Below are 58,537 nucleotides of genomic sequence, written 5' to 3'. Positions count from 1 at the left end.
CCACCCTGGTGGGTTTAAGGGTAAGCAAATTGGCTGTTCTGCATGTTAACCATGACATTTCTTAAAGAACTTGATCTCTTGACACTGCCAAGACCTCTGAGTGGGAGCAAAGTTTTCCGTCTGATTATAAATAAATTATGGAGCTAAGTAAAAAATGCCAGAAGCAAATTGATGAGGTGCTGTTGTCGTCTTTTCATTCAGACTGCCCTTACCTTTGTCTCTGCAGGTATCAGTCCAAATTAAATGGTCAGGACCCCCAGACATGCCTGTTACTTTTCTTTGGTGTTGACTCCTCAACTCTAAGGGGTGAGGCTGTTCTTGGCTTCCTCATGGGGAGGGTATAAGAGCTTTGTGTAAGACTTTCAACACTTTTTTTTCCACATATTGGGAAGTTCTGTCAAAAAAAGCCTCAGTGTCACCTGTATCCAGCCCCTGAAATCACCCTTTTGCCGCAGGAGGAGAGCCAGCTTGCAAAGACATGCTTTACAGAAAGAGAGCAGGACAATCTGCTCTGTCCTTCAATGCAGACTTCCCCACTGCCTGCATCCCGTGGTGCTGGGGCACTAGCTAGGATGGGAGAGAGCCCACTGTAAGTAAGATGGTCTGCATTCTTAACAGCATTGATCCCCTGATAGACATCTTGATTTGTTTCTTCATGCCTTGACTTGCCCTCAACAAATGGCATGCAAGAATTGCCTCAGCCTGTGGAGAATGAAACTAGTAAGTGGAAGATCTGCAAGTTGGAGGGAAAAACACTCACTTGTAGTAGAGCTATTGGAGGAGGAGGTACTAGATAATGAAGAAAGTCAGAGCAAAAGAAGTGGAAACTATTCAGATTCAAGCTAGCTAGAAAAACTATAATACAAAGCACTAAACACATCAAAGAACACGTTTGATTGGGGAAAAAAAAGTTGATTGATGTTTTATTATATAGCATTGCAACAGTAATCAAGATAAAATATCTTCAGTTAATCATCCCTCTAACTAGGCTTTGTGGATTTTGAACAAATCTTGATGAAAAATTTCTTAAGTTCATGAAACAAGTTCAATGCGGTTTAGTGGATCTCTGAGCCATACTCTGCATCTCATGCAGTGGCCAGTAATTCAAATCCCTGAGTTGTCCCACTGTTTCAAGAGATTCCCAGTGGGACTGCTTAGAAGTAACATACCACTCAGTGTGAGTAAAGCTGGCAGAACTGGCCCTGCTGCCAGCATTAATGCCTTGACAGACCAGTCAATATTGCTGATAATTGTATTATTTAGGGCAACTAGCTAGTTAGTACCTGTTGGGCTTCTTTGGGCTGGAAAAATATCTGTTCTCCTTTCACTGCCCAGCCTCGAAAATAATAAGCAAATTCCATGCTGGTGTCAAATGGACAAGCTCTTTTCCTTTCCTGGGTTTCTGCTTTTCAGCAGGGAATTTGCCAGCACCGTTATTTTGCAAGATGGAAAAAATTAAAGGAGGGATCCAGTGAGTATGGTGCTGGAGGTGGCAGCGTCAGAGAAGCCCTCGCAGCAGTGAGCTTCCCACGGCTGTCGCCAGCACGTGCACTAGGCAGGAGGAGAGTCTGGATCCTGATCCTAGGTGAAGAACACACATGAGAAAGAATTGGATTATCCAGGTAAACAGCACATATGAGCTGCCAGGGCAGTAGAGTTGCTTTGGGATTCAGGTACCCCAGAGGACTGCACATGTCAGGACAGCGCTTTTCTGCCTTTTGTGACACTGCCCATACCTGCACCTTCAGGCACTGCCCTGCACCCCCATTATAAACGTCACCTGGCCGTGAACAGTCAGGTGGACTGAGCCTTTCCTTATGTTCATGGCCATAAAGCAGGAGTAAATGTGCTTGAGTCATTAAAGCTATGGATGTAGCCCTGTCAGGATAGAGGACTTCAGAGTTCAGGGCTTTTGCAGCAATGCCTAGTCAGAAACACTGCGTGCAGCTAAAATACAGAAGGCCATATCCTTGCCTTGTGAAAAATGGCACAGTGCATTGGCATTAACTCCAGCTTTCTGCAGAGCGGTTGAGGGGTGCTGTGTGTGACGAGACATCTTAAGGTGCACCGTGCAGAGCGCAGGGGATCTGAAGGCAGTACGCTCCAGATCCAGGGGCTGTGATGCCCTGTAGAGACACCTCGCTACCTGTCTAGCCAGTAACGATTTGGGGTTTCTTGTGGACAGCAGCACACCAGTATTGAATCTGGCCAGGAACAAGGTGGATCAGCTACTGCTTGTCAGTGAAGACTTCACCATTGGTTCCTAAGCCTTTCCCGGCTCCGAACGTTCACACCTTACCAGCTTCAGGCTGCAGGTTGATGTATCCATTGGGCGTTGGTCTTGGTGTCTCTGGCACGGCTGCAGGTGTTTTTTTACTGGTCTGCCTGCTGGTGGTGGTGGAAGAGGGGCCAAGAAATGCTGGAGGGGCACTGGTCTTGCAAGCCAATGTTGTAGTCTTGGCCGTTGAGGAGACGACACTCTTTTGAGTGGAGACGGTGGAGTTGGGAACTGAGGTGGGCTTGTGGGGAGGGAGGTTCATTTCTGTGGCTGCAGTGGCAGCGGGTGCAGAGGTGGAGTTAGGGAGAAGGGTGCTGGGAGCATCGTGGGTGCTCGGTGTGGCGGTGATATGGGTGGCAGGTGTGGGGTTGGCAGTACCCCCAGGTGCTGGGGGGTTCACGGACACCAGTGGGGTGCTGGTGTTGTGGGTGGTAACAACTGGGTTAGTAACAACGCTGGTGGTGGTGGTGGCCCCGTGTGTGAGAGCAGGGGGTGGGACGGAGCTGGGAGAGGTGGCGTTGGGGTTGACAGCAGCAAGGATGGTGGTGAGGAGGGTGACAGTGGCGGGGGTGGCCTTATTTGAGGTGGCAGGCTGGTGGATGGAGCATGGGATGATGGAGCCGGTGGTTGGAGCAGGTCGGGCGGTGGAGGTGGCGGGGGGACTCCCAGCAGCACCGGGGGCAGTGGTGTAAGCGCGTGGGGGAGTGCTGTTAGGGGGGGTTGGGCTGACAGTGCTTGGGGTGGGGGTCTTGTGGGGGCCGGTACTTGAATTAGTGGTAGGGAGGCTGTTAATGGCAGTAGGGGTGGGGACAGTGGGGAGGGTGGTGGGCGTGGGAACGGTGGCCGTGGGGGTGATACTGGCCGAGGTGGTGGGGTGAGGAGGGGTGGCTGTCCCCATGGGGCCGGGCTCCTCCGTCCCCCCTTGCAGGCCGATTCCCAGGGTACAGTCCAGTTCCTGCTGGGACTGTCTCTTCACCCAGCGCATCACTGAGGTCTCGTTTTCAGCCTCCTTCAGGTAAGGGAGGTTTTCCCCAAGCAAATTTTTCACATCCGTGACACTGAGTTTCTGCAATACACATACATCATCTTTGTTCATCCTCACAGCCAGCATCATCATAAAGTGCTTTTCTAAATGGGACCACAGAGCAAGCAATAACTTCCAAAAGAAAATTTAAAAAGGTGAAAAAATAGAGACTTGGTGATCTGATGGGGCTGTGGCCTCGAACCCCACCGCTCAGCCCTTGACCAGCCCTGCCCTTCAGCAGGGAAAAGAGCAGCAGCGTACTAGGGACGTACCTGCAGTTCATCAGGATTTAGGGCAAGAAAGGTGTCTATGTCCATGTCTATGGCAGCCCCGCTTTTAGCCAAGTCTTTCAGGTCCTTTGCTGGAGCTCCACCTTAAAGAAAGCGTATGGGTCACCTAGACCTGTGCAAATGCTTCTAGTGCTGGGAGAGGGGTTTTGGAGACTGCTACGTGTGACTCTAGTGCAATAAACCCCCCTGGCCGAGGAAGACTTATCCAACCTCAGTCACTGTGCGAAGGAGAGTGAAGGCTGAAACACCTACCCAGGTACGGCCAAATCTGGCAGTAATAGGCGCTGGTGGTGCCAGCCTGGCCAGCAAAGGCCTCCTGGGCTTTTCTGTAGAGTTGGTCCTTCTTGGTTTGAGAGCAAGAAGAAATGTTTAATTGCCCAGCAGTCCTGGGGGAGGGAGGGTCACAGGTTAGAGCTGGGGGCACCACTCCAAACCATGGCTAAAGCTCTTTTGTTGGCAGGGGAGATGAGTGGTCTGTCCCTGCCTGTGGTGCCAGTGGCTCATGCACTGGCACTGGGAGAGGGACGCAGCCATCCCACCATGCTGCCTGCGAGCAGGCAGAGTTGAAACGGAGGGGGGAGTCTGCCATCCCACCATCCGCTTCCCCTGCTGTCCCAGGGGCCTCGCAGGACTGAAAAGCATCCCTAAAAAGTGGCTTACCTGATTGCTTCTGGAGGTATTTGCTCGAGCTGCTCCTCCTGCAGATTACACAGGTTTCTGCCACCGATTTTCTGAAGCAAGGGCCCAGTCAGGGTGCCCCCCAGGACCAGGTACCTGCTGAGCAGCTGCCGGACCTGGGAAGCACAGTTCACGTGGTTGCATGCGGGCAGGGAAGGAAGATGCTCCCAGTAGAAACACGTATGTGTTGCAAAACCGCCGTGCCGCCTTCAGGCAATGCCTTTGCCCCGAGCTGGGCTCAGGCACCGAGCAGTCCTGGTTTGGGTTCACCGTCCCCCGCTGCTGCTGTGGGTTTACCTGAGGAGCCCCCCACTTGCCATCCGAGGGGTTGAGCAGGGCCGAGAGCGTGTCGCTGGATGTCACCGGCCACAGGCTGATCTCCTCCACTGTGTACTGACGGGCCAGCAGCCCAAACAGCTTCAGCTGCTGCTCCGGGATCCCCGATGGGTAAATCTGTAGGGCCAGGCCAATGGGGCAGAAAAGAGGGTCAGGGAAGGGAAAAGAAAGCAGAAATGGGCGCAAGGGACCCACTCAGGCATCTGCATCCCCGCAGCCAGCAGTGCCCATTCCTGCGGCGGGTCTTGCCCGTCCTGGAGCGTGCCCATGCAACAGGGGGCTGCGTGGGGGCTCCTGCCCTGTGTCACCCATCACCTGCTCCAGCTTTTTTTTCACGACCCGGAGGTACGCCACGGTGAGCGGCTGTTCCAGCAGAGGCTTCAGGTTTGCTTTTAAAACCTCATTGCTCAGGCAGAGGTCGAACTGCTCGCTGGTGTTGTAGCTGATGAGTAAGAGGGGGTCGGAGATGGTGCTGGCCGTGATGGGCACGGACAGGCAGCCTGCAGGCAGGAAGGGCAAGTCAGGCAGATGGCGTTTCTTCCCTTCCTGCCTGGTCCTCATCCTGCCATGAGGCCCCAGAGCCCCTCAGAAAAGCCCCGATGAATGAACAGGGAATTGCAATAACGCTGCTTAAGCCGTCCTGCTGTGCGGGACTGCAAATCAACCTCCCATCCCCTGGGTCCCTGACCCATGAAGGCGCCTTTATTTGCTTTCATTCCTTCAAGTTATTCCTAAAGAACCTGCTGATGTTTCTGCAGGCCATGTGTGCTTTGTCGTGTTAAAGGCAACTAAAAATGCTCCGGCAAGGTGAACCCTTTCCCACGTCCCCCACGCAAGCATCCTCTGGTCTTGCAGCATCTTCCCCTGGCACTGCCCCTGCCCGGCTCCAGGAGTTTTCTCCCCCCCTCCCAGTTCCTTTCTGGCTGCTGCCGCTGTATCCCTGCTCCCAGGTAAGAGTAAACACCCCAGCATGCTGTAAGGACATTTCCCCCATCTCCCCAGTTACTTTACAGGGAATCCCACAGCATTCTGCCTGGTCCTCTCCCCTTCCCTGGGGGCAGCCAGATGCCAACCAGCCCAGGGGCATTTTCTCCCCCCCAGGAGCTCTGAACTGGTCTGGACTGGCAGTGGCAAAGGGAAATGCTCACTGTTTGCGCTCCGCTTCAGCCTGGGATGAGATGAAGCTGACGCTGCTGTGAAGGCCCTGAGGAGGGTCAGGGACTTCTCCCGCTGGGAACGTCCCTGGCTGCCGTACGCGGCCATGATGCTCTTGCCGAAAGCCTCCCGCACTGCCTGCCGGGGGGGCAGAGAGTGCTGGGTCCTGCAGCCTCAGGGCTGGCCTGGCTGATGGGCAACTCACCCCGAGGTCTCGAAGAGGGGGCTTACCTCAGCCACCAAGCGCAGCGTGGTCTGGTTCAAAGCCAGCACGAGTGGCCCCAACTTTTGCAGGGTCCATAAATCCCAGCTTGAAGGATCCCTGTGGCCGTTGGGAGAAGGACCAGATCAGCATCCTCATGGGTATGCAATCCCTCCTGTTCATTGCCCACCCCCGTAAGAGCAGATGAAGGCTCCTTACCCATACACTGTGCCCCCCTTGAGGAGCACAGCGTTGAGGGCGTCCCGCTGGGCCCCCGTCAGCACTGGGCAGAGCTTCAGGTTCTCCAGAATGCTGGGGTCCGAGGCTGTGATGGTCTCTGGCTCCATGTCACACACCAGTGCCCCGAGGCTGCTGAGCTGCTCGGGGCGCAGGCGGCTGTTCCTCACCCCCTGGAAGAGACAACCCAGCCCTCGTACAAATGCTCGGTGCGGGCTGTGGGGGACCCTGGCTGCCCCCCAGCTCGGCCCCCACTCACCAGGCAGGCCAGTGCCCCGCGCAGCAGCTCCGTCCGCCGGGCTGAGCCCCTGGGCAGCAGGTCCAGGTTCCCGCGGGAAGCCCGGGCGTAAAATGCTCTGCAGGTCCCACCGCGCACCTTGGCCAAGCTGCGGGGAACAAGAGTCAGTATGCCAGGGAGGAACAGGGCAAAGGGCTCCTCCTGTCTAGGCAGGAGATCTTTAATGTTGCTTTTTGTGGGCATGAGGAAAATAGTTTTAAACTGTTGCTCCCTTTTGAGCAATGGGCTGTCAAGTTGCACGGGGCTGGGGAGTCAGCTCTTACCCTGGGGAGGATGTCTCGGGCACAGGACGGGGGTTGCCCAACCCCCTGCACCCCATGCTGCGTCCAGCGTGGCCCCAGCCTCAGAGAGGAGTGGGGTGAGGAGAGGACCAGGGGGTCTGCAGGGCTGGAAATGCTCTGTGCGGGTCTGAAGGTGCCCAGGGATGGACGTGCTTTTCATAATACTCTTCCCCCACACAGAGTTCCCGCGTGCCCCAGGGCATGCCAGGGCCATGCTGGCAAGTGCTGGATGGCATGATTTAGCACCAAAACCGTAGGCATGTGCCACCCTTGATACTCACTCAAAGAAGAGCAGCAGGTCTGGTGGGTACCTGCTAAAATCAGCCGTCAGGTTCTTGGCAGCGAGCAGCCTGGCCAGGCAGGACAGCTGGGCAGAGAGAGGCTTGTCTTGTCAATGCCAAGGCGGTGAAAGCCCCTTTGCCCCAGCACCCTCCGGCTCCCCATGCCCCATCGGCCTCCGTGGGGTTTGCAGCCCCCACTCCTGCCCCTGCCCACCTGGGTATTGCTCAGCTCCGCTGTTTTGTTTTGCAGGCCCTGGGCAAATGCAAGGATGTCGGCAGTGGGCAGGTCACTGGATGGGATGCACTGGAAACCTTGCAGGACCGAGGCTGAGAGGCTGTGTTGGGGAGGTACAGCTGCATTTCACCATACACTTTAGCTTTCCAGTGCCCCATGGAGGACAAACCTGCTTGGTCCCTTGGGAAATCCCCCTTCACCCTGACCACAGCTGCGTGGGGTAAGTGGGAATAACATGGAGTGTCTTGAAAATGTCCCCTGATGCGAGTGCTGGGGTGGTGCTGAAGGGGATGCTCTGCAGGCATGAGGGTGCCCAACTGCACGGCTGGGGTGGTGGTGGCACGGGTCGCCACCATACCCTGGCCTTTGGGTGAGGAAGAAACGAGCAGAACCTGGATTTTGGCTCAGGGGAGGCTCCTGTTGCATGTGCGTCAGCCCCATAAAGGAAAGGAAATTCTTGGTGTGTTTGTGCTACAACAAAAGCCAGTGCAGCTGAAATCCCAGCCTGGGAACCGGCTGCACAAGGCTCTAAATCCTCTCCAGCCCAAGTGACCTGTCACAGCAGCCCTGACACGGATGTGGGGAGAAATGCAACAGCCAGCCACGCCAGCCCCACTGCCTGCCCCCCACCCCAAGACCCCCACGCTTGTCAGAGACCCCGGCTGGGCCTGGTACTTACTCAGCATGTTGCTCAGTGGCAGACAGGACGGCTCCAATGATCAGGGCAGCCTGGAGAGGAGGATGGTGGGGACACTCAGCCCCAGCAAGGAACGGGAAGAAGGGCTTTTAGACACAGGGACCAAGCAGGGAAAGGGACCTGACCTGGCCGGTGTGCCACAAGCTGCAGGCAGCTGAGAATGGCAGCAGCCCCGAGGCTGCCCTGGGTTACGTGTGAGGGCAAAAGCCACCACAGCTGCTCTCAGGAGTGGTGACCCTTCAGCAGCGGGGCTTCCCTGCTTCCCCGGGGCTGCGGGGGGCTGAATGCCCATCAGATTTAGGGGCCCAGCCCTCAGTTTGGGAGCAGGGCAGGGAGGCTGCCAGGCAGCAGGTGAGTGAGGGACAGGATGGGACAGGGACAGGGCTACAGGCTGCACAGGAGGCCAGCAGGCAGGCGATGGCTTTGCCTCCCTGGAGCCGAGGACTGGGGGAACCGCAGCTGCTCTGCTGCTCCTGGCACCAGCTGTGAGGTTTTGGCAAAGCCCTGGTGTATTGGGAGCCACTGGCGGCACCGGCAGTGACTCACCGCTGCTGCTTTCATGAGGTCCGCGGAGAAACCTGGAACAAAGCGGGAGTGGGTTATAAAACATCCATGACCGTAGGTACAGGCGGTCGGGGGCTGCAATAAAGCAGGTCCAGGTTTAAAGTCTGGGAAGGGCCTTTTCTTTGTCACTTTAATAATATTTAGTAAATGCTGGTGAACACTAAGCAGAGAGCAGCCCCCGTACAGCCCTGCAGCCTGCGCCAGCCCGGGCAACCTGGGGTGCCTCGGGGTGGGTTTAGAAAACACAAAGCGATAAATCCGCCCCTGGAAACCTGTCTGTGCAGATTTCTAATGCGGTGCCAGCTGCAGCTGGGAAAAACTCCCACTGACTGCGGATGCTGACAGGAGCACGAGGCAGAGCGCAGGGAGTGCCAAAGCCAAGCGGGTTGGGAATAAAAAGCAGCATGGGCTGGAGCATCCCCAGTGCCAGGGGGTGGAAGGGGGTCCTGGGGCAGGGTCAGGTTTCGGGGGACAAGATGTAACTCACGGAGGCAGAGAGGGATGGCTGCCAGGGCCGAGGCTGCCCGCACCATGCTGCCTGTGCTGGGGCTTCGTCCTTGGCACAGGTCAGGCGAGCACGGACACAAACGGGGAGCTGTGTCCCACGCTCTGGGATGGTGCTGGCTGCCGGCCGGGCTGGGGAAGGTGCCAGGGGGTCCTGCAGCTGATTCTCTTGTCCGATGCCGGGGCTGGAGCCGTGGGAGCACGGCGGCTCAGCGTGCCCACCTGTGCTCTGTGAGTGCCTGCACAAACCCCCCGCAACCAAGGAAGAGATTTTAAATCCTATATAACAGAAAACAGAATTTCATTCTCCATCCATTATTAAAAGAAACTTCACAATAAATTGTCCTCTCTGCCACCCAGAGCCCCACTCCTGCCTGTGCCCTGCAGGGACAGGGTCCCCCTGCATCCCCCGGCTCCCCACGGGACCACACCAGCACAGACTGGGAGAAATCCAGTGTAACCTAGTGGAAGAGCACCAGCAGGCATTGCCCTCCCCCTGTACCCAACTCCACAACCCTCAGCTAGAAACCCCCAATAGAAAATAAATCCCTGCTCTAGAAATGCTATCAATGGGCTGCTAAGCGCTGCCCAGCACAATTAGCTTATTACTTATTGCCTTCAAACTAGACATGCATAATTTTTATGCTAAGTCTCATTATGTTCCCTAAATCCCACCAGTGGCCTTGCCGAGTTGCTCTCTGTCCAGGAGGATTTGGCTCGCCGATGAGGATTCGGTGCCGCTCAGCCAGGGAAGGTGCTCACCCACCTGCGGTGGCCGGGGATGGGCAGCACCCGGGATGGCTCTGCACTTATCTGCTGTGGGGTGGGGATGTTGCTCTGAAAACCGGGTGTGACGGGGCAGTTTCTCAACAGTGTTTTGTAAAGCTGCTTTCTCTCTCGGGTTTTTTTTGTGTTTTTTTTTTTTTTTTTTCCCCTTTGTAAAGGGTCACTTGGACATTTGGGGCAAATGAGTTAAATCCTCTGGTTTGGTGATTTCTGTGCTCCTGATGGAGACAAAGGTCCTCTCAGTGAAAAACCTTTGAGCTATTCACGGGTGTATTTTATAGGGCAACCGGGGTGCAGAACAGACGAGTCCTCGGTGATGGGCTCAGGACCCCTCTGGGAGGTGCTTCCCTCGTGCTCGTCCTTTTTGCCTTGGCAGGACAGTCCCGTTCCCCTTTTTACAGCTTTCTCCCTGTAATTTCTGATCCTGCTCTGAAATGCTGTCCAGCACATGCCATGAAGGAGACCAAAAAGAAAGGAAGCAAATCCTTTCCGAGCCTGCGTGATGAAAACTCGGAGGAGCCCAGTGCTGCACGGCAGCAAATGCATTTATCCAGGGAAAAGGGAAGGGTGAGAGCAGTTGGCAGAGGTCGGCTGGGCTGGCCGCCTGGCTGCACCACCCGCTCGGCCGGGTTTGGGGGCATCAGCCTTCGCGAAGGGTCCCTGGACCTGCTGGCACAGCCCTGAGCGGGGTTTGCCATCGCCCGGTGCTCCCAGCCAGTGTCCCCATCCCCGTCCCCCACTGAGCAACCGGTCCTGCAGCACCAGGGCTTGGTCAATGCCCGTGGGTGTTTCTGGTTTCTATTTTGGAAGGGTTCGCTGTAAAAATAGCTCTTGTTGGAGTGGTAAAATTACAGAAACTTGTTTGCTATGAGGCTGCTGGTGGGACCCGGCCCCCGCCGCAGGCTTGCTGGCCAGAGGTGGCTGGAGTGGGAGGGCAGGAGCACATTGGGGCCCCTTTGTGGGTCAACACGTCCACCATGTCCTCACAGAGCTTAAAACTGGCCCTGAAACAACCCCAGGGCCTGAGGAACAGGCACAGGAGCAACCACCCCAAACCCGAATGTGCCAGGAAGCATCCACCCAAGCCCCTTCTCCCGGGGGCCTTGGTGGGTCAGTGGTGGGCTCCGACCACATCTCGCCATGCCAGGTGGGCTGGAAACACTCCTGCACTTAACCAGCTACTTCTTCACCCTTGCCAGGTTTATAATCTGAAAAATCTCACAACCTGAAGACTGCAAATAATTCCTTTGGGTCTTCACTCACTTTTCCAGCTGCTCCAACCTGAGGAATGACCATTGATGTACAAGAGTTATACAGAAATCATGCGTGGCGGCAGCTTTCCCTGTGCACCCTCTAAAAACCATTTGCCCCAGGGTTGCTCCCCCATTTCCCTGCCAGGGAGAGCTGCAGTGTTTCGAAATCAGGAGTTTTTCTTCCGCCTCTGCTCTTTGATTCAGGACAATCCCAGCCGTGGGTGTTGGCCAGGGTGGGCAGCAGGCAGGGACAGGCAGGGGAAGGGCCAGGGCAGCGGCATCTGCCCCAGATGCCCTGGGCATCCTTGGTTGTCTGTGTCAGGGTTACTAAATCCAGGAGGGCTTTCAGGTAATCCCAGTGGTTTCGGCCAGGGGGATTTCATCAGGGTGATGATGAGCACCGGTGCTCACGCAACAGGTTGGAGCCCTGGAGCCGGTCCTGCTGTGCTGGTCTGGGCTCATTCCTGGAAGCCCCTGGCACCGCACTGGCCACGCTGCAGCAACGCGCTGGCCTGCACGGCACGGCGTGGATTGAGAGACCAGAGAGTGAACTGCAGGGTATATAGGCAATAGTTTACTATGGTAACGTGCAACAATAAGGGTTATTGCAAGCTGTACAGAATGTCACAAAACACACACCTGATCACAACCCCCCGGTCTGAATGCACGAGTGGATTCACACACACTGCAGCAAATGGCCCCATGGCTGTGATGGCAGAGAGGAGGGAGCAGGACTGGACGTGGCGTGGGACAGGAGCTGGGGAAGGGCACCTGGAAAACACCTCTCTGCAGGGTAAGGAAAACACATATTTATCTCTGGTTCCTGCAATGTCAGGTAAAAGTGCAACACACGAAGGCTGACGGGTGCTGCAGGGTGCAGGGGCTCCTCAATGCAGATGGTGGAGTGAGCACTGGGTGCCAACCCCCCAGCATTGATGGTCCATCAGCATCCCCTTATGCGTGGGCACTGGCATGTCCCCACGTACCATCCCCAGTGACCGCCAGTCCCACGGCCGAGGGCAGCCTCCTCCCGGACGCGTGGCTGCAGGACGCGTCCCCCATCACGCAGCGGGGACTGTTCCCACGCCGGGGCCGGTGTGAAGGGAAGGCCGCATCCCGCCTCTGATGCTGCAAAGCTCACCCGTAACTTTTCAGGACCTCCTGTGCACGTCACCCACATTCATTCTTTGGCAAACAGGTTCATGGCATTGATTTATAGCTTTGGGACCCGCCTGTAGCTGCCTCTCCCCTCCCTGGCCACTCCTGGGAGATGGGATGGGCAGAGATGGAGCCTGGGAGGAAGGAGACGGATCTTCTGCTCCTCCAAACCCCCGCTCAGCCCTCTGCCACCAGCTCATGAGCCCGTCCCTGCTTGGTGCCCAGAGCTGGCACCTGCAGAGCCATGACCTGTGCACCAGTCCCCATCCTGCAGCAGACGGCAGCACTTTGTGCCAAGCCACGAAAGCAAGGTGACAGCCACCTCCTCCCTGGCCACGCACCACAGCACAGTGAGATTGCACCCACCAGCACCCGGGGACGCCAGGGACAGGCAATGCAAAACCCTGCAGGGCTTCGGTGACCCATACGGTGCGTTCACCCATGAGAAGAGGGCTGTGCCATTTTATTTCCCCTCAGGGTAGCAATCTGAGTTACGTGAAACCACTGTCAGGTGCATTTCAAATGGTAGAGGGCCTGCGGGGTGACAATAAATCTGGGCACGTGCTGATGTGGCGGCTCGGTGCTGAATACCCCAGGAATCGGTGCTCTGTACGCAAGGGGCTCCAGCCACCCCTGTCCCCCCCCAGCCCACGCCAGCTGCCCTGCTCTCTTCATTTTCAAAGCTTCCTCTAAGGGCTGCAGAGGACAAGTGGGGTGGGAAGGAGAGAGTGAAGTGGCACGATGTCGGCTGGGAAAGCATGGGCATTTCCAGAGAAACTGCTCTGCATCTTGCAAAGCTGAATGCCAGTCTGAGAGACGAGCTCCTTCCCACTCTTTGCATCAGTCCTCAGCCTTTCTTTCAGCTTCAACCATTTCCTCGGCCGCTCGCGCTGCTCCAGAGCCCTCCCAACCCGCCCACCCGAAGGCCCTGCCTGCAGCACCCTCCAGAGCCGACACCCCCACAGCAACCTGCCAGCAAGGAGCCACGTGATGGGACAAAAACTGATTCCCCCTTGTTTGGGCAAAGCAGAAAGGGGCTTGTGGCTTCTGACCTGTCTCAGCAGGGGTTACATCCACACCCAGAATAAAAGTGGGTGCTAGGAAAAGGCAATGCTAGGAGAAAGAATAAGAAGATCTATTAAAGAAGCTTTGGGCTGCTGGCTATTCTGACTACAGAAGTACTAAAAATACACGCATTTCCGAGACCATCGGTATTTCAGAACTGCTAAAAGACTAGATTCTTCTCATAGAAATTTGAAAAAAGTTTAAAATCCATTCATATCAACTCACTCACCTTCAACAAACCTTTAAAAAAACCACACATGGGCTGAAGCAGGAAGGAAAACGCGAGGGCAGGGACGGGCAGGCAGCACGTCCTCGGTGGCAGGCAGGGACTTCTCCTGTGCCCGTCGCACGGCCCAGCTCGACGGGTAAAACACCTGGGGCCACCCTGGGACTAGGGGGGCTGTTGGTGCCCCCAAGCTGCAATTCAGCCTCCTGATCTCCCACCTCCCGCACAACGCGTGTGCCAGCGAGCGCAGCAGGCTGGAGCGAAGGGAATCAGGGACACGGACACCAAAGCTGAACTCGGCACGTTCTCCTCTCCCTTTGCTGGGCTGCATTTTAGCACCCTAGCACTGAGGGTTTGCGGATACATCCATCGCGTTCGTGGCAAAGGCAGTGTCCGTGCTGCCCTGGCTGTGCCTGAGCCCCAGGACGGGGACATAAAGCTTTGGGGTCACTCTAAGCTGGTACGTGACACACTGACTCTGCTGCTGAGGCCCAGAATTAGGAAAGGGGCATCCAGTGGCCAGATGGATGATGTGCATATTAAGAAATAAACCCATCCTAATCACTGCTAAAATCTGTCTAATCCCAGCCCCAGAAGTGAGGGAAGCCACGGCATACAGAAAGTGCAGATGTGGAGTCAGCACTGGGCTCTGTGGAGACCCACTGGGACGAAAATGGAGCATTGGGCTGGAAATGCAGAGACGTGGTTTGTGTTCACTCCAAAGCCCACTCGGCCAACCACTGCTCACACCGGGCTCGCTGCTCCTCTGTCTCCAGGCTCTTGGCTTCGCTCAGTGCCTCCTCTCCTCCGCCACCAAGCACGGCTTCCCGGCTCTCCTCCTCTTCCGCCTTCTGTATCATCTTGTCCTTCAGCTCTTGGATGGTCTCATCCAGCCGATGAGTGACATGGTGGGGCACCCAGTTGCTGTCCATTGTAGTGACGAAGGGGTCGGGGGCGCAGACCTCGATGAGCTCCTTGCTGGTGGGGATGCGCAGGTAGTAGGCGTGGAGCATCATCCTATAGGGACTGTTGTCCTTCTTGTGGCTGTAGGTGAAGTCCCCCACGATGGGGTGGCCAATGGCGCTGCAGTGAACCCGGAGCTGATGAGTCCGCCCTAGAGGGAGAGTGGGAGCGGAAGCATCAGGGACACAGGTTATCCCTGAATCCCTCCTTGAGGGCACAGTGGTGCGAAATGACAACGCACCAAATGGCATTTGTCCTCCCAGTCTGAGAACCTGAGTCTTCCGCGAGCTGAGTGCGGCTCTCAGCTCCGCTAAGCCCTTTCTAGGCTTTGTTTTTTACTATACCCCCGTGTTGCAATCAAGGCCCAGAGCTGCAAGCACAGGTCCCGTTGCAGCACCTCTGCTGCCTCTGTCTGTCCAGCCTCAGCAGCCCCCCATGCCCGCGCTGCCCCGGCCCCCAGCTCCCACCTGTCAGCGGCTGCAGCAGCACTTTGGTTACGGGGTCTCCGCTGTAGGACCCGTGCTCGAGCACGATCAGCTCTGACTGGCAAGGCTTGGGATTTTCACAGCCTGCAACAAGATCCGGAGGGGGGTCAGCTCCCCCCCCAGCGTGGCCCAGGTGGTCCGGGCAGCACAGGCAGGGCATGGGACCTGCTCACCCTCTGTCCCGTCAATGCACATCATGTGGGTCATGCCCTCGGTGGTGTTCTTCCCTATGGCGTAGCGGATCATCATTCGGCTCTGGCTGACGTGGCCCCTGACCTGCAGAGCAGAAAGCCAGTTTGCAAACCGAGCCCCAGCACTCATTCCTCACCAACACCAGGACAACAAGAAGCAGCGACCAAGCTGCAATGGTGCAAACTCAGAAGATATGTCCAGAAGCAGGACCTGGTGGGGTGGGCTTACCAGGGCGAGATAGGCTTTGGTCACCAGACGGTCTTTAAAACACTTGTAGGCACTTCCCGCTGCCGCCTTGTTGAGTGCAACGCACAGGGCCCCGCTGGTGGAGAAGTCGAGCTGGTGGCAGAACCTGGGGAGGAGATGGGAGGCAGAGGAGCACCCCTGGGCACTTGGGCAGGGTGCCCGGCTGAGGCCGGCTTGGAGGCAAGACAGACCCCAGTTCGGTCCCTGGCCGCTAACCTGAAGCCGTAGTAGGTGTCGGGGTCGGCCAGCTCGGGGAAGCGGTACTTGAGCTGGCTCTGCAGGGTCAGCGTCTCGTACCACATCTTGCTGTCGATGCGGATGTCCCAGTGCTTGTTGACCACGATGAAGTCGGAGCTCTGGTACAGGATGGACAGGTTGTCGATGGTGCCCGGCTCCATGGCCAGCGCCCTGTGGGGAGCGTGAGGGGGAATCGGGGTGAGAGGGGCGGGAAGGGCCTCCAGCCGCAGCCTGTGCGCCCCTGGGGATGGGCACAGCAGCCCAGGGGAGCGAAGGGACCCAGCGGGAGCGGGCAGGGAGGGACCCCCAGTGGGACTGGAGATGTACTGGTGCTGCAGTGGTATCGGTGTCATAGCGCACAGGTCCCAGAGCGACACCGATGTCACGCTGTACACGTCCCCCAGCCTTACCGGTGTCACAGGGCGTTACCGGTGCTGCGACTGTGCCGGTGCCACAGCAGCGCTACAGCCACAGCCGCGCTGCACAGGTCCCGCAGCCCTCCCGCTGTCCCACCGTGCAGCTCTGCCACTGTCCCGGCGTCACGCGTGGAGGCCCCGTCCCGGTGCCACGCGTGGAGGCTCCGCAGCCGCACAGTGCCGGGCCGATCCAGCCTGGCGGTGGGGCTCGGCCTCATCCCGCTGCCGCCGCCTCCCAGTCCCGCTCCCGCCGCCCTGCCCGCTGCTGGCCGGGGCCGGGCCGCGATCTCGGCGCCCCGCAGGGGACGCGCACAGCGGAGGGGACCCGGGACACAGCGGAGGGGACCCGGGACACGGCGGAGGGGACGGTACCGACCCGACCCCGGCCCCCCCGTCCCGACCTGCAGCGCCGTCCCCGGGCCGGGGCGGGCGGGGCGGCGAGCGGCTACATTGTATCCACCGGAGGCGCCGGGCCCGGGCCGCGCGTCGCGTCCAATCAGCGCCGCCGCCGCCGCGTCCAGCCGCGCGTCGCGTCCAATCAGCGCCGCCGCCGCTTCCGGCCCGTGCGCCGCGTCCAATCAGCGGCGGCTCCGCCGCGGCGCGGCGGCCGGAAGCGCGGTGCGGGCGGGCGCGGGGCGCGGTGCTGGGGCGGCCCATGGCGGGCCCCGAGGAGAGCCCCGAGGAGGACTTCTACCAGCGGTTCGCGGCCGAGCTGGAGGTGCTGGCCGAGCTGGGAGGTGGGTGCTGCTGGGGCGCCGTGCCCGGTACCGGGGGTGGCGGCGGCGGAGGGAGGGAGCGGGCGGGCAGGACCGGGTTTTGCGCGGCCGGCCGCGGAGCCGCGTGTGCCCGCCCCACCGTGGGTCCCCTCCGGTGACCGGCACCACCGTCGTGTAACACCTCTTGCAGATGACCCATCCCCACCCGCTGGTCCCAAAATCTCCCAGTTCCGAGGTAGGAGGCAGCCGCCGGAGGAGTCCGACCCCCCGGGAGACTCCGTCGTGGGCAGCGGCCCGGGGGGCACCAACCCCAGGAAGAGGGACCGGGGCTGCGTCCCGCCCGGCTCCCCGCCACCGCCCGCAGCCCGCAGTAGGTTTGGCTCAAGCTGGGTTTGTTAGAGGTTTTGCAGCCCCAATTGGGTCCCTGGGTGCTGCTGACCCCTCTCCCTGCTGCTCCCCGAGTGGTGCAGGAGAAGCAGCCAGGTCGATGATGCTTCTCCTCTTCTTCCTCATGCCCTGGTCTCTCACACAGCCCCGAAGGCGAAACGACAGCGCTTGGAAGCTGTTAAGAAGCTCAATTTTGGCACGGATGATGAGTTGGCTACTGATGGCCTCCGGGATGCTGACGCGCTTGTGCCTGGCCCAGAGGCACCTTCTCCTCCCCAGAATGCCAGGTTCGCCACCTTGAACCCCACTTTTAGCAGAGGTGAGGGAAAGGAGCATTGAACTCCACTTTTGTGGGGGGTTCAAGGCCCCTTTCCCTCGCCCCTGCTAAAGGAACCTGGTGTTCTCCAGCTCGGACCGCCTGGAGATGAGCGGCATGGCCCCGCTGCAAACCACGCCGCCCTCTGAGAAGAAGCGGGTCCTCAAGCGGCCACCCATCCTGGAGGACTACATCAACGTGACGTCCACTGAGGGCACCAGGGTCTTCATGGTCGTGAGGGATGATCCCTTCAGGACAGGAGTGGAAGTAAGGAGGGATCTGAAGGCCGGGCTTGCTTCTTTGTGACCTCCATCCAGTTCAGGAGGGGATCTTTGCTGAAACACGAAATGTTTGTGCCAAACGTCGGTGCATGTCCTCTGCTCCTTGCAGCTCCCTGATTCCCTGGGCTGGAACGCACGCAGGCCGCTCCACTTGCTGGGGGTGCCTTTCTCCTACCTCAAGGAACAAGTGGATGAAGAGGTATCACATCTTATACCGACCTTCCTGTCTTTCCCTGGATAGCCGCAGTGTTGGTTCCCGAATCCCCGCTCCCCCCAGCCCCGGGTTAGCGGGGCATCTCTGACCCCCCTCTCGCCCTCTTTGTGCTCAAGCGTCGAAGGCGTGTTCTGGAGGCATCGCAGCAGCTGACAGAGATAATAAACAGGTGAGATGCTGGGATGAAATCCCGCTCCTGTCCCTGCCACGCTGTCGGACACAGCTCCCAAGATGCTCCAGTGGGGTCCAGGTTTTGGGGACCTGTGAGCAGAGGAGCCTCTTTGCCCTGAGCATCCTCAGCTTGGGAAGTCTGAGTGTGATTCCCAGCCCTGCCCCGACTCCCTGGGTGGTTTGGGGCAAGTTAATTCTTTCTCACAGTTGCCTCGTGAGCGACACCAGTGCCGAGAGCCCAGAGCTCACCGGGGAAACGGAGCCGGCAGACGAGGAGGAGTCTGCGCTGCATTGCCTATGGGTGGACAAGTTTACTCCTCGGCGCTACATGGAGCTGCTCAGTGATGATGTGAGGTTCTAGGATAAGTGGGGGCTTGGGGTTCAGGTGGGCTTACCACTTTTATAAATCTCCTTAATGCTGTGAGGTCATGGTTTTATGGTGCTGCCTTTGCTCGCAGGGCTTTCGGAAGCGCTGGCCGGGGGGGCTCTATCCATGCTAGCCCTGTCTGGGGGCAGTCCTGCTGCGCAGAGCTCAGGGCAGGGGTTTTTCAGCTGTAGGCTGTAGACCTTCTGACAAAAGAGACTATGAAAGATAACCAAAATAAGACAAAAAAGATTGGGTGGACTTTAGCCAGGAATTGTTGGCTATTTTGATTTTTTTTTTGAATGTTAGAAGTTTTGTAGGGAGTTGGAAGTTATGGAAGAGGCTGAGAAACGCTGGGTTGAGTCGAGACAGACGAGGGACAGCAGGGATGGGGCCAATGTGACTTGTCCTCAGTTGCCCCGTGGGATGGTGGCCAAGTCGGGAAGGGAAGCCACCTTCCAAGGCTGTCGCACAGAGATGCCGGGTGGAAACCTGGGCAGCCTCTCCCGTGGCAGGGGGTGATGTGCCGTGCGCTCGAGGTCTGTCTGGGCAGACACGCTCTGCGTTGCCTCCCTGGGCTCGGCCCTTCCTCTGCACACCATGTCAGTTTTTAAGCTACGAAGGAGAGGCCATTCTCTGTCCTCGGCCAGAGCTTTTTGGGGTTCAACAGGGTTTGCTTGCTTTCTTGCCTGACACGCAGTACACGAACCGCTGCCTTCTGAAGTGGCTCAAGCTCTGGGACACGGTAGTGTTCGGGAAGGAGAAGGCTGTGAAGAAGACCAAGCCCAGCGCCGAGGCTCATCCTCCATTCAGCCAGCCCAAGGAGCAGCAGAATAAGTGGAAAACGAAGGTCCAGCTCACAGAGGAGATTCTGGAGGCTGAGCTGGACCAGCACAAGAGACCCAAATACAAGGTGAGCACCCTGCTGTGGTGGATCTTTTCTCCTGTCCCCCTCATCCCACCACCACGGTGAGGAGCAGGGTCTTCCAGTACAGATCTAGCAGAAATTGGGTTCCTTGTTTCTCCTTAGCAATTATGGGGTTTTCTCATTTCTTTTTCTGTTTTGGCTCCAGTAATGTGATAACAAGGGGAGGGGAGCAGACTTTCTCCAGCCAAATTAAGTGGGCTGGTTGAAGAAAGATGTAACAGAAGCTGGTCTTGACTTTATTTGTTTGGGGCAGACGTGACATGCCTTTGAGCGAGAGTTTCTGCATCTGGAAAAGAGCAATGATGCTCAAATGCTAAAGGAAGCAGAGACAACATACCCAGGCCAGCTAACCAGCTTCAACCTGTCCAGTGAGAGGATATAAAAAAGGGGAAACAAAAACAGATACTAACAGTATTGTTTCTCAGGAGTGTAGCTCTGGAAGGGATTTTGTTGAGCCTTTTCCATTTACTGCCCTGCAAACTTAAACATGTGCATGAGAGATGCTGCCAGGATGACTGTCGCCTCTCAGAGTTTCTGTTATATTCTCCTTCCTCTAGTGACTTTCTCTTTTCTGAGTATGTCTACAAACCAGTGCAGCAGCTCCCAAGGGTTGAAGCAGACCACTTTGCAGGCTGCAGAGCCTCGTCCCTGTGTGTGGCAGCCTTGGTCGGTGCTGGAGGAAGCCGTGCCTTGCTGCCTGATGGGCTGACGTTACCTCTTTGCTGCAGGTAGCCCTGCTCTGTGGCCCGCCTGGCTTGGGAAAGACCACGCTGGCCCATGTCATCGCGAAGCATGCGGGGTACAATGCTGTTGAGATGAATGCCAGGTGAGTCTGCGCCGGCTGCCCAGCCCTGCCTGGCCCCAGAAGCTGCCGGAGGTGGTGCTGTGCTGGAGGTGGTGCCGAGCCACAGCAGCCTGGCACCGTCTTGTCTTGCAGTGATGACCGCAGCCCCGAGGTTTTCAAAACCCGCATCGAAGCTGCCACCCAGATGAAGTCTGTGTTGGGTGCCAACGAGAAACCCAACTGCCTGATCATCGATGAGATAGATGGTGCGCCCGCGGTAAGCCCAGCCTAGATCTGGCCACCTTTTGCATTAACCGCTTAATTATTGCCCCCTTAGCAGCTCATCCCCTGCTCCATTTTAGGAGTGGTTTCTTGCCTCTGAACAGCAAGAATTCATCCCTTCTGTCCTTGGTTTTTTTTTTCCCAAGGCATCTATCAACGTGCTGCTTAACATCATCCACCGTAAGGATGGCGAGGGCGAGGCGGCGGCTGGCACGGGCCGGAGAAGGCGGCGCGAGGGCGGGCTGCTGCTAAGGCCCATCATCTGCATCTGCAACGACCAGTTAGTATCGTCTGCGTGTCTGGGGAGGGATGGAGAGCTCAGACCCCTGCCCCAAGCGAGGAGGTGGCTGTTGTTGCCTCCAGCCAAAGCCTTCCTGCGCCAAGTTATCTGCCGTCAGACCTGTGGCTTTGAAGTACCTTATGAAAAGTAAAGCTACAATATGCTTAGGTTTCCTGAACCCCCCCCCCCAGGTTTTGTATCTGCTAGGGTGACTTGTAGCTAGGTATGAACGTACGGTCGTGTTTGTGCATGCCCAAGCGTGCAGTGGTGTACAGGCAGCTGCTAAATAACCCATCTCTCTTTGAGTGGAGCATTTATGGCTGGATTTCTTCCTCTGCCAGGGTCGCTCAGAGACCCCTGTGCTTCCCTTTGCCAGGTACGTCCCTGCCCTCCGGCCGCTGCGGCAGCAATCGTTCCTGCTAAACTTCCCTCGGACGGCACCGTCCCGGCTCGCCCAGCGACTCTGCGAGGTGCGGTGCGGCCGAGGGCTCTTCTTGTCCCCCCAGCCAGCGGGCCCTCCCTGCTGACCCCCCTCTCCTGCAGATCGCTCTGCGGCAGGGCATGCGGGCGGACACAGGCGCGCTGCTGGCGCTGTGCGAGAAGACGGAGAACGACATCCGCTCCTGCATAAACACCCTGCAGGTACTGGTGTTGCCGGGAGGTTGCTGGGGGACACGGCCTTGCGTCAGCTTTTGACTTTGATCTGGGCTCAGATGGGATGGAGGGGAAGAAAACTGTCCGAGGCAAATCCCTAAAATGTCTGCCTTGTCGTCTTCTGTGTTATTTTTAACCTTGATTCCCCTCCAAAGCAAGGAAGAGCGAGCTGCCTTTGTCTCTGGCTTTCCCCAGCACCAGCTAGCTGTTGTGGGCATCCCCTCTCTCCCTGCGGTGCCTGTCCCCCCCAGCCCCTCACTTTTGTTACAGTTCTTGCACCGCCGAGGCCAGAAGGAGCTGAGCGTGCAGATGGTGCAGACGATGAAGATTGGCTTGAAGGACCAAAACAAGGGGCTCTTCTCCATCTGGCAAGAGATCTTCCAGCTCCCAAAGGTCCGAAGGTAAAAGCGGGGATTTATTGGGTCTGCTGTCTGCTTGGGGCATGCTGCTTTGTGGTATCCCCTGACCTGCTCGCAAGACCTGCAGCGGAGAAACCTGAAAGGTCCTGGAGAGCTGGTCTGCCCTGCAGCAGACCCTGCTTCATTTCAGCAGATTTGTATGTCCAGATGCTCTTTGGCTGCTCTCTTTAGTGCCCAGTAATTTGGCATCGGTGTTGCCTTCAGTCCAGTTTGCAAGGGTCCAAATATTCCTTGCTGGTCCATTCAGCGCCAGGGTACCCTGAGCTCTTCCCTTTGGGCTCCCCCCAGGCACAGGATAGGAATGGACCCCGCTTTGCCAGCCCAGCTCCTGGTGGGTGATGAGGACCTGTTGCACCTCGGGGGGACGGCTGGCTTCAACACGTCCTCCCACCGCTTCCACCACGTCCTGCACCTGGCCGTCTCCTCAGGGGAGCAGGAGAAGCTTGCCCAGGTAGAGCAGCCAAGGGGGAGAGCTGGGCAACTTCCTCTGGTGTGTTGTGCTGAAGCTGAGCTCAGTGGGATGCTCAGAATCCCAGCTGTGCTCTGATGGGACCGTCTGCCCAGCCTTAGGCCGTCTCTAATCCTGCATCCACTTCCAGGGTCTGTATGACAATTTCCTGAACATGAAACTGCGGGACTCCAGTTTCAGCTCCGTGTGCTTGGCCCTGGAGTGGCTGGGCTTCTCCGACCTGCTGAGCCGGGCTGTCCTGCATGGACAGAGCTTCCAGCTGATGCGATACCTGCCGTTCCTGCCTGTGGCTTTCCACCTGCTCTTCGCAGCCACCAGCATCCCCCGTCTTGCTTATCCCAGCAGCCAGCACGAGGCAAGTACTGGGAAGGGCGTGGTGGCAGTGTGGCTCCAGCTCTGTCACCCACGGGGACATCTGTGGTTGCAGCCGTGGCTGAACCGTCCCCGCCCTCTCCACCCAGGCCCTGGCCAAGCTGAACCACATGCAGAACCTCGTCATGTCCATGGTGTCAGGGATAACACCCAGCGCCCGCAGCCGCACGGGGCAGCAGTCTCTCGTCTTGGAGGTGCTCTGTCTGCTGCTGGACGTCATCGCCCCGAAGCTCCGACCAGTGAGTGCCCATCGGTCCCCTCTCACTGCAGTGGCAGGAGTCCTGCCCAGGCGACGTGTCCCTTCTGCAAACTGCGCCGTGAGGGCTGGGACATGTCCCATGTGCTGCATCGCCCAGGCTGAGCTATCCCGGACCTCGGTCCCAAATTCGGGGTTGGTTTGACATTGCAGCTGATGCAGAAGCCAGAGGGAAGCTGGGGACGTGGCACTGAGATACCTGACTGTTGGGTGTGCGGGGGGTGTCCTGCACCTCCTGGACCCCTGCACCCGGGGGCTGGGCTTGGTCTGAGCAGGGATTTGGGAGCCCCTTGCAGTCTCCTTCCAGCAGCTGGTTCACCTGCATGGGGGGTTGCACTGAGTGCGTTTACCCTTCAGGCCATCGGAGGGGACTGTCCCTGCTCTGTGAGGTACGTGTGTCCCTAATAGGAAACTAAACTTGCTCTGAACCTCACGGGTATTAACTGTCCTTTCTCATACAGAGACAAATGCTGTGCTCCAGGTTATTTTTATGTTTAGAAGTTATTATGGATTAGTGATGCTCTCCCCTTGCTGGGCTCCGCTCTCCTCCGCAGGTGAACACGCAGCTCTACAGCCTGAAGGAGAAGCAGCAGCTGGCAGACCTCATCAGCACCATGCTGGCCTACAACCTCACCTACCACCAGGAGCGCCTGCCCGAGGGCCAGTATGTCTACAAGCTCGACCCGTAAGTCCTGAGGGTGGGGGGAAGGCATAGGGTTCGAAAATAACAGCAGAGAGTTCAGGAAGGAGTTTGAGCCCAAAGGTATTGTGGCATCAAGTTGGTTTCTTGCAGCTAGAGCTCAGAGGTTTCTCTGGCGATGGCAGCTGGCTTGGCAGGAGCTTCCTGGCGCTGGGATGGCTGCAGGGACCTGACTTTCTCTGATGACAGCTCTGCGGGGATTATCTAGTTTTTTGCCTCATTTTTTTTTAAAGGAGGAGCCCCAGAGCCTTGTGGGTCCTTGGGGCTGCCGCTGGCTTTGCTCCAGCTGCAGCATGGTCTGGCTGCCCCCATCACCCCCTCGGGCTGAGGCCGAAGCGGGGCTGGTTTTGCTTTAATGGGATTAAAGGAAAGAAAGCAGCTGCCTTTGGCTCTCACCGGAGCTGGCAGAGGAGGGACCGAAGCTGCCAGGCGCTTGTGGCAGCAGGGGAGAGCAGGTCCACCGGCGCACGTTGCACACAGGAGGTCACTGTAGCCGTGCTTAATTTGTATATTAATAGCCGGCCATTGCTAGACTTGAGTCTCATTGTGCTTTAAGTATATACAGAGCCGTAAACGCTCCAGAGGCTTTGGTGAAATAATACAGACCCGACCACAGCTAGGAGCAATGCTAATGTCTTCCTGGTGCAAAGTTAATTACAAAAATTAGCCTCTGTTAAATCAAGCAGCTGCATCTAATTACAGTGAAGCACTTTATTATTTTTTTTTCCCGTGGAAAGGCCTGCAGGGGCTGCAAAGAGCTATCCTCTCTTGCCCTCCCTATGCTAGGCTGTGCCACCAAAATGTGCCTGTGGGGAAACTGTGGGACATTGGAGGCCATGTGACGCAAGCAGGTGCGTTGCATTGCTTTGCTTTGCTTTTTTTGTGAAGTCTGAGCTGGTTTCCAGGCCGTGCACAGCGACGACAGGGACCGCAGGGGTGTCACATCCCGGTGGCACCTGCGAGTCACGTCCCAGCATCTCTCTGGCAAACAGATTTGTTGTCAGCAATGAAACCTGTGTTTTCTCTTTAAAACTTTTTAAATTGTAGATTTGACAGCTAATTTCTAAATTATTGCAAAGCCATCTGACAGATGGCTTTGTTCCCTTTATTTTAAGGAGAATAATATTGAATGTGAATAAAACATGAAATATTTACTGCTGGCAGAGGAGCTGGCCCAGCTGGCTCCTTGGTGCTGGGGCTGTGCCTGGGCTTTTGCTGTGCTGAAACAGGCCTAACTCCAGAGCTGGTGCACCAACCCATTAAGAATAAAACTGCTCTGATTAGCCAAAATTACTGTTCATGGCCGTATCTCAGTTAAACAGCTCCCTGTGGGCACCATGGGGTTCATGCGAAGGGTCTTGGTGCCGCTCATGCCCAAGCTGTGATGTGACTGGGGCTTTTTCAGGGCAATCTGTTCAGCACAGACCCGCCTGCGATTTCCTCTTCTTGCCTTAAAACCAAGATTAAAAAGCACATAATCCCTCCTGAGTTCCCATTCAGCTGAGAGGCCCTGCAGCAACCTGGCTCCTCACGGCCAGCACTGCTTGCTGGCCATCTTCTAGCATGCCATCGCACAGGCAGACTCGGAGAGGGCAGTGTGGGGAAACTGAGGCACCGTGGCTGGGATCATACTGAGGCTGGGGGGGACAGGGCTGGGAGTGTGGCAGGTCTCTCTATGCCTGTGTCAGGCTGCAGTTTGCATAATGCTTTTTTTATTTTCAGCATTGATTTATTTTCTCTGCTTCCCCTCCTCCATGGTGCAGGAACATGGAGGACGTCTGCCGGTTCCCGGACCTGCCGGCTCGCAGGCAGCTGACCTACCAGGCCAAGCAGCTCATCGCCAGGGAGATCGAGCTGGAGAAGATGAGGAGGACAGAGGCTTTGCTGCAGGCGCGAAACCTGGGCGAGGTAGGGAGGGCTCACAGTGTCCTGTGGTTTCAGGGGGATGGTATGTCCGTCGATGGGGATAAAGTCCTTAGGGCTGGTGTGGGGACCTGGTCTTTCCAAAGCAGCCGGTGGCTTTCGCTCTGCAAATGGAAATCCAGGATTAGCCCCCTCCAATCACAGCCGTCTGCCTGCACATCTGCCTTCAGGCAGCACATCCATGCTGGGATGACGTGCCCAAAGTGCTCATCTTTTTGCAGGAATTCTGGAAAGAAATGCTTGCTGTGAGTTAAAGCTTTAAACCCTTCAACTCTCTAATGAGGGTTGCGATGAGATGGGAATTTCAGTTCATCTGGCTGCATTTTGTACGTGTCTGTGGGGCAGCTGACCTGCTCTCTCCTGCCTGCACCTTCCCTTGCTGCTTCACTTTGATCGTCCCAAAGGTCCCAAAGCCCCAGGGAGGAGCAGAGTTACTCTGCCCACTGCCGAAACCCTCTGCAGAGCAGGGGGCAGGAGGCAGGAGAAGGTGGAAACAGGCAAATGTGGAGGCTGAGAAACGGCTTGGGTGTAGCTGGTGCCTGCCCTGCCCTGGTGCCACGGGGATAATTAATCCCTGAGAGCCCCTTCTTACAGCAGAAGGGCTTTCTTGGGGACGCGTGGGGCAAAGAGATGCTGCAACAACATCTCTGAAGGCTCCTTGTTTACACAGTGCCGACTGTGAAGTCCCAGGGAAAGGTGCTGCAAACAAGCACGTGCCTGAGGCGCTGCCGGGGCTAATCCCGCGTGCTGCAGTGGGATAGAAAGTGATGAAAAAACACTTGCCAAGTCGTTTAGATATTGTAATCAAACCCAGCAGCAAATAGAGGGGGTGTGCGGGATGGGTGAGAAGGCACCATCCTGCCCTCAGGCTGTGCATCAATCACCTGGGGGGGATGCCCAAACCTTGAGCTCAGTAGGCACCAAGGGGACCCTCGCTCAGGGCTCTCCTCCCTGCAGGAGCCCGGGAATGGCCTCGGTGAGGGGGGGGAGCAAGCGGACACGGAGCCGGTGGTGCCCCCGAACCACCAGCAGCGCCTGGAGCACATCATCCGGAGGGCAGCGGTGGAGGACAAGGTGAGGGAGACTGCAATTTCTACCTAATTTCCTACCAGCACAGACCTTTGCTGCTGGAGACTGGCTGTCTCCATTGGTATTTATTTATTTTTAGTACAGTTTCTTTTAATAGAATATAGTTTGGCACCACGTGTCCCATAATTGCATCGCTGGGTTTATAGCATGGGGATGAATTAGATCTGGGTGACAATTATGTCCATGCTCCATGAAGCTTTCAGGGGTGGGGAAGGAAAGAGATGTTAAAATAGCTGAATTTTGGCTCAGTGGAAGCTGCGGGGTTGGTGAGAGAGCTGCTCGACGGGTGGGAAGGTACACACACAGCTCGGGGGCTGTGGGGACATCAGCAGGTGAGCCAGGCTGGTCCCACCCCAGGCATCCTGATAGTGGCCAAGAGGAGCAAGAGGTGGTCCCCTGCTACCACCCCTCTCCACGGGCTCAGCTTGGAGACCTTGGCCATCCATAAAACCCCGCTTTAGCATGATGAACCCTAAGGTTTGTCTTTCACGCCCGATTTTGAATGCAGTTTGCATTTTACCGAGGCTGCTGGCCCTTTCTGCAGGATTTGCATCCGGCTCCTGCTCGGCAGCTTCTTCCTGTGCCGGATGCTTGAAGAGGGAAGGCGGCTGGCGCAGCGCTGAGCGTGAGGTGATGGCCCCATGCAAGAGCCCCAGCAAGGGGCTCCTCTGAACTGCCTTAGGCACTGTCTGGGGCTGACTTAGCTTAAAATGGGGCAGAGCTGAGTGGCGTCGCTGAGCTCTGGCCTTGCACCGAGCTGCCAGAGAGAAACTGGGTTTGCTTTTGGCTGTTTCCAAATGTGAGCTGTAAATGCAGGCACTGACAGAGCCGCACTCACCTTCTGTGTTTTGCTTTTCACAGCCTGAGACGGACTTCTTTGGGCGGCCGCTTCGGCGGCAGCAGGTGGCCACGGCCCCGGGTAGGTGGCAGAGGGATGGGGTGGCCACGGGTGCTGCCGGGGGTCCCTGCATTCACAGTGCCTGGACCCCCAGAGGTGCCCAAAGAGGGACTCTCTCCCTAAGCACTGTGCCCCAGGGGACATCAGCGGGGTGGGGAGGGGATATTGAGCGAACTGACCCTGATGCAGCAGGCAGGGGGGTGCCTGCAGGCAGGTCGGTGGATTCTGGCAGCATCCAAAGGGCCAACAAATGCAGTGAGCTGGGGAGGACGGTTGTGGGTGCTGTAAGTGTTTGCAGGATCCGGGACATGGGAGCATCAGCTCTGCCCTTGCAAACCCCTCAATGCCTGGCGGCAGCTCCCCAGCCCCCACCCTCCCTGTGCAGCCTGGGTGCAGGTTATAACTTTAAGGTTAAGAGTTTCTGCAAGTTTTTGACATCGATCTTCCCCCCTGCAGCCCCTCAGGCCTCCAAGGAAGAGTCAATCGAGAGCCTGATGGGAAAGGCCGTAGGGAAGAGCGACGTCTGGTTCCGGTTTAACGAAGGGGTTTCCAATGCTGTCAGGAGGAATGTCTACATTAAGGACCTGCTCTAGTAGGGCAGAGATGAAGCCCAGGAAATTATGTAGATGGAACTGAAGGGATAAGCTGATTTGACTTTCTAACCCATGGATGGGGGGGTGTGCATGATCTTCGTTTGTTGCTTTTTTTTTAGTACCCACTTGTTTTGTTTAAAATAAATAAAATATGTATATAAAAAATGATCATGAAGTATTGTTCTGTTTATTTCATTTATAAACCCTTAGTTGTCATATGTTGCCTGTTTTGCTGGAAAATTATATCCTACAATATACAAAAGAATATTTAAAATCACTGAAAATGTTTTATAAAAGTTTTCTTCCTTTACAAGTTCAAATATCTGCCATCTTGATGGCAATGGTGGCAGAGGTGAGTGGAGGTCTGTGGCTGGAAACTGCAGCCTAACCCAGCAGAAACCTTTGCTGCTCATGTCCCCGCACACTGCCCACCCCCTATGTTTTCCCCGTCCCCCTTGTATAAAAAAGAAACACTTCTACAGCTAAAAATAATAAGACAAGATGAGGGTAGGGTTTTTGTTCAGGTAGTCATATTAGGAAGCTAGCTAATAAAAAAGTACATTCATTGTGGGGGAGCACGGGGTGGCGGGAGCTGACGCGGGCCGGGGGCTGACCCCTCAGAGGATGGTGCATTTGCCTTTCTCCACCCAGGGGTTGTTTTTCATCAGCTCCGGGTTGAGGAAGGGGTCTTCGGGAATGCCATCCTCGATCCACTTCACAAACCTGCAGAGAGGGGAGCGGAGGGGTGGGCATAGGCCCTGCCCAGAGCCAGTTTGCGTTGCACCGAAGCATTTTGCAAATGTGTCACTGCCACCCTCCGCGAGGGATGCTGGATGCTGGACGCAGGGCAGGGGCTGTGCAGCAGTGTCTGTGCAGCAGCAAAATGGGGGGAGCTGGGGGGGGAAGCAGCAGTGCCTGGGCTAAATCCAGCTCTGGTGGGGAGCGATGCTGGGATGCACCCTGCTCTGGCAGGCAGGGATGTCGGGGTGCACCCCGCTCTGGTGGCAGCGTGCATGAGCTGTGCCAGTGCATGAGCCCCCGTCGTCCACCTGGTTTTTAAGATGGGGAGCTAAACACAAGACAAGTTTATAAAAAGCCTGTTGTCACCAGCGTCTGTAGCTGTCCGCGTGCTGCCGGTGTAGGGATGGCCTTTGCGCTGTGTTTCAAAACTTCTTTGATAAAGTTGCTCTTTTTCTGCTCCCCTTTCTAAGGGGCCAGCGAGCGATGGGGCCACAGGCTGGGTTAACTGGGGGGCTGTTCCAAAGCCCTCTGCAGAGAGGAGCAGTGAGGTACAAACCAGGGAGGGGAAATATAGCTTTCCATGACTTTGTTTTCCAGGTTTAAATCTTTTGAGCGCGGGGAGGGGTGGGTCTGCACACTCATCTAGCTGAGCCCAGAGCACTGGGGGGGGTCCTGGGGGGCACCCGGGTGTCAGGGGGTCCCACGGCTGCTGCCACATCCCAGCCACCACTGGAGCTTGGGCAGCCGGCAAGGAGGCAGCACAGGGGGATTTGTGGACGGGAGCACGGGGGCTTTGCAAGCACCAGCACTGGGGCTAGTGCGGTTTCTGCCACTGGGGCTTGGAGGGCTTGAGGAACTGTGAGGGGACTTAAAAAAAAAAAAAAAAATAATCTCTAAACCCGCCTTGTTTTGGGAGCCCCCAGGTGATTTGAAGGGGGACATTGGTGCTGGCCGCGGGGGTGGAGAAGGGCTGGACTCTGCTCCTGGCTGTGCAAAGCCATGTCCTGCTGCTGGTCTGGTCTGGGGGGCATGCGGAGGGGAGGGTGGGCACCCACTCACTCGGGTATTGTCTTGGAAGACATCTCCCGCTTGTAGGCCAGCTGGTACTTCAGGCTTTCCACCTCCTTCTTCCACTGCGGGAGGTCCCACTCGTCCATGGTGGCAGCCGGGGGCTCTGCGGGGCTGCAAACGAGGACATTGGTGCTGTTTCCCACAGCCGCATCCTGCCCCGGCTCCCCCATAGCTCTGCACCCCGAAAGCAGGGTCTCCCAGGATGGGGACAGCACCCTGCCACACTCCAGGGGTGGTTTCCAGCCCCATGGTGGAGCAGCCTGTGGCTCTAGGAGCTTTTGGGGTTGTTTTTGTAAGGCAAAGGCTGCACTTACCTGCAGGGTGCGAGGCTAGCCTGGCACAGGGTGGGTGCCTGGTGCTGCCTTCTTGTAGCCATGCTGTGCCCGCAGGCACATGCAAAACCCAAGGACCTGGCCAGATTTGACTGCAATTTGGATGGTGGTATTGCTTGGGGTGGAGAGCAGCAGATAGATAGCAACCAGAGGCTATCTGGGGAGGTGGGGAGCGTCTGTCCTTCTCCTGCCCATCCATGGTCCCAAACGAGGCCAGGAGGGATTTTGGGCACCTGCATGGCTGTGTACACAGCTCTGGAAATGGCTCATGTGGATGGTCAGCTCTGATCTGGGGAGAAAGACCATCCCCAAGTGGCCCTGGGTGCTGGCTAATGGTGGGGATGTGCATGATGGGGAAACTGAGGCACAGCAGCTGATGGAGCACAAGGAGTTGCATGAGACCTTCTGCAAGCACCTGGGTCCCCATGCTACCTCAAGAATCGGTGGGACAAAGGGACCTTCCCCTGCCTGTGGCCTGCCATGACCCCAGACCCTCTAGCATGCAGAGGCACTGGGCAGCACCCAGCAGAGTCACTTTGCACCCAGGGTGGCTGAACCCCAGGGACACCCATGCTCCCCATCCCACACCCCAGAGCAGGCTGCAGCCCCCAGCATGGGGCAGGCAAGGGCTGGGGATGCTGCATGCCGGGGCACAAAATGCAGCCACACACCGGCACGGCTCAAATCCAGCCACGCGCTGGCACAGCTCTGCAGCTGCATGGGGTGCCCCAGCTCAGCTTCTCTGCAGAGCATCCCCTGGAAAAATAACCAGCCACGGGAGGAGGACAAACACCCAGAGCCCAGCATCCCCCTGCACCCGTGGTCTGGCCTCCCCAGGATTCCCGGTTCCCACTGGCAGCTCTCCTGGAGGCAGACGTGGGACCAGCATCCCCATCCCCGCTCCAGCCATCCCAGCAGCATCCCAGCACTGTGGCTGAGCCCTCCACCTACCTTGGCTGGAAAAGATGTTAGCGGGGAGCGGGGGTTGTGTCCGTCCCCGCTGGCTCGCCAAGCCGCCCTGGCCTTGCCCACGCTGCCTCCCGCGAGCGTTCCCCTCGCTGCTGGCGAGCCCAAATCCTCTGTGTAATCTATTAATGCACGGCTGGTCCAGCTGCCTCCGACACGGCAGGAGCCGGATAATGGGAGCGTCCTCCCCCTGCTGCTCCCAGGGGATTTGGCTCCGCTGAATGTGAGCTCCCGGGATGGAGGCAGCATCCTGGTACCCAGTGGCCGAGCTCCCGAAACGCGGTTATCCCGGCCTCCCCATAGCCCTAAGGGACAGAAGCACCCCAAGGAGGGAGGGTAATGTGTGGTGGGACACAGCGGCACCCCAGGGAGGGCCTGCTCCTGCCTGCATCCCTGCCTGCATCCCTGCAAAAGCCAGCCCGGCCATGGCTGTCCCCCAGCTGCTCCCTCTGTGCTGCTCCTGGATTTTGTATTTCTTCCCACTTCCCGGGTGCTGGTGGAGCCGGGATGGGGGGGGTAGGGAGCACCAGGGGTGCACCTGGGAAGGGGTTAGTTCGAAAAAGGAAAAAAAAAAAAGAAAAGATAAATGCAAAAAGTGAGCAGTTGGAGACTAAACATATGGCAGGTGAAGGGGCAGGGTCAGCACAAGGAGAAAAGTGCAACAACATTAAAAAAATAATAATGAGTGACTTTTACTTACAGGGAGGGGGAAAAAGCCCACTAACAGTTAGCTGATTAAAGGCAATACCTAATTGATGCAAAAGCAAAAACACAAATAAGTGAGGAAAAACCCACCCCTACCCTTCATTAAACAACCAATTTAAAAAGAAAAACTTCAGGTAAGCTTTGCTGCTTATAAAAAAAAGCAAAGCAAGGTTTCCACAAATTAAAACTGCCCAAATCCTGCCCCAAGAGCCCCTTCTTCCCTCTTGTCTGTGGTGATCCAGGGCCGGCGTCTGTATGGGTGGCTGTCTGTCCTCTCTGCAGCACACCTGGGCTGGATTTGTCCAATTCCACCCCAAACAGCTGAGGCTGGTGTTGCCAAACGCAGGGTTCCCCCTGTCGCTGGAGCCTTAGCTTGCTCTCAGGGAGCAAATCCCCTGCAGTGCCCTGGGCTTTCCATGAAATGGAGGTGAAATATATGTATGTATACATATATTTATGATATGATGATATATTATGTGTGCATATATATACACACACATAAAAAACCGAGAGAGAGAGTGTGTCTGCATGTATATACACATGTTTATACACACACACACACAAACACATATATATGCCTATGGATACACAGTATGTATGGTGGTGGAAAATATATTTATGTGCATATGTATATATAATTTATATCATATAATATCATATTTATGTAATACATATTATATACAATATATTATATAATACACATAAACATAATACCTATATACACACACATAATACATACATGCATACAAGTATGTGTGTGTGTGTGCGCACATATATATATACACACACACACACATATATATGTATATATAGGATGACTCTTCCAGTAAGCCTTTATAGCATCGAGCACGAGGCCGATGCCCGGCAACACCAACTTGGGCAAAGGCGAAGCCACACCAGCCTCTGCGCCAAGAACGCGCCGAGAGCAGGATGGCGATGAGCACACGGAGCCGAGGCCAAGCTGGGCTCCCCTCCCAGCCCTCAGCCTCCGCGGGCGATCCGATCGATAGCGGTAAGAGCCTCCCCGGCAGCCTCATGGAGCCGCCAGCCCTCCGCCCTTCTCCAAGAGGATGCTGGAGCCTGGGGCTTGGCCAGGGATCAATGGAGCTGTTTGGGGCTGGAGCCTGAGCCCGCTAGAGCCGCAGCATGAGGTTTTTCACCCAAAGGAAAAAATAAATATGTATTTTTATTGCAACGCCAGTGCTGGGCTTTTCTTCGTTGCAAACAGTCGCATGGCACAGGGCTCCTTTGGGGCGGTTGTGGCTCAGGGCACACTCCCCATGCTCCAAACACCACTGGCGCCTATTAACGAGGTCAGCGATACCGAATGCTGAACCGCAGATTATCTGGCTGTTGACATCAATCGTAATCTCCCCGTGCTGCCTCCAAACAATTATGGGAAAGGCTTGGGTTTAACGATAAAATGACACTGGAGATGGGTTATTGGATTTCCGTGGATTTTCCGCAATCTGACGGCAGCAAGGGCTGAGCAGGGCCGGCAGAGCCGCGTGGGTGCGGGGCAGTGCCCAGCGAATTTAGGAACCACTATCAACACCAGCCCTAAGTCCAGGGGGTTCATCAAGCTCATCCCTCCTGCAGGCAGCACCTGCCTGGTGGCGGGCTCCCCTGCTGCAGGCAGGGAGCCCTTTCTTGGCCAAGCAGGCGGGACCAAGGCAACGTCTGCCCAACCCTCGGGGGTCTGGGAGGGACACGGCTGTGGTGGGCGGGCAGCAGCCCCCAGCACAGCAGATTGCAGGCCCCGCATTATGTACCCCCACCGGCTTTGTAGATTAAAGAATTATGAACTCCCAAAGTTTTGCAATATTAATGATTGTAGCCATCTGTTAATCTGGCAGCCAGCAATGAGCTGGTTTTTTACTTTGTTTAGTCCAGTTATTAAAACAGACTATTTTTGGTTGGGCAGGCAGCTGGAAGAGTGCAACTCCTTTTTGTCCTAGGGTAGCTGTGCAATGACTTGCATCCCATTCCTTACTGCTGTCCCCACGCTATTTCGGGCCAAGAGCAGGGAAAGAGGAGCTCCCCAGGCAGGAGCTGGCCTGCGGGCAGGGAAGGGGATGCTGTGTGCCACATAATACACAGGCCACTGCTGCACCAGGCAGGACCAAGGGATGTCATCTGAGGGTGGGGGACAGTAGCAGCAATGAGTCAACAGCCCCCACCGCCCTGCAAAGCCGTCCCTGGGAAGCACGGGGTCTGCCCTCAGTGCCAGCTGCTAATTATGGCTCTCTTTGGGATGGTATTTTAGATAACTCAGTTCTCTGGTGCACACTCCCAAGAGATAAACTCATTTAGCAGGTTAATTAGTGTCCTTGGTAGAAATGGTATCAGCACTCTCCCAGCCCACCCAGCAGACGAGGCTGGGAAGCGTAACGCAGGCAGAGGGAGCGTGTTTGGGGATGGCCCTGTACCTCACCCCTGGCTCCACTGGAGCTGTGGCCGTGAACTTGCTCACTGACAATTTTATCGTACAAATCCACTGTTGCCCACGTCGTTGAGACAGTAAAGCTGCCCACTTCACGCTTCAAGTTCTCCGTTGAGATGCGGAAAGCTCTCAGCCTCATTGTCCAAGCATACCCTGTTGGGATGTGCATCGCCATTCTCCCCTTGAGCGGGGGTGGAAGAGGCACGCAGCTTTACCGGCAGCACTAGGCAGGGGGTGGGTTTGTTCTTAAATATTGCACTGAGAACTCCCCACTCTGGCCTGTACACATTTAAGGTTTATTAGCAATGTACTTCAGAAACCCTATCCATAATCAATGGTGATGCACATACTCAAAACAGGTCTGCTAACTGCTGACCACAACCAAGCAGCCCTGTGGCCCGCAGGTACATTCCGCTCCTGGGCTAGGTGATTTTATTCCCATTCCAGACTTGAAGAACCTAAGACGGCTTCACTATTTTCAAATGAAATTTTATTTTCAATACAGGCACTTACTTGCAAATGTTCTATTTATTGTTTGGCAGCATCAGCTGTACTTGCTAGAACAGCAGAGTTCTGTTTGCTAAAATACAATATTTGGATGAGACAGCTCTGGCTGCCCATTTTCCTCTCCAAACTATGTATTTCAATTTTTAATGAGCTGTGTTTGTCTCAATTGTACCTGGAGCAAAGCAGACGAGATCAGCCTTCAATTTACCTTTGGGGTTATACTAGTCATCGTCTCAGGGTACTGGGAAGATGTTTTCTACTGTGGTTGATGGCAATGACCGTACCTGGCTATGAAACCCATGCCCAAAGTCAAGTGCCGATCTTCAGAGAAAGTCTTTTTCTCATACATAAAAGATTATATCATTATCTACAGTATAATCCCCACTATAAGGGCTGCTGTAATTCATTAGAATTCAGAAGTAGATAAATAATGAATAGATAGGCTATTTACTTACAGTAAATAAGCAGTTCCTAGCCTTTCCTTGTGATGGTAAATCCAGGTTCGAAGGAGTAACAAAACACCTGCCCTCACCTGCTCCCTCTCCCTCCTGTGCCCAGTCCTGCACCGGGCACCAAACAGGGCGACGCTGAAGTCCATGCCCAGCCCAAGGTCAGTCCGATATTAGGGCTTACTTGGTTTTGCTGCTGTCTTTTTAGACCCACGACAAAGTGACAAAGCACCACGTTAACACCCAATTGTAAGCACGCTCAGGGACTAACAAAATTTGGAGAGGACAGAAGCCTTCGGGGCAGGCGGCTGCCTAAGCTCTCCCCAGAACTGGGAGAGCACCAGAGCGCACCACAGGCCAGACTGCAGGTCAGGAAAGGAAAGCTTTCACAGCAGGGCAAAGCAGAGAAAACAGAGACAGTGCCTATGAAAATTAGTGTTTGCAACCTCCTTCCCGCTCTTTTTTCTCCCCCTCAGCCATACGAGGAACAGGGACCTTCTACCACTCAGGTAGATGAGAAAGGTCATATTATTAGCAACGTGAGAGAAACACCTCTTGTGGAAACTGGGATGAAACACCACAGTGCATCTTTAGGAGCACAGACCAGACCGAGACACCACGTGGCCAGCCCTGCCAACAGTCAGCAGAACCAGATTCCCGAGTGTCAGGGGACTTCACCGGCCTCCGCTTGTCCTGGCTGAACTTGGACAGCATGAGATAAAGGTGCGGCAATTTACAAAAAAACAACACAAACCAAAACCAAAAACCCAACCACAAACCAAACCAAAAGACTCACAAAAAACCCCAAACAGAACTGACAACATAACGACAGAATTTCTACAGTTTTACTTAACATTGTGTTGTTTAGATACATGTACAGTTTTGTAGAAAACTTGAATAATACCATAGAGCTTATTTAGGATAACAAAAGCTGCAAGAGCCACTGAAAGCCTTAAATGTGCAAAATACAGTTCATCACATATTAAGATTTCCCCCCACCCCGCCCCGGCTGCCAAACCAAAGCAGACAAGTATCATAGCAGGGCAAAAAGAATATAAACCAGGCTAGAAAATATTTCTCTATTTCTACCTCCACAGTTCAAAAGTTAACTCTTAAACTTACCACTATAGTAAGGATTTGAGAAACCAAGAGAGCCATCAGCACCAGTCTAACAGTCACCTACTGTAGAAAATAAAAACAAAGCCCCACAACTGGAAAACCCTGAAAATTAGATATTTTTTTTTTTTTAATTTACAAACAAAACAAGCCATTTACTGCATTATGCCTTCCTGAATCTGGTTTCTTGAAGCACATAAGAAAGTTTCAATGTCCTTCAGCCTCAAGAGTGGTTTATCTTTTATAATTATACACTAAACAAAAAAGAGGGTGTGCAAACAGCATTTTAATGCATACTGTTGTACACCTGTGGAGAGGCAGATCTCCCTTTTTAAAACTTTTGCTCTCTCAGCAGCTGTTCTGCTGCAGACATCTCACCCACAGCGCACCTGTGCAACACAATGGAAGTAAAGACTTGTGGTGCTTTCCACGTCACCCGTGTTTCTCTCCCCTCATTCCCCCCCATCAGCATCTCTCTGTAGACTGGCTTTTTTTAAAACTTAAACCCGCTACCTCTTTAAACAACTGCTTAATACATGGACCTGCAAGAAAGGAAATTTCCAAAACACATCTGCTGAAATACAGCCACTGTTTACCATCTTAACCTAGGATTTCATTTTTGGATTTGTCTGAAACCAGTTTTTAGCTGAATGTTTTTGGAGATGAGAACCAAAGCAGAACACAAGGGACTCCAGGAAGAGATTTCTCAGATTAAGACAAACTGGAAAATATTCCTGAAGATCTTGCCAAATTACAGTTTTTCAAAAATGTTTATGAACTTTGAGACTTCATGATGAGCTGTGGTACCAAGGGGCAGGTGCCTTAATCCCTGGGCAGAGAAAAAAAAAAAATTAGTTAGTATACGTCAGTAATTTTTATAACAAGGTTATAATAAATGACATTGACATATATTTGATACATGATATATCAAATGATACATTTAAATATCTAATTGATAAGTAATATTGTTGTCATTGATATACTTTCTTGTTAAATTCTAGAATGCAGAGATACTCACTGCATTGTGAAAGAAGTTGCAAAGATGCTTTGCCCATGGACACCTGAAAAACAGATAGAGATTCTTAATCCATTTTCTCATAGGGAAAATGAGATTTCTCTTCAGCCACTCTGAGTTTCGCATTGATCAAAGCTTTCCAAGAAGGCTAATCCAACAATTCACTTCAACTTCCAAATGGAGATGATCTCAGCATCAGATGTACAGTAAAATAATTAAGATGAATATAGACCATAAGAAACAGGATTTCATCAGATTCTCTTGGGTCACTGCTGGAGCATACTGTAAAGCCTCACAAAACAAAAAAAAGACAATTAATGGAATTGCGAATTTGTTAAATACAGCTTAGCTGTACACAACTGAGTGAAATTAGGTATTTTGTTTTCTCAACTACACACAGCAAAGGCTGGAGAGTAGAAACAGACAGAAGCCTTTCACAAAGAAGGTCAACTTACACGTCCATGATTTCCACTTAAGACAGCTACTAAGAAGTGAATTCTCAACATTACTCTGCTGCCGTCAGCTATGTGTGAATTAAAAGCGCCAGAGCACGCAATTACTCTGCCTTCCAGTCTACAACCACAGAGTCAATTCATTTTAAAACTATTATGTCAATACTATCACTCTAAAGCCTATAATGCTTTACTGCAGAACACAGGAGAGCAAGGATTATACTTACAAACAGCTAGTGGTTTCAAAAGTGACTTATCAGTGTTTTGTTATAATTTGTAATCTAAATAAAGTGCTCAGACTTTTTCAGAACTCTGTATTCCCCATCACTGAAGCTTTGTGCTGCTGCAGAGCAGGCGGTCTCTCTTCTTTTTAAGAGGATAAGAATGACAGGCACAAACTTAATGCTGTCCTCAGTTTGCATTACAGTGCATATATGTTCCTGAATCTTTAGTTTTTGGTGGGGATCTACTCCCTCACCACCACATGAAGCATTTCTTACAAGTTTAAAAGAAATGTTGATATCTGTACACCCATCGTATTCTTGCAGATACACAACAATATACATTTTGAGCGACTTTCAACTATTTTCTCTAAAGTTTTATGCAGTATTATGCCTCCTTAGAGTCCCGTAACTACTTTGCTGTAGGTCCTAATTAACGTTTTTTGTTTGTTGTTGATGACAATGATATTTAAGTAATAGAACTAGACTGTACCCTACGTAATCTGATGACAGGGTTGCCAAGAGCAGATAACACATTTTTCATCACATTGGGCACTGGGGAGCAAGAAAGCCATTTGGTTGCAGCAGGTAACACAGAACAATTTCAAATCTACCCAAACCATTGTACTCAGTATCTTTATTTACCAGTTATTACCACTGCTAATAAGAGGGAAGAATAAAAAACAAGAATGAATTAAGACTGTTAATTAAGAGAAAACTACCATCAGTGTTGCAACACATAATGGTTTTCTATGTGGCTACGATGAAGATTCACACTTACATATGCAGATTCTCTGTAATAATATTCAGAGTGAACAGGCCAATGGACTGCATCTTCTTATGTCTGCATGTCAGGAACAGGCAAAGGAATTCACCCACATACTGGGGACCAAGGTTTTGCCACCTAAGCAATATAAAACCAGGAAACAGAACACAGCTGTTCAACAGGGACAACTTTCCTACTGATTCCTAGCATCTTATTTGCATTCCTGACTTACCCAAAGCACTGGGCTGGCTGGTTTCAAAGAGCTAAGGATTATATCTCTGCTAAACATTACTGCTGCGGGACTGCTCTTAGTGCTTCCATAAACAGACAGACTTCAGGCAGCAAGCGTTTACTCACAGTTTTAGCATTGTTGCTTTCTGACGATTTAGATCTCTCAAAATCAGGTTGACAGTGCCATGTAGAACATGTTCTTCATAGGAAAGATGCTCCAATAGCAGCCTCAGAGCCCAAAAGTTATTCTAGGAAGGGACAAAATAAGACCAGTGATTTAACCTAATTGCCAATCATTTATTAAAAAACAGAATAAAATTAAAGGTCAGCACAGCTAAAGGGGAACAAAACCAAGTTAAATGTGTCTAAAATCTCCAAACTGGTGCTATATAGATTTTAAATATCATTTGCTTTAATCCCTTACAACAGAAATCAGTATCTAGGACTCACCCCAAAAGCCAGGGCTATCTCTAAGAAGGAAGTCAAGTATGGAAGATCACAAAAAAGCATCTGTTGTACTGCTTGCACTGCGAGAATAAGACAAGCCTCATGGTGCAACTACAGGAAGAGATATCAACAAGACGACACATATTTAAAAGCCCACTTTCCCACTACTTGTATATTGTATTCAGTCAAATCAGCACTAAGTTATACCATTCCAATCAGATAGGTTTGATGTCAGACATGACATCCACAAGAATCTTATGAAAACCGAACGACGGCAAAAATAGAACACGTACTTCTATTTATATAGCATGTTTCACCTGGTGCTCTCCAAGTCCTCACAGAAACATGAAGTCTGACACCATCACAGAAGCAGAAGTAGAATTAAGTGGAAAAAAAAAATTCTGGCCCAGGAGTCACATACTTGGAGAGTAAGCTAAATGTAATTTCCTCAAAAGTAGTGAAAAAGAATAAGATAGCTCCTTAGATGTATTGACTGTATTTAATATAGAATACATTTCAAGCCATCTTTAAACACATTGAAACCATCATTCAAAAACAAGTTTAGAAATTCTGGGCTACTCCGAGTTTTGAGACAAATACATTGTCAGGTCTCAAAGGATAGTCTCCAGTTTGAATCAAACAACACAAGATTACCCTGTGCACAGTTAAGACAGAATCAATTATTACCAACCCTCCCATTTTATAAATGCATAAATTTGGACAGTGACAAAGTAAGACTTGTCCCAGGTTGAAGATGGTGACAGACCAGAACAGACCCTAATAGTTTTCCTGCCTTCAGATATCTGCTCTAGCCTTTAGACTGTGCTAAGAACAGTCTTATGCTGATTCCCCCCCCAAAAAATCTTCAAGCCCCCTCTTAAAAGCTTTTCATAATAATCCAACTGTTTTCAATACTACTGTATCTTCAAGCACAGTAAAACAAATGGTAAATTTCCTTACTGCCATGTGCACACTTACATGAGGAGAGAAGATAGCAGGTGGTAAAGAAACATTAATTTTTGCCTTCAGTTCCTCCAAAAGGCCACCACTGGCAGCGAGCACTCCCTGCAACAGAACTAATGAGTCACAAGTAAAGAGGAAGGGTGTCCAGACTCTCTACAAACGTCAAACAGCGCCCAAGATGGTTCTTTAATGTGCTTTTACTTATTTTTTCAGCATTTTTACAGATGAGGTTGACTGTTCAACATCATACTCAAGGAAAGCTGAGGCTCTACAGCACTAACCAAACCATATCACATAACCTCTTCATTTAGCAGACAATTATTTCTGTTCTTGTGAAGAAAATACCCAGACACTGACTCTGTAGGACTATCTGAACACATTTTTCTTAAACTGTTTTCCTATCCATTTTGTTATCTGATCCAGCTCAACATTAAAAGGTATAAAATTAGTATTAGGCATTGAGCTGCAAGCAGAGTTAATCTGTTTACTATTGTATTTAACACTCCTGTACCACAACATTCTGCAAAGTTGGCACATACCACAAGAGTATCTGATGAGGCGCTGTAAAGTTAACCTTAGTATTTAGAAGAACAAGCCAATGCCCACATCAAATGAAGTCTCGTATAAAACAAGGCAACAGATTCTCTCATTTCACAGTATTGGTTCAGTTACCTTTTGGAAGTCAAGTGGTGGCTCTTTCAGGGATAGGGGATGTAGGTGCCCACTTTTTTCCAGCAAACTGCTACTACCCAAAATCATGATGAGGGAACTCCAGCATTTAGGCTGAAACACAGCAGAACATTTGTTTACAAAGTCAAATCCGTTCACAGAGGTGTGAAATATTCAGAGAGAAAAGGGTTCTGATAGTAAATCCTTGCATTAGAGAAGTAACTGGAAAAACCAGGTAATATACAGAAACACTCGATGGGCCACAGAAACAGTTTTAATACAGACTCACATTCCTGTATAGCGACACATTGCTGTAAAGGAGTTTGAGCGCCTGCTTAATTAGAACACCATCTTTCAAGGGAGACCCTGCAAGAAGAAAAAAATCCAAAACACATCTTATATTCCCTGAATAACCATAGAGTGTGAACACAAACAAGGTATTAACTTAGTTACAGATATGTTTCTACAGAAACCTAACAAAAAGAGACAAATGAGTGTCTACAGCTATTTTACAATTTTTTGTAGGCTCTGAATAGAAAAACAACATCAACTGTAAAATGCTATTCCGGAGAGCTGCAGAGAACTGAATACAATTTAGACTAAGCCATCACAGCAGGCGACCCACAACAGAGTCTTCGTTATGTACAGTACAGCACGATACACACTATCAGTATCTCATATGTCTAAGAATTCTACTAGTAGCTGAACATCTCCAAAATAAATCTTTAATTTCAGAATACACCTTGACAAGTATCACGCACCAAGACAGGTGATCACAGTTATCAGTGGCGGAACTAATGACAGAATGTAATACACAGATCATGAAACCCTTTCCATCAGGAAGCTTTTATTCTCAAGGTCAAGGCTGAGACATACCATAATGCTAAGTTACGGACTGCCATTGGTAATGCCACGATGTAATAGAGAGCTTTGTATTTTCTTTTAAGAGATTGCTTTCAGCAAAACAACTTCACAGCTGAAAAAGCTAGCATGTTGTGTGAAGTGTACTAAACAAATTCATGCTCAAATACAAAGACATTCTTCCTGCCTAGTGTTATGTACCATGCTTTAGTCTGGACAATTTATTGTTGGGTTCAGAATCCCTCAGAATGTTGCCAGATTTAATGAAAAAGTAAAAATTGTAATTAAGTAAGGTTCTAAACATACGTAAGCAAGAAATCACACTTGCCAACTGTAATCCAGGGCCCAGAGTCTAGCATGTCCTTTCCAGTGGGGACACTGCCTGTTCTGAACATCTTCAGGTAGACCTCAAACTGAAAAGGCGTTATCCGGCAGGCAGTACAGCAGGCGAGGCTATTGACGGGAAACAGCAGCGAATGCGCAGCATCGAGGAAGTCTCCAGTTTTACACAAATAGAATGGGATTTTATCTCGAAGGTCTCTTAACCTGGAAGAGGGAAGAAATGAATATCTGATTTTCATTAACATGAAAGCTTTACAATATGTATGTATAGATCTGGTTATGCTTGACCACTAATAAGTTACACCCAATAAGGCAGAAGTTAGTTGCGATGCAGTATTACTTTCACTTAGCAAACAGCTGCCAAAATCCTACTGCTTTTCATTCTGCCAGTTTATTACACATTGAAGAAACACAGACTGGGACACAATCTTAAGGCAAAGAAACAATTAAAAAAAAATTAAGAAAAACACATTTACCCTTTGGTATCATTGCATTTCACAGCTCTCAGGTAGCGAACAACTTCTTTATAGCTGGGGAAAAAAAGACAATGAGTAGGAAGAGGAAGGAAGTGCAAAGCTATGTACAGGTCAACCAAATATTTACTACAATTAATGAAGCAGAACAGTAGATCTTCCCACATAAGACACATTGCACAATAGGGTAGAAATACAACTGGCAGAAAGAGACAGTTGGAAATAAGTTCCAAGAAGCTATCCACAGATTATCTCTGTACTCTGGCAAAACAAAACAGGAGGTTGCCTTTCAACTGAATTCTGTAAGTGGACTGTATTCTTTTGAATACAGACTTCTGAAGACCCAGAGACCAGAAGGCACTTTTTTTTGCCATCTTCCACCTAGTCAGCCTTTGATGAACAGAATTTGTTTTAAACATCAACATCTAAAACGCACTGGGTTTATGGAAACAAAGACATTATCCACTTCAACATTCTGTTCTGGTCCCGAAGTGTTCAAAGGGCTTGATTCTACTTTGAAAGACTTCAAAAAGCTACTGGCCTTGTTGATAAGAAGTAATAGGCATGAATGGCTTCAAATGTGTCTTTGTTTTGTATGTTTCCCCATTATACAAAACTGCAGATGTTAGGAAAACACTATATTGCGGTCAATACCATGCAAAACGTAAAAGTTGAGTTCATAAAATGAAAAATCCAAAACAAGACCAAACTGATCTTACTTCTCTTTGTCTACCAATTTCTCCACTCGAGCCTCTATAACAGGGAGTGTTTCCCACAGAAATACTTTTCTTCCTTTCTGTGTTCTTTGACCAGTGATGTTCTGGCCTTTTAAAACAGTGGTCAGTAATACATGGTCCCATGGCACAACGTTCAAGCTGGAAGTACAAAAATAAAGTAATTTTTAACCATGTTTTGTTTGTACACCACAATTTATTTCCCTTAAGTAACAAAGATTTACCAGTAAAACACTTTGAGGTTTACAGCTCAGTTCTGGGGGAAAAAAAAGAAAATAGGAAAAAAAAAAAGAAAGAGAAAAGCTAGATGGACAACAACTTCACCACAGCATCAAACAACAACTTTTCCTGTAAGGACAGGAGAAATACAAAGCAGCTAATACTGAAATCTTCCTATAAAGTGCTCACACCTAACACTATCTGTGAAAGAACCATTCTATATAGCTGTTTTCAAATCAGGCAACTGTATAAAAATATATTCTGTAAACAAAAACCAAAGAACATACCTATTTGAGAAGCCAAAACAGTGACATGGAAGTGAGATGGACTGAAAAAAATTAACAAACTTTTCATACAAATTTTTTGGAAAGTCACACAATACCAGCATCCTCTGAAGTTGTGTTGTGATCCTGTTTTGAAAAGAAAAAAAAAAAAAAAAAGAAAAATCAAAATCCCTTAAAATCAGATTAATTGCTATTAAGTTGTTGCAGTTTTTTTTATCCTATAGGAAACTTTTCTACAGAAGTTTCGTGGGTTTTTTGGTTAAATGTCAGACAGTTTCGATCTATATTTAAATTTGTGCTTTAAGACTCGTAGTGAATAACGGTATTGCTCTTTTGTCATTATTTTTGAACACAAGTGAAATGAAGTTTCTGTGGTCTTAAGTTTTAAAACAAAGATCCCCAGTGAGCATATGCGAGAAACACTGCAGCAACATATGATGAACTTGACAAGCAACCTGACCAACCTGAGCTTCTGGCAGCTTCACAGCTAGTGAAACCATTTTTGTCTTAACTGAAACCTGGAGATATCACATGGACACAAAGAAGAGTTTACTCCTTTAAAATTGGGGGAGGGAGGCAAAAAGTTCCTTTTCCTGTTCTTTTAAAGTAAGAAATTAAAAAATTCAAGAATAGTAATTTAAAATGAAAACTGATACAGGATTTAGGTTATACCTGCCATTAGTTTCAAATAAGAGGTGAGAATATATAATTGTTTTTGAGCGCTCCTTGAAAAAGTTAATTCTTAATTCATTAACCTTCTGTTGCAAGTGAATTTCGGGTTAAAGGTGAAATATAAAGCTAAAATGAGAAATGAATTAAGCCAAGTGAGCTAGATGACCTCATTCATCAGCCTCTGGGGGAACTTTACTATGTTACATCCCTGACTACTCCATCCCAGTGGAGTACTACAAGGCTGCTGTTTTGATCTTTAACAGACACTATTTACTCTTTGGCTTAATAACCACAAGTAGCTACCTGACACCACCTTCTGGTCTCGCCTTACAGAACACTCCTAGACTACAGTTGAAAAGTAATCCATCTTCTTGGCTTTGAGTTCCCCATTGAGTTATCTCCTTCGAGGCAACAAAGAAGTGTATGAACGCTTATGTGGCTCTAAATAAGACAGGTATTGCCCTTGCCCTTCACAGAAAGGAACTAATATTCAAAAGAGCTTCTGAAAATCCTGATTTGTAGAGCACAACTGTAGAACCTGATAGCATGCTGAGGTCCCTGCTCATTAGGTTGACCAGTGCGTGTTATTGTTTGTATTCTTCTGCCTGTCCCTACCCATCTGCAATCTACATGCAGGCAGCAGCAGGCTATTCTTGCTCTGCTCAAACAATACCTAAGACAGTACAGTGGGGTCGTGTTCCCTGATAAGGAGTTCCTGATGCTACAGAACCATAAGATTATATACCTGTGCAAGTTTACTTTTGGCTTTTAAGAGCTAAAGCATTCACTTTTTTCCTTTATGCCTTTGAATAGAAGTCATCTGAAATGCATGTTAAATGCAAGCAGAAAGTTTGCAGCCAGCAACCAACCCACTTCCACCTCATCATATGATAAGACAGCCGTACCTTTGCAAGAGACAAGGGACAGCAATCTTTAACGAAGCAGTATGACCAAGGTTCTGCCAGCTTCTAAGAGGGGAGGAAAAAAGCATTAATTAATGTTTGGCTTGTTTTCCTGCCTTTTCCCCTTCTCTATACTCAACTGTTTAAGACGACACTTTTTTCTTAAAAAGCATTGGGAGCAATCATGCTAATAAAAGTTATTCCAAACTGACAAACCAAGTGCAAAACGTGTAAAACACATTCTAAAACTAACACTGTTTTACAGCAGTACCTAACCAACCAACTGCAGCATACCTCCCCCCCAACCCAAGCAGAGCCAAACCTTCTGACCTGCTGCATTAGACCATCATGGGCACAACTTTGCTTTTACAGGGCCCCTGAAGGGCTGCATATCATCATCCCATGAGGGGCAAACCACACCCCATGTAACTGCAGTGAATGCTGCGGGACTCACAATAAGCGTACAAAGAGAGACCTACCCAAATAACGTATCCAGCTCGCCCCTTGCAAACCTTGAAAGTTCCTCAGAAAGAATTGCAGAGGAGCTGCTGTGTCTGGCCTGTCAAACCAACCCAGACCACATTTACTTCTCCTTTATAAAAAGCCTTGAATTTAAGCCCCAAAATATTTAGGTTTTGCAAAGCAAAGCTCTGTGACCTTGCTCAAGCCAGACAGTAATCTAGCATGAAACAGCCATGATATAAGCAAGAAAATAAACAGCACAAGTAGTAAAGACTGAAGTATTTAAGCTCTGCTTTTATTTATTTATTTATTATGCAGTCCTCCCAGCTGATAGGTCAGCCTCCAGACTTATGGGAGGCATCTAAAACTTATTACCCAAGCAACATCACATCCTCCCTTCCTTCCAGTTCAGAAGCAATATTTCTTCACACAATGCAGCTTGTGCACCCTCCGCTCAGGAAAGCTCCCCTGCCCCCTACCTTCTCCTGGGGAATTAACCCCACCTGCCACCATCTGCTGCCTGTCACCCTCCCTCCACCCAGTTCCCATCTCAAATTCCTTCTTCTTGTTGGAGACCATCTCCCCTCCTCATGACTCAATCCCACTTAACTTCTTCCTCTCACATCCAACCTTTAACCTTCTCTTTTCCCCCAAATCCCTCCCCATAACCCATCTCATTGCTCCCTCAGGTGTACTAATTTTCCTCTCACTGTGCTGCAGCCAAGGCTGTGATCTTTACACTATCCTTACTCTTAATAAATGGAAAACCAGAACTCTCTCACTTAGTCTCCTCCCTTTGATAAGCAAATGAAGGTTACACACTAGATGTGGAACTGGATACTTACAAAGCAGGGTCTTTATGAAGTGCTATCTCTTTAGCTGCTCCCAGAAACATAACAGCAGCAGCTTTAGGACTCTCTCTTTCTGCCTGATTTAAAAATCTTGTTACCAGCGCAAAAACTCCAGAATACCTAAGAAAGTTAAGTAGTCTATAAGATAAAGCGTCTGCAATGATGTACTTTGTAAACAAATGGCAATTACGACCATTCTACAGCTCGAGAGAAAATTGACTTGCTGTTCCTTGAAAAGCATCTATAACATAGTGAAAAGGCATTTGCACAACCATTACTTTAAGCATTTTAAAGGCACATACCGTTGAGTAAAAGCTGAACCCCATCCTAAAAAACAAATTAGTAAAAATACGGGCTTTACTCTCCTGCTTTCCCAGGTTATAATAATGAGGGATATTATCAAGTGTCTTAGTACAGCATAAGAGATGTATTTAAGATGTATTTAGAGATGTATTTAAGGGGGTGTTTAAACTACATCCAAGCACAATTTAACAGCTCACTGGCCAAGTAAGTTCTCTCAACTATGTTTCTGCTGTATCAGGTGCCATGATTCTGATTATCACTTGACTAAAGGAAATCAAGCCCGCACTGGCCAGTGCGTACTGCTAGTAGCTGAATTCTGTTGTCACTTACTTGTATACAACCTCCATGTTGCGTGATCTGCAGATATTGCATTGCCCAGGAGGCAATTTTGGAAGGCAAAAGCATTCATGTTGTGTGGGAGGCATTCTTTCTCCAATCAGATACTTATTATACTCCACAGAAAGTTCCTGGATAAATTTTATTAGAAGACTTCCTAAGAGAGCAGACAGATGTGAAACTGTTAGTGCAATTTTTAATTTTTTCCAAAACTAAAAGAAACAAAGACAATCATAAGTACCCCATGTAAAATATTTAGCAAGTTACTTGCACCCAATCTTATCGGCCAGGCTTTGTTGCTTCTTCCAGAGGGAGGATAGCAGGAAAGCACACAAACTGGACCTACAGAGGTGTGTCTGGTCTGAGTATGGCCCAGAAAGAGAGTAGCAACATTAAGCTGCTACCTTAAAAATTCACCAAGCCTTCGCAAGGAGAGCCACAGGTCTCCTAGGACTGTATGAGAGCGTAACACTTACCACCATGCCGAAGATCTGCATCTATATCTGTGAGCTCCAAATTGAACATTACAAGAACACCAGCCAAGGCAAAGTCACGCTGGTCCTTCCAGAATTTGCTTTTGTTGTGTGCATTGCAGTGACAAAGGGAAGGGGTTGTCCAATTCTGGCACTATTTCATAAAACATGAAAAACAGAGAAAGGTTTTGTTTTGTTTTCTCTTTTTTTTTCTCCAGTTGAGCAAACCAAAAGTTAGCTCCTCTGAGTGAAGGACTACAATTCATTTTATCCTTTACACACCTCGGCAAAGCCACAGTGAAGTATTTTGACAGTCAGGGCAAGAGGCCAATACAGCAATAACTCAATATCATGGCTAACAAAAAAAAAAAAAAAAAAAAGAAAAAAAAAAGTGCCCATAGTAATTTACTGCCATTCCTGAATACCTTACAGAGACACTTGGGGCTGGCACCCTCCCCACTGTAAACTGGTAAGAGAGCATTGTCTTTGCATGCTCACCCCAACTTTGCTCACTGTTCAAAGTTTTCTGAATTCTAAGAAAAACCCAAACAAACCCCACACACCCAATTCCCCCAACTCACCCACTCTAGGTCTAAAAGTCTGACATTTCTCTAGTGCAGTGAGAAGCAGTCTGATTTAGTAATTTGATTCCATGAAATACACCGTGTGCCTAAAGCAAACAGGAGGTACATTTGCTTGTATCAAGTGAACGCCTACTCCAACAACTGACTGGACTACTAGAAACAAACCCAGACAGCGACCACATTTTTAGTAGCATTGTGAAGCAGACAGATACCAATACTTAGGAGAACTGTTAAAATAATAAAGTTTCATGTATCGTTTATTCTTTTAGTGTGCTTAAGAATGATTTTTTTAAAAGACTGTTGAGTAATTTAGTTCCCTCAAAGTTGTGCATTTCTTGATTACAGCTCTTCTTACCTCAGAAGCTAGTTTATCACAAATGTAGCAGTAGCACTGATTACAAATATCAGCGTTTTTCCCAAGGGGTGAGCACGTATCACATTCCATTCGCCTACAGAGTTGAAAAACAGAATATTATTTATGGAACAAGTTACATGCTTTTCCAACTCTGTTTCTGCTTTCAGATGTTAAAAAGGTTGCTTGTCAAGACAGACTAAATGTGGAAAATATAACCCACATATTAACCTCCATATCACTGAACATACTCAAACGGGTGTATTGTACAGTCATATCTTGCATGAGGCATCACTTTTGCTTGTTTACAGAAAGTAACCATTAGTTCACATTCCTCATCCACAACTTCTTCAGATTTCTCCTCTTCTGAGGCAGACTTCTCTGTAGAAAAGAGAATATGCAGTGTAAATCAGCGTAAAGGTAACTACAGCTTCATTAAAATTCCACCAGCTATTGACATTTATTTTTTAAGAACACTTTAAGGCACAAATTTTCTTATGATTTCATATGGTGCCAATAAGAATGGTACAGTGGCCTGAGACAAAAAACTTCCACACACTATCAAAACAGAGGTGATTTAACCAAAAAGGATCCAATCGACATTGAAAAGGCCCAGTCTCAGCTAACTTTGTAATATTTTGAAACTAACAGCACTATCCTTTAAGGTAATTAGTGCCATCAAAGAAATCCCAAAAGTGATGGAACAACGGCAGCTTCTCCTGGTTTTACCAATTTTTGAAGTACTTTGTTTTCCTAGCAGCAGAAAGGCACATTTCAAACATAATATTTCACATAACATTTTACTTCAGTTTATTTCAAGAGTTCTTTACAGAACTTCACTGACAACAAGAGCACAGTACTTACCCAACGGGTCTACTAACAGAACTGAATTCCCAGGGGTGCCCTCAGCTTCATCATCGCTGATCAGGATTATGCTCTGGTCTTCCTCTTCTCTTTTCGATGGCCCCATGGTTATTGAACTCCAAAGAAAAGGAACTACTTGGCAGCTAACAGGACACAAGGATAATTCCCACTTTGAAGGTCCTTTCGTCAGGAAGGGAAGAAAAAGACTTCTTCAGGATATAAACTCTTCATCTATGTCGAGTAAGTTATGCTAGGGACAGAAACGTTCAACCCTTACTGCAGTCAGCAGCTCAAAAAACATTGCAGTTTCCATCCAGAGCTCAGAGCACCCTGAAAACAAGGAGGAAGGAATAGGAGAAAAGAAAAAAAAAAAAAATAAAAAGGAAAAAAAGAAGAAAAAAAGGATGAGAGCTGGCATTCCTTTGGCGGGACCAGCCTTGAAAGATCTATCTAATGATAACAACTATTGTTATTCACAACAATTTAGCTTCCCCTGGCAGACTGCGTGCTCAAGGACCAGAGATGCCCAGTGCGGACCCACCTGCTCTCCCTCCCCTCACTCTCCCAGTTCCCCCACCCCAAACAAGCGCACCCCCACCTCACCCCGCCCCCCCGCCCCTTAACTCCGCCTCGGCCCTCACGCAACAGGCCCTCGCCCCCTCCCCTCCCCCACCGTCCCAACTGCCCCCCAACCGACTGGATTCTCCCCCTCCCCCCCCCTCCAAGCCCCACGCTGCCCCCCCCAACTGCCGCCTCCTGCCCCCCGCCTCCTAGTCGGCCCCAACCCACTCCCCAACCAACCGCCCCCCGCCTGCTTCCCCTCGCCCCGCAACCCGCTCCCATCTCGACCTCCCCCCCCAATTCCTGCCCATTCTCCCCGGACGCCCCGCCTCACCGTACGACCCCCAGCCCCGCTCCCGCCCCGGTGGGCCCGAACCGCTCCCGCCGCCTTCCAGCCGCTCAACCCCGCCACTCTTTGAACGACCAAGTAATTCCGAGGTGGCGACCCCGGAAGGGGTCCGCGCGGTGACGCTACCCTCGCTACTTCCGCCCTGGCAGCGGGGTGGCAGAGCTGCGGTGGGGCCGCCATATTTGGTGAGGGCAGGAGCAGTGCGCCTCACGCCTGCGGGGCGCAGGGCCTGGTGCGGGCCCGCCTCACTCTCCGAGGGGGCTCCCACAGTGTTTCAATAAACCCTTCATCCTCCACAGGCTGTAGAATGAAATCGGCGTCAGTGCAGGGTGCTGCGGGCCCTCTTGAGGTGTGAGGCCCTGCAGGAGGGGAAGAGGGAGGTCGTCTTCCACACCTCATGGCAGTGCAGCCCCATTGCGTCTCTTGTGGCCTTTTGGGGGGCATCTCGGTGGCCCAAGCCCCACAGGTGGCAACCTGCACGCACCCCCGGCTATGTGGCCCCAGATGCCTCACCACAGCTGGGAGAGTTGCTTCCCCTCCAGTCAGGTTGGGGCATGCTCGTCCCAAGCCGCCATGGCCAGAACAGCAGCTGCTGGTGGTGAAAATGGTTTAACTGCATGTGGTCATCCCTAATGACCACCGGTTTTGTCACGACAGGCTTTTCCTGCTGCAAACCCAGCAGGAGATGAGCGAGGAAAAGGCCACATCCAGCGACATTCAGAGTTTCTCCAGTAACACTAGATGGTACCAGAGCTCCACACAGGCTCAGACAGGACCCGGCCGGACAGAAAGTACCTCAAAAATGGAAATTCTGAAACATGGAAAGCTGAAGATGTAAAGCTGCAAGATATTAATGTGCTGTTGGCAAAGTAATCGCTTTTTCTATGGGAAAAAGCGGACAGGGGAGCTGCGAATAAAATAAGGACATTTTTGTGGTGTTCAGGGCAACAAGTGTAACAGGATTTGTGGCAAAGTGAAGGTGTTACAGTGCCTGGTAGGGAAGCGTTTGAAGACTAATTCTCAGGGAATTTTTCATTACTAGTAATTAGTTAATAGTTAAGGAAAAACTAGGAAGCATTTTAACTTAAGCAGAAATTGCCATTAAATCATAAAAATGAGGTACATTCCTGGTATTGTTAATATTAGGAACTATTGAAACAGCACTCAGAATATGATCGCCTTTTTCTGTAAGAGGCTGCACACATTGCAACGCGCCGCCTGAAATATTCATGCGTTCAAAAAAAAAAGTCTTCCTGCAAATGAATATTTATTCCATGGATAATCTTTAACGTCTTCATAGCTTTCAACACATTTGGGCAAAATGTTTCGAGTTTCTGTGCTTACAATGAAAAATCAAAACCTGACACCTAATAGGTGGCCTGATTTCAGCTGTATGGAGCACTTTCAGTAGAGACATCATTTCCTTCATACAGTTGCCTCTGTAGCATGACAGCATTTTAGCAGCCTCGAGTAACTCAACACAGCAATTTAGGTGATGAAATGAAGTATTGAGATAGCAGGGAGAAATAATAAAGGCAGAACTGGCACTTGGCCAGAATAATTTTTCTAAAACTCCACTCTCATGCAGAAGTCCTACAAGATGATCTTATGGCTAAATATGGTCAGGGCTTCAGCGCTGCGCCTCATCCAAAACACAGTAACGCTGGTGTTTCCTCTCCTTCCAGATGAAGAGTTGGCGTCGGTGTCCTATTTTTAGTGGTGTGGGTGTAAAATATGTTGGTTAAATTTCACATCGCCTGAGCTCAGTCTGCTCTGCCATGTCGGGTTTCGTGCCCAGACCTAGCAAAGCTCAAGGTCTGGGGTTGACATCATAGGCTTCTGCTTCACGGTCTTTGTCTCGTAGGTCAGTGCCTTTTGCATTTGGGGTGAAGAGAGAGCTCTCCTGCTCCTTGAGCCCATAAGTCAAACGCAACACCCTCTCCTGAGCCACAAGCTGTGTGAAGTAAAAAGAGAAAGAGCTTCCAGTGAACTCCCAGAGTCACAGTGAGAGGACCAGTGAGTAGGCTGGCGTTCAATCCATTTCAATGGCCAGCAAGAGCTGGTCCATAAAGTGCTAGAAATGTCTCAAAACATACCTGGAAATGAAGACAGATTCTTCTGCTCATGTTTCAGCACAAGAGCAACAGCTTTCCCATCACCTCACAGCACAGACTGCTCTGCCATGCGCTTGCCTCTACCCCTTTCTGTGTGAAGGGTGCGGGAACTCTGTACTGCTGCTTGCTGGGGCTTGGCGCAGCACAGGGTCGTGTTTGTTGGCTGCCTGGAATGGGACCAGAGATTTGGGAATAAAGAAGATGAAGGTATATTTGGGGATATCTGGCAACCTCAAAATAAAGAAGTGGCATATAGACAATAATTAGCTGCAGTCTGGAAGGTGAAACATTAAGGAAGGAATACGCAATGCCACGCATCAGTAAAGCTGCTCCCAGCTGTTGGGACTGTGCCTATCATTTCCCCACAGAGCCCTGCCATACTCTCAAGTTTATTTTACAGGGGAGAGGTGTGGAAGGGTCCCAAACTGGACCCACATTGGTGCTTCCAGGAGGCCTGACAAGGAGCAGTCTGGACACTAACTGAAGATACAGAAGAATTCTGCTCCCTGAGAACGAACAGCCGAGGGCTGGAGGAATGGGTTTCTATCCACCAGCTCCTGAAGCAGAAGGGGAATTTCTCTCTGACCGCAATAGCAGAGCTGTAGAGCGAACAGACCATTAAAATGTCCGTTCAAAAAAATTTTCACGTCCCATTTATATTTACTGCTGCTTCATTCTGTTGAAAGTCAAAGGCCCATTTGTGCCTGATGAAAGGCTTGGGATAGATCAATTGACTGGAAAAGGCTCTGAGGATTGAAACCTACAATTCCACATGGACAAGTGCTAATCCGTTAGTCTGCTGAGCCCAACCAAGGTGCCGCAGGTCTTTCCAGGCACTCGGAGCTGACTCACGTCATGCCTCTTGTGCTTGTTTGGCCCAAATAAGGATGTTCAGTGCTGGAACTGTAAAAGAGATTCTTATAACTGAGCTTCTGGGAAAAGAGTTGTGGTCTTTTCTAGCTACCTTCGGCGTCTCTGCAGATTCATTGCCTCTGTTAATGGGCAAACTTTCCATGGTGACATGAAAGCAGGTTCCCCCCTGCTTTAATCTTTGAAATGCCTTCTAGTGCATCGCAGTGGGCTGACGAAGTGTCGTCTGCTGTATAGAATCAGCTCTGCTCAGGTTTCATAAGGAAACAGGACTTACGTGATTATAACGCAAGTATGAGTGAATGACGCGCCCTGTTTGTATCCTGATGTTGCTGAGATGGGGGGAAGCCATCCTTGTTCTCCAAAAAAACAGGATCCAAGAGGAGGGGTTGAGAAAATAACATGCCTCACTGTGCAGGAGGAGAAAAATGGTAGCAGAGCAAGGAAAACAGGTTAGCTTGGGGCCTGCCTTAGTGGCTCCTACCTCCATCTAAATAAGAAACAAGCTTTTACTTGAACCCTGATTTTGTGAGGAAATGAGATTTCTGTGGTGATAGCCCATGGATGAGTGCATGTTTCCCTCACAGCTCCAACCCCCAACAATTACTGAATTCTGGTGCCAGTTTCAACCAAATGGAGAACAGGTAGAAGTCCCAAAGGTAACACGTTCCTAAAAGCCTTGTGATAAGAGATGTGTGTGTGAGAGAGAGAGAAACCCTCCATTTATACCTTCTCTGATTTCAACCACGATCAGGAAACTACAAATCCAGGAAGAGATGGGACAAAAATTCCCAAGCCATGGAAAAGCCTTGGTAGCATTCATGCCTACAAGACACCAGAGAGTCCGCACACGACAAAATGATTAAGAAGGGGACTCTAGGGCAGCTGATCAGGCAGGAATTGCTCTGGGTGAGGTATTCATCATGTCTTCTTTCCCACATAGCTTTTCTGGTGTCTAAGAAGGGGTGAAAACCTGCCGCAGCCCCAGTACGATTCAGTTTAAAAGTCCATCAACCATGAGACACAAATCCATTGGAAACGAGGCTTCATTCCTTCCAGTGCTAACAGGACAACGTGTTTTTTTAATGTTTGAAAGAAAACTGTTCGTTTAGCTCTTTCCCCTCATAATTTCTTTCCTTCCCCAAGACCAAATAAAGTAGAAATGAGATGCCACGAGGAAGACTGTTCTCAGGTATTTCAGGCCCTGTAAAAATGGTCTGGTTTGTTGGCTTTTCAGGGGGACAACAGCCAGGCCAGGGCAGGAGAATCACAGGGACCCACTGGTGCTAATTCGCCTTCGGCTATGAGCCAGCCTGTGTCCCGGGTGGGAGAGAGGAGAAGTGGAGATGCTCCCTACCTCAGCACAGTGGCAGCCAAGAGCTCTCGATTTAAGAAACAGATGAATATGAACCTCGTTGGAATGCCTTCAAAAATCTGCTAGCACTCTCCTCCCCGCCGAAAGCTGAATAAATCCCCTTCATATTTCAGGCTCCTAGAGAGACCCTGAAATATTATCAGTGCTCTTTGACACTCTACCTGCCCCTCATCCCACCTGGCTTTCCACAAAACACATTTCCTCTGCTTTCAGGGAAAAAAAAAAAATCAGGTTCATTCAAACCCTGACACTTCTCTAGCACTAGGGTGATCAAGTCTCCTCCATTTTATATTTGGTATTTTAATAGGGTTTCCTTTTAGACCTTTAATGAGTTTTTATTCCCCTTTGTATATCAGACGCTTCAGTCCGACCGACAGTTTTACTCACCCCATGTGGAGTAATATGAACAGTCAGGACAACCTTTTATTCCTGTGGCAAGGTTTGCTCTGCCAACATTTTTCTTTTGCTCGCAGTCGGGGGGATGTGCTTTGACCCTTTCCTCACCGCCATTTCACCCATCTTCCAGCCTTTGAGCAAGGACGTTCCCCCCGGTGCAGAGGCAGGAACAAACCCAGCCCTGCTGTCCATGCTCTCAAATGCTTGCAGCAGTTTATCAAGGAAGGAGAGGGGAAAAAAAAAAAAAAAAAATCAAAACAAGAGCAAATGTGGGCTTTGGCTCATCTGAACAGCTGAGTTTTGTTACTTCATCCTGAGCCCAGACTTGCAGGACATTTTATTACAGTTTGCAGCAAGCTGGGGGCTGTCCTCCTGCCTCCAGGGAGCTCATGGGCCGTGTAGGTTTGTGGCTGTGCTGGGGAGTCTTACCATTTGCACAGCACACACTGACGAGGGATCAGCTGGAGAACAGGCCAAGCTGTGACTCTGCCCTGTTTGTTTCTAACATATCCCAAGCCCAGCACAGAGAGAGAACAAATCTCATCCTGCAAGGCATGAGGTGCCCGGTCTCATGGTCATGCTGCAAGACCAGTGGGAAAAGATGAGTGCCTGAGCTGCTCGAGGGATGAGGCAGTCCCCACCAGTCCTGGACTGCGTCAGGAGGTGCCCAGATCCCGTCTTCTTTAGCCTCGGATGGCAAGCAGTCACTGACACCACACAGGAGGGTTGTCGCAGGACACCTGGCTGGAGTTATAAAGGATTACGCATGCCAGGCTGGGTGCTGCACAAATAAATAAATAGGCGTCAGTCCTGGCCCCCAGATGCTGCTGGACAAACAGTGACACAATGGGTGACGTGGATGGGAGAAGTGCACGAAGGAGGGGGAAAAAAGCAGAGCCACTGTGAGAAACTGAGAACCCCAATGGGCAGATGGGTACAGGCTGAGCCCCCGCTCCAAGCGATGTTGGCATTCTCCAGCCACAGGGATTCTTAACATTTTTTAAAGGCAAATTTTGGGGTAGAGAAGATGGACGTGCAAATCTATGAACACTTTTCTTGTTGTTTTGTTCTGCATTTGGGAGTGGGGGACTATCTAGGTACCTTGTGCTGTGTACAAGGCAGGCAGAGTGGTTTCAGGCATTTCTCGTGCTTAATTACACAGGTCCAATGGAGTCGTATAATTTAAAAACATATGCCATTAAAGGTTACATATTAAGCGTGGTCTTGGTTTTTTGATGTTGCAGAAGGCTTATACTCATCTGCTGAGAATTAGGAGGTTATTATTCTGCGGAAGCTAATCCAAATTGCCTGTTATCCATAGGCAGAAAATTAAAGGAATATTTAAGCCCATTCCACAGATTACAAACTTGGTGGCATAGCTCTGCAACCAGTAGTATTAGTATCTTGCATTTGATAGTTGCCAATAATTTAAGTCAACTGTTTAACATCTGGCATTACTATATAATGTCTGGCTTAAGTTGTAACCTTTTTTTCCCCCTGCTTTTAGAAAAGCTTTTTCTGCTTTGAGAGAATTTTGATTACTAAAGCCCTTCCCAGGACAGATTTATCCTGTGATTTAACATTTTGTGATGGAGTCTCATTTTGAATCAGTTGAATAATTGGCAGTGACTTTGGTATTAAACTGATTCATGATGTACATCCAGGCCCTTAAATAATTTAACATTATTGTCTTTATAATCGAAGCCCCTTTTTGCCCATTAAAAAGTATTGGAAACAGTCTAGTGATCTGCTTTGATTAAAAATAAAGTGCAGAGGATTGGTAATGATTAGAGATGGTCAGCCTTCCCCTCCGGGTCACCCTCAGCTGAAAGGCACTCTTAGCTCTGTGCAGCACCAAGCGCAGGCTGATGGTCCTGGTGGTTCCCGAACAGTGGGCATGTTTACTAGCCAGCAGTAACCGAGGCTGCATGGCTCACGTGCAAGGGATTTGAGCCGTCTCCGTCCAAGTGATGAACAGGAAAATGCTTCTGTGACCCTACCAAGCACTGTCAATACCTTTTTGCTGGCCGAGCAGTGCAGTCCTGGTGTTGGCAGGTCCGGGAGCAAGGCGCGTGTCCGAGGACGGCGTGCAGTGGAGCTGCATGGGTGCTGCACTCCTCAGTAAGCAGCCAGGATGTCGCTCCCGTGATGGTGTCCAACAGCCCTTGCCTCACTGCAGGGTCTCCACTCAGTCTTGGAAGAAAACACTGTGCAGAAAATAGTTTTGTTCTTTTTGGAAGGTTCTTAACTGCGATCAATAAATCTGGGCAAGAAATGTAGAGATTGCATTAGAGGAGATCTACAGCTCTCATCACCACCGAGGGACTAGCGTAGGATGAATAAGGTGCTTTGGGTAAAAAGTAAATGTAAATGGGCCAAATCCCATCTCTTTTGAAATCAACACCACAGCTGCCGTTGCCGGAGCCCGGCTGTCACCCAGTGAGCTGATCCCCAGCGGGAGCCCACTGGATGAAGCAGCCACCGCAAGTCCCGAGGAGTCCTGCTGCCGCCACCTGGGAGAGGAAGGCTCGGCACTGCGGAGCCTCAGTACGCCAAATTAAAAGCTGTCCATTTCACACTCCACTCTTCCCCGGCCTTTGGCAGGGGCTATGATATAACAGGTTTTGCATAGCTGCTAGACATCTTCCTAATAGTATCCCCTGTGAATTCTAAATTTCAGTCACAGCCTCTAAATTTTCATTAAGAGCAGTCACACAGAGAGAATGATGGATTAGATTTTATTGTTGGAAAATCTCCAGATAAAATTAAAGTGCTTCTTTCTTTTCTGAAACCTTTACCTTTCCCCTGTGGTGCCCTATAAATAAGGTATCAAATAATGTTTATCCTTTTGAATTCTGCAATCTTACATGTTTCATGCTTACT

General features: G+C 50.9%; 5 protein-coding genes across 10 annotated transcripts; 1 reads left to right on the top strand and 4 right to left on the bottom strand.

The window, feature by feature from the left end:
* Positions 1–1,498: 1,498 nt before the first annotated feature.
* On the bottom strand, positions 1,499–9,089 carry LOC309591601 (mesothelin-like protein; the record flags this gene model as incomplete). The annotated part of the gene is made up of 14 exons (XM_082314172.1): positions 1,499–1,581; positions 2,300–3,344; positions 3,575–3,675; positions 3,845–3,978; positions 4,253–4,386; positions 4,568–4,723; positions 4,922–5,106; positions 5,755–5,899; positions 5,993–6,083; positions 6,183–6,373; positions 6,460–6,586; positions 7,061–7,146; positions 8,539–8,570; positions 9,044–9,089. The coding sequence occupies 14 exons, from the start codon at positions 9,087–9,089 to the stop codon at positions 1,499–1,501; spliced, it is 2,556 nt and encodes an 851-aa protein (XP_082170298.1).
* A 4,106-nt stretch (positions 9,090–13,195) lies between these two features.
* On the bottom strand, positions 13,196–16,565 carry RPUSD1 (RNA pseudouridine synthase domain containing 1). 3 transcript variants are annotated; one of them, XM_082312511.1, is made up of 6 exons: positions 16,489–16,565; positions 15,651–15,842; positions 15,417–15,540; positions 15,170–15,272; positions 14,979–15,080; positions 13,196–14,662 (listed from the first exon to the last, which is right to left on the bottom strand). In XM_082312511.1, the coding sequence occupies exons 2-6, from the start codon at positions 15,830–15,832 to the stop codon at positions 14,262–14,264; spliced, it is 912 nt and encodes a 303-aa protein (XP_082168637.1). In that variant the 5' UTR covers positions 15,833–15,842; positions 16,489–16,565; the 3' UTR covers positions 13,196–14,261. The 3 variants fall into 3 exon arrangements, with proteins under 3 accessions (XP_082168637.1, XP_082168638.1, XP_082168636.1); XM_082312512.1 differs by having other exon boundaries at positions 15,651–15,790; positions 16,489–16,527; XM_082312510.1 differs by lacking the exon at positions 16,489–16,565 and adding an exon at positions 16,082–16,453.
* A 142-nt stretch (positions 16,566–16,707) lies between these two features.
* CHTF18 (chromosome transmission fidelity factor 18) lies at positions 16,708–28,302 on the top strand. 3 transcript variants are annotated; one of them, XM_082312495.1, is made up of 22 exons: positions 16,708–16,824; positions 16,994–17,173; positions 17,336–17,477; positions 17,599–17,773; positions 17,897–17,986; positions 18,118–18,170; positions 18,380–18,521; positions 19,237–19,449; positions 20,193–20,290; positions 20,402–20,525; positions 20,677–20,810; positions 21,187–21,280; positions 21,354–21,452; positions 21,735–21,865; positions 22,172–22,334; positions 22,483–22,707; positions 22,814–22,963; positions 23,535–23,665; positions 25,444–25,588; positions 26,561–26,677; positions 27,554–27,611; positions 28,047–28,302. In XM_082312495.1, exons 1-22 carry the CDS (start codon positions 16,743–16,745, stop codon positions 28,181–28,183), a joined length of 2,883 nt encoding a protein of 960 aa, XP_082168621.1. In that variant the 5' UTR covers positions 16,708–16,742; the 3' UTR covers positions 28,184–28,302. The 3 variants fall into 3 exon arrangements, with proteins under 3 accessions (XP_082168621.1, XP_082168623.1, XP_082168622.1); XM_082312496.1 differs by having other exon boundaries at positions 16,716–16,824; positions 16,994–17,177; XM_082312497.1 differs by lacking the exon at positions 16,994–17,173.
* A 498-nt stretch (positions 28,303–28,800) lies between these two features.
* GNG13 (G protein subunit gamma 13) lies at positions 28,801–30,081 on the bottom strand (the record flags this gene model as incomplete). Its single annotated transcript, XM_082312465.1, has 2 exons — positions 28,801–28,906; positions 29,984–30,081. 2 exons carry the CDS (start codon positions 30,079–30,081, stop codon positions 28,801–28,803), a joined length of 204 nt encoding a protein of 67 aa, XP_082168591.1.
* A 6,897-nt stretch (positions 30,082–36,978) lies between these two features.
* On the bottom strand, positions 36,979–50,945 carry LOC309591748 (uncharacterized protein). Of its 2 annotated transcripts, XM_082314502.1 has the most exons (20): positions 50,885–50,945; positions 49,990–50,319; positions 49,377–49,506; positions 49,129–49,222; positions 48,193–48,343; positions 47,711–47,873; positions 47,072–47,197; positions 45,768–45,830; positions 44,194–44,316; positions 43,673–43,828; positions 42,957–43,010; positions 42,467–42,684; positions 41,567–41,643; positions 41,281–41,391; positions 40,624–40,710; positions 39,649–39,756; positions 39,325–39,446; positions 38,983–39,105; positions 37,532–37,574; positions 36,979–37,342 (listed from the first exon to the last, which is right to left on the bottom strand). In XM_082314502.1, the coding sequence occupies exons 2-20, from the start codon at positions 50,093–50,095 to the stop codon at positions 37,265–37,267; spliced, it is 2,133 nt and encodes a 710-aa protein (XP_082170628.1). In that variant the 5' UTR covers positions 50,096–50,319; positions 50,885–50,945; the 3' UTR covers positions 36,979–37,264. The 2 variants fall into 2 exon arrangements, with proteins under 2 accessions (XP_082170628.1, XP_082170629.1); XM_082314503.1 differs by lacking the exons at positions 49,990–50,319; positions 50,885–50,945 and having other exon boundaries at positions 49,357–49,437.
* Between the last annotated feature and the right edge of the window lie 7,592 nt (positions 50,946–58,537).

This window comes from Platalea leucorodia, assembly GCF_965183815.1.
Source record: "Platalea leucorodia genome assembly, chromosome: 5".
NCBI lineage: Eukaryota > Metazoa > Chordata > Aves > Pelecaniformes > Threskiornithidae > Platalea > Platalea leucorodia.
The sequence above is the reverse complement of the archived record's forward strand: the minus strand, read 5'-3'. Positions and strand labels throughout refer to the sequence as shown.

What these genes read in the sequence shown, in the direction of transcription:
- RPUSD1 (XM_082312511.1), bottom strand. Translation starts at nt 15,832, where the DNA reads ATGGAGCCGGGCACCATCGACAACCTGTCCATCCTGTACCAGAGCTCC. An exon ending in GACACCTACTACGGCTTCAG is followed by an intron (nt 15,541 to 15,650) that starts GTTAGCGGCCAG and finishes TCTCCTCCCCAG; the next exon opens with GTTCTGCCACCAGCTCGACT. An exon ending in GTGCATTGACGGGACAGAGG is followed by an intron (nt 15,081 to 15,169) that starts GTGAGCAGGTCC and finishes ATCTTGTTGCAG; the next exon opens with GCTGTGAAAATCCCAAGCCT.
- CHTF18 (XM_082312495.1), top strand. Translation starts at nt 16,743, where the DNA reads ATGGCGGGCCCCGAGGAGAGCCCCGAGGAGGACTTCTACCAGCGGTTC. An exon ending in TGGAGCTGCTCAGTGATGAT is followed by an intron (nt 18,522 to 19,236) that starts GTGAGGTTCTAG and finishes CCTGACACGCAG; the next exon opens with TACACGAACCGCTGCCTTCT. An exon ending in ACAAGAGACCCAAATACAAG is followed by an intron (nt 19,450 to 20,192) that starts GTGAGCACCCTG and finishes TCTTTGCTGCAG; the next exon opens with GTAGCCCTGCTCTGTGGCCC.
- LOC309591748 (XM_082314502.1), bottom strand. Translation starts at nt 50,095, where the DNA reads ATGGGGCCATCGAAAAGAGAAGAGGAAGACCAGAGCATAATCCTGATC. An exon ending in AGATAGCCCTGGCTTTTGGG is followed by an intron (nt 39,447 to 39,648) that starts GTGAGTCCTAGA and finishes GTCCCTTCCTAG; the next exon opens with AATAACTTTTGGGCTCTGAG. An exon ending in ATTACAGAGAATCTGCATAT is followed by an intron (nt 37,575 to 38,982) that starts GTAAGTGTGAAT and finishes TCTGTTTTTCAG; the next exon opens with GTGTCCATGGGCAAAGCATC.